The sequence below is a fragment of the Staurois parvus genome, unplaced genomic scaffold (assembly GCF_062004578.1).
Source record: "Staurois parvus isolate SC_StPar_1 unplaced genomic scaffold, SC_StPar_1.0 ptg000303l, whole genome shotgun sequence".
NCBI lineage: Eukaryota > Metazoa > Chordata > Amphibia > Anura > Ranidae > Staurois > Staurois parvus.
Genome location: NW_028318099.1, coordinates 12773286 through 12845374, shown reverse-complemented (window position 1 = coordinate 12845374; position 72089 = coordinate 12773286). Strand labels below are relative to the sequence as shown.

At 43.9% G+C, this 72089-nt stretch overlaps 1 protein-coding gene across 1 annotated transcript; it reads left to right on the top strand.

Annotated features, from left to right (window-relative positions):
- The first annotated feature begins 63225 nt into the window (after positions 1-63225).
- On the top strand, positions 63226-64173 carry LOC149457802 (olfactory receptor 1468-like). Its single transcript, XM_089683122.1, has 2 exons — positions 63226-63621; positions 63808-64173. The coding sequence occupies exons 1-2, from the start codon at positions 63226-63228 to the stop codon at positions 64171-64173; spliced, it is 762 nt and encodes a 253-aa protein (XP_089539248.1).
- Positions 64174-72089: the final 7916 nt, after the last annotated feature.

The following is a 72089-nucleotide window of genomic DNA, read 5'->3' as shown; positions in this document are numbered from 1 at the left end:
AGAAGCTGAACGTCCTCCTGTCCAAGTTGCTGCTGCCAGGCTCGTAATCTGTCATGCGCCCCTGTACCGCCTCCTCATGCTGCTGCCAGGTCCAGAGTGTGTCATGGGCCCCCGTACCGACTCCTCATGCTGCTGCCAGGCCCGTAATCTGTCATGGGCCCCTGTACCGCCTCCTCATGCTGCTGCCAGGTCCAGAGTGTGTCATGGGTCCCTGTACAGCCTCCCATTGCTGCTGCCAGGCCCGTAATCTGCCATGGGCCCCCGTACCGACTCCTCATGCTGCTGCCAGGCCCGTAATCTGTCATGGGCCCCTGTACCGCCTCCTCATGCTGCTGCCAGGTCCAGAGTGTGTCATGGGTCCCTGTACGGCCTCCCATTGCTGCTGTCTCTATCGCCACACTCTGCCATGTGCCACTTTCAGGTCTCCTCACACTGCTGGTGGTTTCCATTTTTGTCATAGGGTGCTGTATGGCCTCCCATTGCTGCTGCCTCCACCGCCACACTGTGGCTCCACACTCTGGTTATGGCCCCGTGACTGCCCAAATGAGTGAAGTGTGCGGTGATTCTAAGATCGACGGCACTCATCTGCATGTCATACTGACTGACAGTATTATTTCTCTTCCCCAGCAGACTCCAAGGGCATTTAAATTAAAGGTACAGTGTTCTGCACTAATATTAAGTCTCTCTGAAGCCTAGAAACACCCTTTTTTAAGTTAAATTCACAGCGAATATATTCGACTCGAATCAAAATTTTTCCACGAATTCGCCGAATCAGTCGAATCGAATTTTTGAATACTTCGCTCATCTCTAATTGGTACCATCATTGGTCTCCATACAAATATTGATGTGTGTTAAAATCTAAGGCCAAAACTTTTTTTTTTTTTTTTAGTTTTGAATAGAATTACTAGAATATTTAAAACCCTTGTCATGTTTTTTCTCTGTCTGTATCCTATTGGTAGAATTTTTTTTTTTACTTCCTGTCTCAAAGAAATGAGGGGAAGTGAGAGGAAGTCTCATTAAGGAAAATCTTCCTACAGTTGTCACTGGAATCCATTTCCCTACTGGAATATTTTACCTCTACTGCTGTTGTAGTGACAACTAAAACTTTGAAATTTCCTTCACTTTGAGTTTCTCTAGCAATGATCACCAGTAGGGACATATACAACAACCCTTCCTATCACTACCTTTATTCAAAACTCAAATTTCGGCTTTAACTCGCAGTGATGCAGAATATGGGAACCATGGGTGCTTGGAGTTAGCACTTACTGAACTATTTGGTGACACGGGTACTGAGGATAAATTTGATTTTCTTTCAGCATGCAACATAACATTTAAATCTTTCATTGTGGTGCTACGTTTGTCATTATAAAAAGTATTCAAGTTGGCAGGTATACTAGTGCTTGCAGTCAAAATAAAATACATAAAATATATATATATTCCCATAACACACAGGGAATTGCTCAGTAATACTGTATGAATAGGCCACCCAACTAGAAGCTGTGCACTCACAGAAATAAAGTGCATAACACCTTGAAATTAAGAATAAATTGTAATGAAATAGTAGGTGTTGAAATGACTATGAACCATCACAGCTGATAGTTTTGACTCTGTTGGTTTCTTGATATAACAAGATGAATCGCACAGGAGACTCGGGGACTCTACAGAGGAGAGAAGTGCTGCCAAGAAAAATGGTAACAGATACATCTCAGTATCACAAACATCTGGCATGCATCAATTATTCTGGAACCTAATGTGTTATGCGACGCACTTTGAAGTAGCCCTGTCTTGTTATGTAATTTAGTGTAAATTCATTTTTAACTTAGTAAAGAGTTTAAGGAAAAGGCCCTTTTCCAGCATCACTGCTGGATTAGAGATGTACATTGGCTACATGAACTTCATTTAGCATTTACCAGTGACACTTTACATATCTCATCGAAGGCGTTCACATTTTAAAAAAACTTAATGTATCTAAAGCTGGCCATACATTGCTCAGTTTTTTCTTGCTCAGCTAATGGCCTGAATGCAGAAAATTGAACTGATTTCCCCATCCACACATTTCAGGTGGATGCCAGAATTGTCTGTGCTGCATTATTGCATTCTGACAGTGGGGAGAAATACGTTGTCAGAATACACAGATCAGCACTGCAGCCAACTGCTGTAGCTACTGATTGAGTGTTTTTTATCCAACTGGGCAGTTCAACAGAAGTTGATCAGTAGGTTGACCTCTGTGCAACTACAGTGGCCATACGTGGATCAAAATTATTCTGTTCACTGCTAAACCAGCCACATTTTGATCCATCTATGACCCCCTCCACCATGTCCTTTATTCTCCCCTCTCTAGTGGTCTCCCACCCCTCCTTCTAGCCACTATCAAAATACCCAGTGTTAGCCAGTATCAAAGTTCAGAGGGAGCAGTGATGTCACCCCACGATCATGTGAAATGGCCATATTCCATGTCTGCAGATGAAATGCATCAGGAAGTGACATCAGATGCCAGAGCTGGAAGCACCCAGGCATCCATTTTGATTATTGGATGTCTGTATACCTTCTTACATGTAAGTATATTGGGGGTGAATAAAGCTGTTTTCATGGGATTTTCTGCACTATAAGCTCTTTTTGCTTTCTCCTTGTCCTTTAACTGCTGATCTATGGGGAGGCTGAAGACTGGGAAAGAGGCTTAGATTACCATACCCTGGGCCTTAAAGGATCTATTTTATACTGAGAGGAGAAACACCAAGGGATGTTGATCCGCTGACCTACCTGGAATGGAATGATATGTGGTTTTAATATGATGATTTGGTAAGAGACTGCACAAGTTGTGAGCGGAGCACTTTATCACTGATGGTGCACTGATGTTGACATATTCACATTTACATAGCACAATATAAAAATGTTTTTTTCCCTTTTATTTATAAAATACTACACTATACAAGTTTCTTTTGAATTTCACATGTAATTAGTTGAAGATATGTGGGAAGCAAAGGTGAATAAAGGAGAAGACACATAGCTGGTGATTTTGACAATTTATTAGACCCATTTTGTATTAGACCCATTTTGTATAAGTGCATTGGAAATCTGGTAAGAGGCTTGGAAAGTCATCTACAAGATAACACTCATCTTCAATATTTGTTCCTGTGCTAGACTTTCTCTTGAATTTTTTAAGTGGGCATGCAAGGAGAGTTGGTGGTCTGTTCAGCTGCTTGGGAGACTCTGGGAGGGACTTGTGCGCTGGTGGACTCTTTAGATTTGATATGCAATCACCTGCTAGGTTCAGCATGTTCCCCCATACTCTGAAACACCAAGTATTTCACGGTGGTCACTAAAGAATGAGCGGCAGGGGAGCACTAGATATGCAAGCATAGAGTGATCAGGGATTGAACTCTTCATAGACATTCGGACTAATTTACTAAAGGCAAATGGAAGGTTCACTATGCAAGGGAAGGTGCACTTTGCAAGGTAATTCAATCCAGAGCTTAATGAATGTTGGAAAATCTCAGCAAAGAATAAACAAAAATGCATATTTTTTTATTTTCCTTGCACATGATTAGATAATGAAAGTCAGCAGAGCTTCACCCCATTCATAAAGCTCTGCGGAAAATTCCCTTGCAAGGTGCAACTTCCCTTGCAAAGTGAATAGTCTATTGGCCTTCAACCTCACATTGTCACTTTGAATGGGCAAGGTGGCAGTGGGGTTGATTTACTAAAGGCAAATGGGCTGCTCATTTTGAAAGGGAATTTGCCCCAGAGCTTAGTGAATGTGGTAAATCTCTGCTGACATCAACCAGTCATGTGCAAGCAAAATCCTGTTGTTTTTTTTTAATTTTCCTTACGCATGATTGGGTATTCTTTACATAGTGAAATTTCATCCCATTCATTAAAGTGATACTAAAGCTTTTTTCTTTTTTTCAAATTAAAAAACATGTTATATTTACCTGCTCTGGTCCTCAATTTTTAAATTAAGCATTTATGGGGAACTGTATTGAATGCCTTAGCAAAATCCAGATACACCACATCCAAAGGCCTTCCTCTATCTAGATGACAGCTTCACTTTCAGATTGGTCTAGCAAGAACAATCTTTCATAAATCCATGCAGATTACAGCTAATGATACTGTTTTCATAAGCAAATCTTGAATATAGTCCCTTATCTTCCCCTCCAATAATTTACACTCTGTTGTTGTTAGGCTGACTGGTCTGTAGTTTCCAGGCATATATCTTGGCCCTTTTATAAATATTAGTACCATGCTGGCTTTTCACCAATCAGCTGGTACCATTTCAGTCACTAAGAAGTCTTTAAAAATTAGGAATAACAGTCTGGCTATAACCTGGCTAGGTTCTTTGAGGACACTCAGGTGCAAGCTATCTGGTCCTGGTGATTTATTTACTTTAAGTGTTTCAAGTCTTTTTTGAACACTGGCTTAGGCACACAAATACATTCTGTGATGTGCTACAGTCATTATTATTATACCCCTCCTTTTTCCTTTGTTAAAACTGAGAACAAAAATGCATTTACTATATTTGCCTTCTCCTTGTTATTTGTAACCAACTTTCCCGGATCATTCTTTATGGGGCCAATATGCTCTGCCATGCTTTCTTACTATTAATATATTTTTAAAAATTTGGGGAATTTTTCTTACTCTCCTCCTACTCTTACTCTTGTGGTCTATTTTAGCTGCCCTGATTGCGGTCTTACATTTCTTATTGCATTGCTTGTAGTGTAGGAATGCTGACGATGACCATTTATATTTTTTAAAGGACATTCTTTTTCTTTTATATTCCTTTTCTACGCTAAAGTTAAGCCACCCAGGTTTAACCTTAGCTCTTTTATATTTGTTGCCTATTGGAATGCACAGACTAATGCCCTTTTTTAATATGTTCCTAAAGCAGTCCAATCTTTCTTCAGTGTTTATTGTTTATAGAGTTTGATCCCATTTAATATCTTGTACTATGGAGTGCAGTTTAGAAACGTTAGGAATTTTGAAATTCAGAGTTCTTGCACTACCTTTGTGCCTTCTTTTTCCATGATTTATGTTATATGAATTTGCTCTGTTTCCTAAGTTGTCCTGTATTTCCACAAATGCAATCAGATCAGTGTTATTTGTAATTAGAAGATCTAGCAGAGCATTATTTCTAGCCGGGACATCCACCAATTGACACGAACTTGTCCTGCAAGACATTTAATAAATGACAAGCCTTAAATGAGTAAACAGTTCCCTCTGCCCATTCAATATCTAGATAACTGAAGTCATCCATTTTAATAACATTGTCCTGCATCACCACCATTCCTAACTGACAGGAGATCAGACTCCTCCTCATCCCTCAGGTTAGGGGGCTTACTGCATATGCCCACTCTTAATTTCCCATCTGTTTACTCCCTTTGAAGCTCTAACCACATGGAGTCTATCTCCTCCCTTTCCCCATTAGCAATGTTGTTCCTCAAGTTCATTAGCAAATCATTCTTGACATACAGGCATACCCTTCTCCTTACCTTCTACCTTTCCTGTCCCTCTGATACAAGGAGTACCCCTGGACAGTCACAAGCCAGTCATGTGACCTGTGAAACCAAGATTCTTATATTCTTGAAAAGTCGAAATCTTCCTTGTGTATCAGCAGCTATAGTTCTTGTATTTTAAATACCTAGACACCCAGCATTTGTAAACACACCTTTTAGTTTTGCGCAGGTGCATATTATTTTCTCCTTCTTTGTTGTGAGGCTACAATTGGATTCTGCCAACCTATGCAGCTTGGGTTTAGGTATTCTAATTACACTACTAGTATTGACCCCAATAGAATCCCCTGACCTTTACTCACTAATTGACGTAGCTTCCTCTGATGCCCCCACCACTTAGTTTAAAATTTCCTTCAACCTTCTGGACATTTTTCTCCCAACAGAGCTGCACCCTCTCCATTTAGGTGCAGTCCATCCCTGCTATAGAGCTGGTAACCAACCAAAAAGTCAGACAATTTATCCAAAAACCCAAATCCCTGCTTCCTGTACCAGTTCCTCAGTCACTTTTTAGGTTCCCTAAGCTCCTGTTGCTTCTCTGGTGTGGCTTGAGGTACAGGTAGTGTTTCTGGAAATACTGCCTTGGAGGTCCTTTTTTTTTAATATAGCCCCTAAGTCCCTGAAATAATTTTTTAGGATGCTCCATCCTCCTCTAACTTTGTTATTGGCACCATTGATGCATTTTGCTACTGGATACAAAGGCAATAGTCAGAGCACCAGTATCTGTACAATTGGGATTAGAAGATGAGTGCAGTCTACTTTGATACCAAATAAATATGCTGCCTTAAAGCATGGAAATGCAATTCACAGGGGTGGATTTACTAAAGTCAAATAGACTGTGCACCAGAATTTAGTAAATGAGGTGAAACGTTACTTTTCAAAGAATACCCATGCAAAGAAAATAAAAAAACACATGATGCACATAATTGCATGATGGAAGTCAGCAGTGATTCTCCTCATTTACTAAGCTCTAGAGCAACTGCACTTCTAAAGTGCACAGTCTAATTTTCCTTTAGTAAATACAATCTACAATGTAAACAGGGCCTGACTCATTGAATCAGTGCCAATGACACAAATATAAGTATACTCAATTTAAAGCTTTTGCCACTGAAGATAGGATTCATCATTATTGTACATTCAGTGTCTTTTAATATATCAGCTACTCTTTCATGTACATGAAAATCGATGGCTGTTCTTGAAAGCCTGGCTAATGCATGACAATGCTGGCTGCAGGCTTACATTGTGCACACAATGCTGCTATAAAAGTTTTCTTATAACCTTATTATGCTTTGCATGCAAGTAAATTATTCTGGTAGTGGATTTTTAATTTGAACGTCTGGTAGGTTAGATGTCCATGTCCTGATATGCATGTGGCTTCCTTCTATTGATACATAGCTGTGGAAGACTGGCAATGTGGCAAATAGCCCTAGGCTACTTCTTTTTTATTTAAAGAGACACTAACTCATATGCTTATTCTCCCTATATCCATATTCTCCAAATAATACACAACCATCGCTTATTGACTCTGTAACCTATTTTTCATGAAGGGGTGTTTTTCTACCCCTTGCAACATCATGTGTAAGCTCCTGAACCTCTACGTTTCCTCTCATTTCTGCTTGTTTGGAATAAGCAGTGCCCATTATTTGCAGTCATGTGTACTGCTCTATTCACCAAATCCCATAGTTCCTAGGCCATCTTGGGAGCAAGCAAGAGAGGGTAGCTATGTTTCTACATACAGTGGGACCATAGAGAAGGAATGTAGCCACCCTCTAACAGGAAGTCTAATAACATCAGCAAATGAATTTGTAGATTTGCAGGAGACTGAGAGCGGTAGAATGTACTGTTTGGAGTTAAGAATACATACAGAATTAGAATTTTTTTGTAACTTTATTCACTTATTGTTTATGTGATAAAATTTGAAATGGTAGATGAAGTGGAATGTCACTTTAAGAACTGAAACTTAGAATGTTAAAAGCCTTTGTCCTGATTCAGCCTACTTATAGAATCTATAATGAAATTTGTTTTAGGAAAATAAACAATCAGTGCCTTGACCAGTAAAAGGGAAAATGAGACAAGCCTCTTCAGCTGCTACTGCTACATTCATTTTCAGATTTTTCCTGTTTTTTGTAACCACATGGCTATCACTTTTATACCAAATACTGGTGAGGGCCATGCACATCTAGCTCTCCTCCACCTGAATGTATATTGTACGGCGTTATTAAAGCTGTCATATTTTGCAAGGCAGTCACTGGAAGTAGCAAATCCTGACAAAATAGGCTAGCTTTAATCAAATATGGTCATGTTAAAAGCTGAGCAGAGCCCGGCAGTGGACTTTCTAATTATAAAATAGCATGGTACGCAGGTGTCTTTGTAGAAGCTGGGAGTCTTCTGTCAACAAATTCTTTTTTGTCAAATTCCAGTTTACTCATTATGTTTCTGATAAAATGTATCCATTGTTTATAAGAATATGTGTTATCCCTGTATAAAACCAGGTGTTTATGACAATACTCAACTTAATCAAGAAAGGCAGAGGCTCAAACTACTGTGGCATTTTATCCCCCTGGCACCCAGCCCGTTTTCGGAAGCAAAAGAATGCAGAACCTCTGTTGGTATCATTGAGCATCTGTACCAACTTGGAGCCATTTCTTTTCTGACTATAACAGACACAGACCTTTTTTTCAGGGCAGTCTAAAATAATTTTAACACCTGGGATAGTTGGCATCAGATCTGGTCAGATGTTACATAAATAAAATAGAGTTTGAGCACTCTAGGATTTTAGAGAAAATGAGCAAGAGAATAGTATAGCCACCTCTACAAACATTTCCACTTCATTTCTTTCAACACCCTCTGTTTGATCTTAACCTCAAAACATGTTATTAAAAATAGTGAACTTTTTTCCATCTAAAAGAACAGCGGCGCTGAGTTTTGGGAATGCATTCAGCTCTAGTGTTGAAATTCGGTTTACTGTAGCTGACCTAATATTACCTAATATACTGCTAAGCTTATTCTCAGCCTTTGTTAATAAATATAAATCTATTTCTAAATTACTACCTGCTTTAGAGTAATATAATAATGAAAACATTTACACAAACCTAGAGCTTTGGAGAGGCTACACTATCCCAGACTTAAAGTAATCCTGTCACTATAGTAAAAATTTTTAGCCCCGTAAAATGTATATGTATATATTTTCCTATCCTGCCACTCACACTGCCAAATTTCTCTCTGTTTGTATAAAATGGTCCTTCGGGGGGAAACTTTCACTTCTAGGAGTGCCGATCTCCTTAGCTCCATAAGGATCTCACTGATTCCTCTTGCTGTCCACTGTAGTCGTGGACATCCACAAGAGAAACTAGTGACATAAAGAGGATTTAAAAGCCATTTCACTTATGTATAGAAAGTGCATACAGTACTATAACTATATCCCATAAGGTCTATGGGGGGAGGGGCAATCTTGATACTAAATTGTGGCCATTTGCAAAGCTAATATGCAAACTATTCTCAATAATGGCCACAGGGACCTGAGAAGGGCATTTAACAAGGAAACTTTTTTTGTATAAAATAAATATGGTATAGCAGGAAGAGTGTCCCTTAATGTTGCTTTGTGGGGGCAGCAATGCATAGTAGGGAAAAACTATCTACAGCCAGGAATGCTGCAGGGGTGACCCAATTGTTTTTTTTTTTTTGGGGGGGGGCTCTGACACATTTGGTGAGAGACTCACTTCAATCCCCGTTCAATCCCCTTTGGCCTTTTCTTGGGAGTCTTTCTTCAGAAACAAGAGTGGAAAAGCCGAGGGCAGCAAAAATTAAGTGTACATCCTATGGCCATAAGCTGGCTGCCTTCCACAGAGTGAAGCCATGAATCTCAAAGCAGCACTCACCAACACCCACCATCTAGAGTAATAATCTTTCCAGGCCAGGTCTTTGCTGCAGAAAAAAAATGGCCCTAAACCTGACCCAAACCTGCTGTATGTCCAGTACCTATAGTAAAGAATAAGTAACTCTGGTGCACAGGAGTAAAGCAGTGTAAGGGTGAAAAGGATAAAAATTAAAAAGTAAAAGATGATAATGCCAATATTGGCATACAAGTACTTTAAAACAGGGTATGTAAATGCATTGGTGTACAATAAGTCCTTATAAGAGTCTCTCAGGCAATCTGCCTGGAATCTTTTTAGCACAAAAAGACGCCAACATTCCTCGGAGCAAGCCAGCTCTGTATGCAGGGACAGAAGAAAAGAGACAGGAGGCGCCCAACTTTCTCACGTCTGTGCTCTTCCTGCCCACTGACCCTCTGCCTCTTCCTGTGATGTCACATCCTGCCGGAGTGTTCCATGCTGGTTACTTGGCTCCTTCCTGCACAAACGCCACTGGATCGGATCTAGAACACCACCACTCTGTAGGATTGACCACTACAATGTCTCTTACCATCTCCATCAGCCCAGCTGCTATTGTACCAACCACCGGGGGCACCTGCAGGATGTTTTGAGTAACGGTCATCTCTCATATACACAGATGAGCTTGTTTTATTACTTCCTTTGTGAGTGTTTTTAATCCTTTGCTATTAAATACAGTGTTATTACTACACTCAGATGGGTGCCTCCTGTCTCTTTTCTTCTGTCCATGTCCAGTACCTATACTCTAGTTTGGCACTTCAGCTGCTTCTATACCCTGGTCAAAACAGTCCCCTTCTACGAGTTAATGGCAGGTGGCAACATAGTAATAATTTCCCACCCACCATCACTGATTTTCTAAAACGTTTTATAAAACACCATTTACATTTTTATATTTTTAATTTATTTATTTTCATTTTTTTTTCAGTGGAACTACCAAACACCCACTCCACTCTGTAGCTTTGATCTGAAAATCAGGCCCTGTTCTTGTGTATCTCCATTTAGGCCTATCATTTCTGTCTTTAAAATGGGGTGCCAGTGGCAAATTAGCTTAGGCTTGAGATGCAGAGTCTAAGGAGCGGCCCGATATTCACCAGCCCACCCCACAATGAGTCAATAGACTTAGCTACAGAACAGCTCCCATGTTGCAGCCCATTAGATGACTCAGACCGGCGTCTTTTCTTGGAGCGGAAAAAAAAAAAATTAAAATGAAGAAAAAAAAAAAAATCGACATTTTGGCATATTTGTGTGGCTTACATATTGTCCTGTCTCTGCTTCGTTTTTATTCACAAGCAAATTTGATATACTATACTGTAAATCTTGCTGTAGAAAGCACACACGCCTTGTTTGTGTCTGCACAGTATGTCCTATTCTATCACCTTGTTGCTGGTCAGTTTTTTTCTGAAGTGTCTGTAAAACAGTATATGTTGACCACTACTCAAGGTAGAGACACTCCTAATCTCCAAGCACAACCCCTCCTGTAGGTACTAGCCCAGCTCGTGTGCTGCATAGATGAGAACAAAGGAAGTCCGATCGCCTGCATGCCAAACAATCCACTTTATTGAACCAAGATAAGACCGATACAGACAGTAGATTCAGTGGGGGACTGGCAGGTAAATGCGTTTCACGCTAAAGACAGTGCTTATTCATTACCCATGTGCTGATGTGAAAAGGTGTTACTAAACCCAGGACCCTGCATTCACTATATCTGGTCTCCCAAAGTACACAGAACATGGAAATTCAATTATTTTAGTAAATATAAATGGCTAAATACCTTTTCTCATCAGCAGTTAGAGCAGTCTTGTGACTTCTATCAGTGTCTAGCTGAGCACTGGTTAAAGCTTGTAGGAGGAGTTTACATTCTCCTTTGACTGCAGAACCCCTAACCGCTGTCTGGACAGTGCTGATTGGCCCTGTGCTGATCACATGCACTCTCCCAAGAAAAAAAAAACCTCTCTAGCAATACCCACCAAACTGAGCATGTGCAGAGTGATTCCACACAATATGTCTTATCAGGAGCTAAGAGGGGGGCACTGGAAGAGGGGGAGGATCAGAGAAGTCAGGAACAAACATCCTTTTTACACAATGCATAGGATTAACCCCTTATGTTCCACAGTGAGTATAACAAGCATGCTTTACTGCATATACAGACTCATTTACTGTTGTGGGTTTAGTAACACTTTAAGTGACTTTGAGATTATACATTTGATTTTCCTTAGTGTAGTAGAACACCGGCCTTGCCTGTGTTTCCACATGCTAGCCTGTTCTACCGGATCACATTTACATGTCATCCTTGTTCTGGCTATTTCTTTCCAAAAATAAAGTCTATATTTGTGATATTTTAGAAAAACTAAGTATATGGCGATAGGGCAGGGGGTGCAGTTCATCTGGAGTGGGGGGGGGGGCAGTATTTTGGTTGCACAATGTTTTTAAATTTTTTTTTCAAAGGATGCCATATGGGGCTGAAAACTAAAACTTATAACCTAAAAAAGGAAAAGACTTCAATTAATACAAATACTAGTACTTTGGGTGTTGACACTTGAAGAATTTGATAGCTATCAACCAGTTGTCGAGGAAAGATATTGGGTAACAAGATTATTTGGGATGGAGACCTGTGCATACAAGCAGTGTACATAAGACAATGTACTCCCAAAACTACAATTCAAAGAACTCAAATATAGTTTGTTAAACTATATGTAAAACCAACCAATAAAATCTCATATAAGAGTCAACATGATAATATCACTTTTTTCTTCAATCCGTAGCTTTCATGAAAATAACAGCTGGTGATACTGATATAAAGGTCCATGTTTGGGCACTTTTGTATTTTGAAGAATAAATATGCGTTCCATCATACGACGTCCTCATCCGCTCCGTGAGGACGTCGAATGACAAAACGCGTAGGGCGTGGTTTGAGTGTGTGACGTTAGCGCACTCCTAACATCGCAAGAGCGCATATGTGTTGTGGCTGGGTCTACTCCTTGGCTTCTGTCTATGCTGAATATGCTGGTGCCGGTTGGACACTGTTTTTTGTAAGTGCGTTTTTGTCATTATTAAAAGAGTGTTTTTAAGAAGTACTGCACCATGACCTTCTTTTTTTATATTCCAAGTGGCCATTCCAATACCTCTTAAAACAAAATGGGATGTGAATAAAGCGGATCTTCAGAGTTTCCTGCAGAGTATTGCTCTAGGAAATCATCTCTTCCAAGCCTAAGCTGTGTCTCAACTGTTTGCAGATCGTTGCTCCCAGAGCAAAAAAGCGCTTATGCTGGTTTATAATATAATCAGCATATTGCTCTGGTGAGTTTATTCAGTTCATTTGGTGGTGGATTCACTTGGTAGATTTTATTTCAAAAAAGGATTTTTTTGCATCTTCATTTTTTCACTATCACATATATATTTTTTTGGGGACTTTCAAATATTGATTTATATTTTGGGACTTTTGTATTTGTTTATTGATAAAATTTTCATGTGTCAATGCTATGGTATATACTGGATCTGTTACTAGCGCAGTCTTATTTTTTCACTTTTGTATTTTGGAATGATAAATCTGTGCCCCTGTCTCCCTCAATCTCCTGCCTGTAAATCTCTCTGTCACATACTCTTACAAAGGAAACTATAGGTTTCTGTGCTGTTGTACATTACTTGAGGCATATTTCAATGTTTGTTTGAAAAACTAGGCTTAATAGTAAATAGCATATTTTTATATATTTCTTCCAAACACACTAATGGTGATTTTTACAGTCTGAAGAGAATCACACAATTCATGAATCCTGGTTTCCAGAACTCCTAAGCATTTTGATTCTGCTAGGATCACATACAGTTGCAAGAAAAAGTATGTGAACCCCTTGGGATTACATGGAGTTTTGCATGAATTGGGCATAAAATGTGCTCTGAATGTCATCTAAGTCACAACAATAGAAGAACACAGTCTGCTGAACATAATACCACACAAACATTAGATGTTGCCATGGTTTAATTGCACATAACATGTAAACATTCACAGTGCAGGGAGGAAAAAGTATGTGAGGCCCTAGCTTAATGACTTCTCCCAGAGCTAATTGGAGCCAGGAGTGAGCCAACCTTGACTCCAATCAGTGTGATGATATTGGATGTGTTGCTGACAGCTCTCCTGCCCTTAAAAAACACACACCTGTTTTGGGTTTACTGGTTTCAAGAAGCACTGTCTGATGTGAACCATGCCTCGCAGAAAAGAGCTCTCAGAAGACCTACGATCAAGAATTGTTGACTTGCATGAAGCTGGAAAGGGTTACAAAAGTATCTCCAAAAGCCTTGATGTTCATGTGTCCACGGTAAGACAGACTGTCTACAAATGGAGAAAGTTTAGCACTGTTGCTACTCTCCCTAGGCGCGGTCATCCTGTAAAAATGACTGCAAGAGCACAGCGCAGAATGCTGCATGAGGGAAAGAAGAATCCCAGAGTGTCAGCTAAAGACCTACAGAAATCTCTGGCACATGCTAACATTTTTGTTGACACATCTACAATAAGGAAAACATTAAACAAGAATGGAGTACATGGGAGGACACCACAGAGGAAGCCATTGCTGTCCAAAAAGAATATTGCAGCACGTTTGAAGTTTGCAAAAAGAGCACCTGGATGTTCCACAGCACTACTGGCAAAATATACTGTGGACAGATGAAACCAAGATGGAGTTGTTTGGGAAGAACACACAACACTATGTGTGGAGAAAAAAAGGCACAGCACACCAACATCAAAACCTCATCCCCACTGTGAAACATGGCGGAGGGAGCATCATGGTTTGGGGCTGCTTTGCTGCCTCAGGGCCTGGACGGATTGTTGTCATTGATGGGAAAATGAATTCCAGAGTTTATCAAGACATTTTGCAGGAAAACGTACGACCATCTATCTGCCAACTGAAGCTCCGCAGAGGATGGGTGATGCAACAGGACAATGACCCAAAGCATACAAGTAATTCAACAAAACAATGGCTGCAACAGCACAGAATACGCCTTCTGGAGTGGCCCAGTCAGAGTCCTGACCTCAACCCGATTGAAATGCTGTGGCATGACCTTAAGAGAGCGATTTACACCAGACATCCCAAGAATATTGCTACACTGAAACAGTTTTGTGAAGAGGAGTGGTCCAAAATGACTCCAGATCGTTGTGCAGGTCTGATCTGCAACTACAGGAAACGTTTGGTTGAGGTTATTGCTGCCAAAGGAGGGTCAACCAGTTATTAAGTCCAAAGGTTCACATACTTTTTCCTCCCTGCACTGTGAATGTTTACATGTTATGTGCAATTAAACCATGGCAACATCTAATGTTTGTGTAGTATTATGTTCAGCAGACTGTGTTCTTCTATTGTTGTGACTTAGATGACGTTCAGAGCACATTTTATGCCCAATTCATGCAAAACTCCATGTAATCCCAAGGGGTTCACATACTTTTTCTTGCAACTGTAAATCCCTATTTGATTGAGGCAAATCAAGTCATATACATTTACTGTTTTCCTGATTCCATCATCCCTACTGAGGGTTTAGGATAAGTAAAACTTATAGTTTTTCAATAACTTTTAGCAAAATACACTGGAGTTTCGAAGGCACTCTTCAAATGACTCCAGATAGTTATGAAAGCAACTTTGAACCATCTTGGACTTGTGCTCATGCCAAAAAATTACCCCTTATTAGCTTCATTATTTTACATTTCGTTTTATAAAAAGAAAAAGACATTAAAGCAAAAAGTTAAACTGACACTACACAAAATGATCAAATAAAAAAACCTCACAAATGAAAAAAACACTAAATGATACAAACTAAACAACCCTAAATATGCCCTCAAAACCCACATTCTCCAAAGAAAGAGAATTGAAACTTCTGTTTTTTTGAGAAATGTTCACATAAGAATCTCAAAGTATGAAATTATGAATTTCTTAAATTTTGAAAATAGGTAATTTCACTATAATTATTTCACTCATAACTAAGGATAATGTTCAGATTCACTGCTGCCATGGGTTCATGGCTAAACTCTAGTGTTCTCTGGGTTTGAGAATTGTAAACTTTTGTGCAAAAACTTCAGACGCTCACTGTTCAAAATATAGAACAGCCTATTCTGCCGTGCATAGCCTTTGCCCTTGGTCAGCAGAGTCATAACAGCTAATAATCTAAAGCATTAGTAGGCAAACGTCAGCCCTCCAGCTGTTGCAGGACTACAAGTAACGCGAGGAACTGCAAGACTCTGAAAGCCACAAGTATGACTCCCAGAGGAAACGGCATGATAGAATTTGTAGTTCTGCAACAGTTGGGGGGACAAAGCTTGTCTATCCCTGATCTAAAGGAATGGTTAACTCAATCACTCACAATGAATGGGTAGGCTCACAGGAGTCAACCAACAAGTTGTTGTTAGAGAGTGATGACAATTCTGTGTAGAGAGCGATATTGCGCTTTGTGGTTCTTTTGGTTTTGGCATTAGTATATATCTCCCACAGCAATGCCAGGCTTCCCATAATCCTACAAATAGATAGAAATAAAAAGATTTATCCCACATAGACAATGGGGTTCACCACAAAGTTGGCAAACTTCGAACAAGACTCACTAAACTGTTAGAGAACCACACTTGGGCAGAGTCACTAATCCATACCAATAACTACTAAGGATGTCTTCCCACCACAAACCATACACAATGGGCCCATCTTATGTTAGGCCCCTGTAGACTAGCATGAAAGAACCAAAATGGCTTATGAGTGGTAACAGGTAAAGAAAAAAGAAAGTTTCCACAGGTTTGATCTCCACTGCCTTCCCATGTGACCTCACGTTAGCATTTGAATGAGACAATGCTTTAAACACATATACTACTTAGTCCTTCTGAGGGCTGAACAACACCTGACAGACATAGGCTGTCCTGTGTGAACAAGAATTTCTTCTTTCTTGTTGTGTATTCGAACAATGTTCTTTCACTTCACAGGTCATAGAATGTTCTTGTAAAAGCAGACTTTAAAGGGTTTTTGAGGTAGTCAAATGCAGGGTGGATTTTGCCCCTTGTCAAATATATTTTACCATTAATCCTTTCTCAGCAGGTGTAAGTCAGGCAGAGCAGTGACATGATGGTTTTAAAAATAAAAGTGTTAGACTTTGAGGGAAAAAAAAGAGGTCTTCTGCACAGATACTGTGAAATTCAAGACAATGAAAGCTAATTCACAATTACCTGAAACACAGGGAACAGCTGAAAACTTGCCCCGGGCAGTCATAAAGCCAAATAAAGGCTGTGAATATGAATGGGCTTCACATTCCCTCCATTTCTTACCTCACACTACCATGCTGCCTCCACAACAATGCTCAGCACTTCTAGTCAGATTGTTTTCAGGTCTTTACTAATTGGCCAATCAACCTTCCTTCACACAGACCTTTTATGTGACCTTTTATCTGCATAACATTTGTTGTGTTTTTTTGTTTTGCATTATCTTTTTTTATTATATATTGTCTTTTTGAGCATTTTGGATAAGAACTGAAGATAAAACATTACATTCTACATAAAAAATACAGTTCCAAGTCATAGGCCAAAATGATTAAAGTTGATGGAAAAATGTTCTGTCAAACACAACCAATTCAGATTATATCACCTATTAAAGTGAAATAGAAAATATGAGTAAGAATTTGAATGGTTGGTATGGACAACATCTACACCACTCTTCAATTACGTGAAGGACCCACCCTCATCTGTTCGCTTTGGTGCATTGTGTTGACATGCATTATATTATTATTATTATTACATCGAGTTTATATAGCGCCAAAGGGTTTGCTCAGCGCTGTACAATAGAGGGGGGGACAATACATGAAACAGTACAGCAACTACAAACAGCACACGAGGGTTAGAGGGCCCTACTCTTTCGAGCTTACAATCTAAGAGGATATTAAGAAAGTTCTTTTTGAATTGGCTTTTGAGGCCCCGGAGGAGAAATGAAATTGTACCTGGAGTATTTTACCTGCCTTGTGGTCACTGCAATGAAGGTGTGTTAGTGTGCCATTCAAAATAAATGGCACTACAGTGTACCAATTCATGTAATGTATATTACCCCATGCCTCGCTAGTGTGTCCATTACCACTTTTTCTCATGCATACAGGACGTTAAAAAAACACCAGTAACATTAGCTGTAGAATACTGCATTAAAAATGCAAGTTTTACTGCATTTTGTCACATTTTTGCATTAGAGTTTTGCAACGTTAGTGGTTTTTAGTGTGTTTAGCAATAAATTATTATAATATGGATTTTTAAAAAATGTTTGCGCTCAAGAATGCATCTAAATGCTGAATAGCTGCATTTTGCCATGTTGAGCCAGGTTAGAGCATTTTTAATGCTGCAAAACTCCTCTTCCAATGAGGTAGTTCTGGGTTTTTTCCAACCTAAATATGCCCCTGCCAAAAAACGCGGATAAAAGCTTATGTGTGCATGGACATATAGAATAACATGCTGGGGAGTGTACTGGCTGTATAAAACAAATGCCTGACTGGCTGTAAAAAATTCCCAGTGTGCATGAAGTCTAAAGGATAAGTACACTTCATTCACCCAGAATTGTGTGCATGTAATATTACAAATGTGCATGTAATACACTTACCTGTACTCTAGTCTTTAAAAACTTGAATGGAAAGCCCATCTGGGACCTTGAAAAGCTGACTTACCTACTAGTGCTCTTGTACATTGGCAATAACGCTTACCGGCCTATGAAAAGTGATCGTCAGTGGGTCACTTTTCAGAGGGTAGTGTAGCAGTGGCTATAGCAGGCAGTCAGGAGGTGCAGGAAGTTTTTTTATTCTGCTTTTTTTTTAAATAGTCAAACAGCAGTCTTACATTGCAGAATTTTGCCACAACTGTGAGCCAAGTGTTTGGCTTGTGGTTGTGGTGCAGCCCCATAGCTCCATTGATCTCATTGGGTCAGTTTGATAGGTGAGGCCCCGATTATCAAACTTTGCAACCCAAGTAAAATGCTGCTATAACAAAGCAAAGTATTGCAGCCGTGGCATGTGTACAACCCTGACAGGATGTAGTGTTAGAATTCAACTGGGCGGCTGTTTTTACTCCCCCAGACTTTAAAACGTCTGTTTGTTTAAAACTTCATCAACAAAGTTTGGGAGGTTTGGGTTTTCTTATTCTCTTTCAATCTTGTCAATGGGCTGCATCATTTGCCATTCCGGACCTTTCCACTGTAGGTTGCATTGGACCATACGGCTTAGTGAAAGCCTCTTTTTTTCATTACACTGAGCAGAGCCATTGCTCACATCTTCATGTCTGTGGTTGCAGGTCAGTTTTAGGGGTGAGCAAATCTGCCCGAATTCGGTTTGCACCAGTTCCACAAATACTGCTCACTTTGTGAACTTTGAGACAAACCCCCATTGAACTTTATGGGAGATGGAAAAGCAGTGCATCTCCCCACACAGAATTGCCATCTCACCCGGTACTTGTCTGTTAATTCACTGGATTTATTTATATATATATATATATATATATATATATATATAAATAAATATATATATTTTATATGTTTTATTTAAATATATAATATATATATATATATATATATATATTTATATATATATATATATATATATAGATATATATCTATATATATATATATATATATAAATACATAAATCCGGTGAATTAGCAGACAAGTACCTCTCACCCTAACAGCTTTAACACACACAGACAATATATCTGCTGTAACTCCATCTGGGCTGGGCTATCCATTCCTTTACATTTTTGGCTTTTGTGACTCAGCTGACCAAGGCTAGGGCAGTGCTTTGCAATAAGTTATTTCTTATCTCTTGGCGACACACCTGCAGACTTTCAGCCAAAAATTTGGCTGCTAATTCACCACAAACTCATGGTAACGGCAAACCTAAATCTCATCCCTAGGTACGGTTGCCACCTCATCCATTTAGTCCTCATGGACACTGGACATTTATACAGCTGCTGTTTTTGGCTTTTGCCATTTTTTTCTACAGCCAGTAAACTCCTCAACATGTTATCCTATGCGTCCATGCACTCATAGACTGTAATCAGTGTTTTTTTGGCAGGGGCGTGCTTTGGCTGGAAAAAAACCCCCAGAACTGGTGGGTTTCTAGAGGAGTTTTTTAGCTATAAAAACGCTCTAACTCTGAAAAACAGTGCAAAACATAGTAAAACATGATAAACCGACATTTCTGGACTTTTTTTGAGCCAAAAAACCCGCAAACGTGAAAAAATGTGTCAAAACGCCGCTAAACGTTAATGCAAAAATGCTGAAAAACTCAAGTTTTTAACGTGACTTTACACAGGTAACGTTAGCAGCGTTATTAATACGCCCCGTGTGCATGGAGCCTAAAACCTGAACACATATTAATTACACAAGTTTTGTGGCTGATTAAGGTGGCAGTTAACTCACTTAGTGCCTTATCTGCATTAAATTAGCCCCAGAACCTATCTAATTAATATGTGTTCAGTTTTAAAGGGATGAGGTGGCAGCCCTATCCCTAGCTGATTTGCTAACTTTGATTCCTCCACAGCAGGATCATTCCAGAAGTGGGGGGAACTTATCCTCCCAACTGCTCAGTGCTCTTTTGTCTGGGTGTACGAGCCTTTGTTGACTTACAGCTTCTTTAATGTCGTATTCAAAGGTTGGTAAAGTTAAAACTTGTGCTAATCATAAAGTAACATTGAGGCTGAATTCACTGCATTTTAAAATGCCTGTCACTGCAAGGTTACGCAGAAAACAATTGTTTTCTGTGTGTCCCATTCACACTGTATTGCTGCCCAGAGCTGCTCTGCAGCATGCTGCGCTAAATTGCAGACATGCTGTATTTTATCGCAGTGCACTATACAGAACCGCAAAGCTCTGTACAGCAGCGCATCTCGCTGCTGTACAGTGACATGAATGAAGTTTTGTATACTTCAAATAAAGTTTGTACTTAAAAAGGGAGCTGTGTGTGATAGGCTGAATCACACACCACACTGCCCCCTACTGCAGTCAGGAATGGACAGCTGCTGGAGAGCTCCAGTGCGACCTGTCAAAATCCATCACAGGCTGCAATATGCAGCAGCAGGTTGTTGTACTGAGTGGTATTCATGCTTAGGTCCTTATGTGTTCAGGGATTTATGCCTGGAACAAAGGAATTCTGCATTCCCCCACTATTGTCCTCCCACCCCCCCCCCCTCCCCTCCACAATGGCAGTGTGTAATGGCGATAGGAGGGTATGCATTCCCCACTTTCCCTCACTGGCTACGTGCAGCTGGCAAGTGAGGAAAACTAAAACTTCTATGCCGCGCCCAGTAGGAGAGAGGGTGCAGTGTTAGGGAATGGAAGACAGGTATTTAGACCATTTGAACTAATAACAGGAGAACATGAGGCCATATATGTTTACTGTATCGCTGAACATATATAATATGCCAAGTAACCAAAAACCAAACAGCAAAAAAGGGGGGTGTCACGGTCTCCACCTCGCTCTCCTTCATCCTCCCCCCTCCTGTCACGGCTCCCCCCTCGCTCTCCTTTATCTTCCCCCCTCCCTTCCCCCTACAGGTCCCTACGTCCGGCACAAGCCTACACCAAAGGCTGTGCCCGACGTAAGGAACCTGCCCCCTGTGGTGGGGTTAGCACCTCTCCTCTGAGATGCCACTGAGGAGTCTGACACCCCACTGTGCCTGCATGTGGATTCTTCACTTGCTGGCCACTGGGGTGTCTCTGCACGCCCCCCCTCCTTGTCCCAGTGGGTGCAGCGCGACCCCAAGGTTTCCCGCTCTCTGCGCCCGCTGGAGACAAGGGCCGCGCTCCCTGGGCGCGACCGAAGTGAGGGGGCATGCTTCGTTGCGTCCTGCTCCGGTAATAAGAAGACTGGAGCAGGACCTGGCTGCCTGTTGGTCCCCTGCTCAAGAAGAGAACAGCTGTGTGAGGTCTAAGCTGAGGCCAGACCCCACAGCCCAGACCCCGCTGAGTGTCCACTGATCGCGGTGTCCCTGGGAAGTTACCCCTGCCTGTTGACCGCTGTGTGCCTGGGAAGTTACCCCTGCCTGCTGACCGCTGTGTCTCTGGGAAGTTAGCCCTGCCTGCTGACCGCTGTGTTCCTGGGAAGGTACCCCTGCCTGCTGACCGCTGTGTTCCTGGGAAGCTACCCCTGTCTGCTGACTGCTGTTTGTCCCTGGAAATCTGTTCATCCCTGGAAAGCTGTTCCTGCCTGTTGACCGCCGTGTCCCTGGAAAGCTGAGTGCTGCACGGGTCCCTGTCTCCTGGCTGCTGCCGCCCCTGAGTGTGCATATTTTCCCTGCCTGGACTGCCCCATTGAATGCCCATATTTTCCCTGCCTGGACTGCCCCATTGAATGCCCATATTTTCCCTGCCTGGTCTGCCCCATTGAATGCCCATATTCTCCCTGCCTGGACTGCCCCATTGAATGCCCATATTCGCCCTTGCCTGGACTGCCCCATTGAATCCCCATATTACCCTTGCCTGGACTGCCCCATTGTACGCCCATATTCTCCCCTGCCTGGACTGCCCCATTGAACACCTGGATTAATACTTGCCTAGACTGCTCTATTGCATGCCTGGATTATTGTAGCTACCTGGACTTACCCACTGAGTGCTCGGACCATCGCTACCTGAATAGCCCTATCCTGAGCCGGATTATCACTGTTTGGACTCCTCCCCCTCTTCCCCCTTTTTTGGGTACCCGGACGCTTTCCTTGTTACCCTGATTGAGTGTCTCTCCTATTTCAATAAAATTTTGTGTGTGTTTATCATCCTCAGTGTGCGTTCTGTCCCGCCGACGCTTCCATCACAGGGGTGTGTGAAAAGCGTCCACCAAGTAAGATGGCCACTGGACCTTCACAAGGTTCTGGCGGCGTGATGTCACGGCGTATTGGCTCACCTTGATGCGTTTCGTGCCACGCACTTCTTCAGTAGGGATTGCCAATACCGCCTGACGTCCGCCATCTGCTTAAATATGGTGGATGGCGCATGCACATTACACACGCACCATCTTGTCAGAGGTCAAAAATGTGTGCGCGCACGCATGCATAGGCTCCATTTTGTCATGGATCAATCGCAGCAACTGTGAAATGCCAAGTGGCGGGATTATGAAGCTCCGCAAAAGGACTATGCTACAGAAAACTTAAAAAGTTTGGTGGCTATGTTGAGCCACTAAAATAAACTGTGATTTCATATAAAACATAAGCTGAGCTATATGGTAAACAATGGTTACCATTGCCATGGAAACCGGAACGCGTCAGCCGGTTATAAAACGGGGGCATATTGATATATAGCTGGTATAATGTCAATGAATGGTTTAAATACAGTATATAAAAATCATAAAAAATTACAAAGTGAAGCCAATCATAAAATGTTATTAATCACTCGATAAAGAAATAACCTTATGATATAAAATCCTATGATAAAAATGTTGTGGTAGTAGGATAAATTCATGGCAAAAAATCAACAATATACTATAATCATGGACATGAATGAATATAAATAATGATCACATAAAATTGCAAACCATGATAAATTTATGGGGCCTAAATATGCATAAAAGCATAACAAATATAAGCTATACAAATATATAGATAAACAAGTAGATTAAAAAAATATGTAGATAGTAAAAGTTATAGAATCAAATGACACAAAATAGAATCGAATGACACAAAATAGAAAAAATGCATGTGAATGTTTCCAAGGATAGGGAATATAAAAACGATATAAATAAATATATCAATAAAAATAGTATCGTAGTAAAAGTATATAAATGAATAGAGTAAGGTCAATGTATATCTGTATGAAATGCTCTGCATGTAATATATGGGGAGTAAGGACTTATGATCATTAAGTATGTGAATAAAAGGATGTGTGCAAATGGAAAACCTCCAAAAGGATAAAAAGATAAAATGAATCAAATAGAATTACACAATATTAGTGCAGCGGTTTATGAAATGCAAAATTTCAGTAAAAAAACAGTAAAGGTAATTTTTGGGCACATAAATGCAATTTATTTCCCCTTTTTGTGGGAAAATATAAAAGATGAGGTTGTGCTGAGTAAATAGACATTCAATATGTCAGACCTTAAAATTGTGTGTGCCTGTGAAATGGCAAAAATCCCCAAATACGTAATTTTAGGAGCGGCAGTGTGCATAAGGCCTACATGCTATGGGTTTATTTGCTGCATGTTTGTTACAAATAAGTAACTGCCAGGCAACTAGTATTTTCAGAAAGAGTGGTTGCCTGAATATTCCTCTGAGTACAGGTTCCCTTTAAAGCTCTTTGGTATAACAATATATCAAGGATATCAATTCATACATTTTGTATATTTTTTCTTTTATTAGTAGTTATCCTCTTATGTTATTTAATCCTAAAATCTTTTTTAAAAATATATTTTTTTACTTGTGTTTATTTCAAACTATTATTTAAAGATATTTGTTTGCTAATGCACTGATTAAATATTCACTATGGGCAGTTAATATTCTTAAAGTGTATGTCCAGCCAAAAATGTTTTCTTTTTTAGTTTTGGATAAAGGGAAGGGTTAAAACCCCTGGCAGGTTTATCTGCTATCCTAGACTCCACTTGGGAAATTACCCCTATTTAAAGTCTTGGTCACAAGGAAAAATCTCAGATAGTACCAACAGCAAAAATCAAAATGCTTTTTTTAAATTAAGTTAGGCTAGATTTTTTTTTTTTTTTTTGCTGTCTGTGTTCCTGACGCAGATTTCCTTCACTTCTGGTCGGGTGAGAAGAAATCTTTCTAACAGACCTGTGGATATCTGTAAAAACCTGGCATGGGTTCCAATATGTTTTCACACTATACAAGTTTTACAAAGTAAAAGTTTGGCTGGACATAAAGTTTAATTGTAAATCCCCATACAGAACGTTTTGCTGCATTTTGGCCCAGTTAAATGTATCTTGCACATAACAAGAATGAAAAGTTCTGTTCTGTCACAGCTGACAGCATTGCAACAAGAATACAATATAGAGCAGTTTGATATGCACCAAAAGAGAAATGGAAACAACATCAGTCGTCTATTGCCATCTAGTGGACATTTTCCATTATAGCATTTGCTCTTTTTGAAAGTATAATCTGACTTCTGAAAGATTGGGCATCTTGAAAGCTTAACATTATGTAAATATATGCCTGTATGGTGAACTTTATACTGTAGTTATGGACCTCTCAGATCAGCATATATTAAATTGTGCAAATAAGATTAATAAGGTCAAATCTTTATTTGCCCATTGCACATTTCTTATCTCTGTGGCTCAGTTCACACTAAGAATTGGACAGGAATGCGCTGTGCATTACTGTTCAATTCACACATGCTTCAGTGCAGTGCAGTTTGATCCCACTCATTTTGAATGAGCTCAAATTGCACTGCACTGCACCAAAAGTAGTGCATGAGCTACTTTTGTAAACACACTGCAACTGGATTGCAGGGTACATTTATACCATATGATCTGGTACAGACAAATGCACTGTGTTTGCTACCTGTGTTTGGGGTGTCATTAACTTAACATACTAGCTATAGATTGCAACTGCAATGCATTTTGAACATTCTGCGGAAAACGCATACAGATCTCAGGTTTCCCACACCACGTTCTAGTGTGAACCTTGTCTTATTGTTACAGGGTTGTACCAAGTTAACTGCTTGTAGAAGCAGAAAAAGGTAGAGTTGAATGATACCTTTTGCTTGGCTTTGGATTTTTTTTTATTGAGGATATTACTACTGCAAGCTTTCATGACAGCTCATGTCTTCTCTGGGATGCTAATTATTGATGATAGCAGAAAAGCAGGACACTGTTTAAAAATGAAGAATTGATGAAAAAGCTAAATGTAAAGAATATTTATGGTCAAAATGTAAAATCATATATTTGTTTCTACATTGTATTTTAATTATTTCTAGCCCACTCCTATTAATCTAAACAATCTTGACATTTGTAAACTTCCCCACACATTCACTGCATTCCTGCAGATCCCCACACATTCACTTCCTTGAATTCTATGGCAGGTATTCACTATGCCCTGTAAGCATTGGGCACACATGAGTGTCATACATTTCACAGAGCCTGCTCTCTGAACAACAGAGGTGATGGAGAAGTACAGGTACCCTGGGATATGTAGTCCTTAGAAGCTAAAAGGGGAAGACGTGAGTGACTGCACATTCTCAGATCTACCGTAGGTGATCTGTTACTGATTATTCCTCCAGCCATATGAACCACTTAATCAGATCCCCACAACTCTGGGTTAACCCAACCGGCCAATCCAGCTCTCAATTTGTCCAGATGATGACTCGCAAGTGCAATGAAGAAATGGCGGTCCAAGAGTCTTAAAGAGTGCCCCGTCGGCACTCTTACAGCTCTTTCTCAGGGGACAGAAAATCGAGGGATACAGTGAGTAGGCCAGGCAAGGTTCTCAACCAGCAGGAGAAGGATCCTGCCCAGAATATGCTTTACTATATGCAAAAACTGCCAGGCTCAAAGTTCACCCTGACCTCATCGGACTCAGAAGCTAATTGGGACACAGAACAGGGGAAGGAGGAGGAGGCACATTCAACATTCCCGGTGGAAGCCTTTAGTACAGACGCTGAAGCCATATTAGATGATGAGCCTTCCTCACAGTTGGATATTGCACAGTAGCCCACACTAGGAGAAATCCTGCGGGCAGTCAATAAATGCACAGCCTCCATTAACACTCTCAAGGGCCACTTTGGGGGTCTAAGAGAGGAGGTCACACTGCTCTGACATGACATTCAAAAGATAAGGGAATGCACCTACTGAGGGTTGCATCAGTGACACAGAAGACCAACTGGCAATGTAGAAAAACACTCAGCACACTAGAGGCTCATATCCTGTTATGTAAATTACTACACAATAAGTCCATGATAGTCCATGAATGTCCATAACTCTATAACTGCTTAGGTGGCGCCATCCCAGAGTATACCAACTCTATAGAGATAAATATATAAGAAAGAAGAGAGAGAGGCACCTCCTAAGTGCAGTATATAACACAATTTAAAAAACTACTGTTTAAAAAAACACAATAGTTAGGAGGTAAAAATCCCATCAATTAGGGATAGTCTCCAAGTATACTGCCGTCATCCACATATTGCAGAAGTCCATCCAACTGCCATGGGATCACCGTAGGAGAGTCTCAGGACACCACCACTGGAAGTGTGTGTGTCTTTCTACAGGCCTGTAGAAGGAGCAGCAAGCCTTTCCTTTCCTTGGTGTGCTGACCTCTACCCTCGGTGACGTCAGATCCACCTGGCTCTTGCGGTGCATGCTGGTCACAGACATTTCCAGTTCCGGCGGCGGCATCCTGAGACTTTCCTACCACCCACAATGGTCCCATGGCAGTCGGAAAGGAACTTCAGCAGGATGTGGATGACAGTGGTATACCTGGAGACTATCCTTAATTGATGGGCTTTTTTACCTCTTCACTATTGTGATTTTTTTTTTTAAACAGTGGCTTATTAAAGTGTGTTATATACTGCACTTAGAAGGCGCCTTTCTCTCTTCTTTCTTATAGAAGACCAACTATTTCCCCTTATCAGAGAGAGTCGATCCACCTCCCAGCTAGCCAAAGCCACTACCATTAAGGCAGATGAACTAGAAAACAGACTCAGGTGAAACAATATTTGCATAGTTGGCCTGCCAGAAAACGTGGAGAGGAAAGATCTTGCTGAGTTTGTGGAATCCTGGCTGTTTGCAATTTTTGGTAAAAATGCTTTTACTCCACTGTTTTCAGTTTAACTTGCTCACAGGGCACCAGCACATCCACTAATTTCTGGACTTCCACCTAGACCAATCCTGGCACTTCTCCTTAACTAGAAGGACTGAGAGATTATCCTGCCACTTGCCCATAAGCAGGCAAATATCAAATACAACAGGGCTAACATCTCTTTCTACCCTGATTTCTCCACTGAAGTTCAATGTAAATGTGCTGAACTTTGGAAATGCCTGCAGGTCAATTATGCTGTGTAGCATCCAACAAAGTTCAATCCCACTTCTTTGAGTCTGCTACAAAGGCCTCCACCTGGCTTGACTCCAATGAAGAATCCATCCTTAACCTTCCTCCAGTTGGAGGGAATAGTTAATACGAGGTATCTGTGCTAGTCTAGGCTTATTTAGTGACTTACCTTCTATGTACCTACTGCATCATTACCCTGTCTGGGGTAAGTTTGCTGTTGTATTTCCAAGTGAGTACAGTTCCACCATATTCTACACTTTGAGACCGATACAGTTGGATTTTCCTACCTTTATTTGCTCTCAAGGTTTGTTTTACCCTGTCTGCCTGTATCTGGTGGGCAGTGTACTCAATACTCTGCTAAGTATTTGATATGGTTAGGCCATTTGCTAGCCATATTGGGGCCTACCTTGATTGGCTGAATTTAAGAGTCTTGTTTTGGTTATTGGGTCTGATGCCCTGGAGCACAGTTGTGCTCAATGTTTTCATATCACCACAATTAACTTTTCCTGAGCAATGTTTTTTATCATATCACACCTCTTCCTCTTACCACCCAACAGAGGAACCTATATGATTAAATATAGTCCAGGCATCACACCTTTTTGCCTCTTTCCTGTGCCTTGCATCCCTGCCAGGGGTTACTACTGGCAGTCTCAAATTACCTGCTATTTGCCATCAGTAGACTATGCGGAACACCACTGTCTTGTGACAGACAGGCTATCCTATTATTTTATGGAATGTTAGGGAAATTAATAGCCCCCTAAAAGGGTCTTGATAACTAAATATTTGCAAGAAATGCATTTGACAGAGGACAATTTGTCTGCATTATTCCTGGATTATGCTGGCATATCATTCCACCCACACCTCCTACTCCAGGGGGGTGAGTGTGTTGATATACAGTTCCCTAGACTTCCAGGAGATGGATTCTTTTGGATATGCGGGAAGTTGATTTGTATTTTTTTATTCCTCCTCCATTCCTTAGGGAGGTTTTGAATTTTCTATTGTCATTCCTGGTGAACAAATGAGGAAGGGTTGTAACAGCGCAAACACTGCAAAGTCCTGGGAAATGGTAGTATGGGGTGATCGTGGTATTAGTGGCTACTGTATGAAGAGCGTAGGATTCCGTGTGGCACTGAGGGCAAGGCTTCCAAATAAGCTGTAGCAACTTCTGTAGATGAGAAAAAGGAGAGAAGCCTCTAAGTGCAATTGTCAGGAATGGACTGGCCAGCAATGGTGGGACTCACCTGCCTTTTGATCTGCAGTACCAGGGCTGGCCAGCGGATGCTCCCAGCAATCAGAGACTCAACTTTGCAGCCAGCTAACACCTGGAACTGATTATGCTGGGGTATTTAAGGGATGGCCAGACTTGCAGACTCTGCCTTGGTGTTGTGTTTGTCCTGGGCCCTGTATCCTGTGTCTGTCCTGCATCCTGTTTCTGAACCGCTGCTGACTTCTCCTGCTCTGATCCCGGCTCGCTCCTGACCATCCCTCTGCCTGACCCTCTGTACCACGCTGCTTGCTACCTGTTCTGATCCCTGGCTTGTGACCCTGACCATCCCTCTGCCTGACCCTCTGTACTACGCTGCTTGCTACCTGCTGAACCTGGCCTGTGACCCCGACCAATCTCCGCTTGCTCCCCCTGTACCTACCTGCCCTATTGATATTGACCCGGCCTGCCTGACGACGCTTGCTTGTATGTACTGTTATCTGTGGGTGGTTGGTTTGGTTTGGTTGCACTGTATTATGTTTTAGTATTGCACTGCGTTTATGTTTGTATTGTTAGTGTTAATAAATTATATTGTTTATAACATATCTGAGGTCTGCGTTTCCCTGCGTCAGTCACACACCTCTGGTCACACCTGGGAGCCCTGACATTACACCAAGGCCAATCCTGACCAGAAGTGGCTGCACAGGGAAGCCATCTTGGCTTGTTGCTGGGAAGGATGGATCTGGATGAGGTTGTGTATTTATATCTGCTAGTGTTTGATGACAGAGAGTATGCTTATCAAACTCTGAAGGAGTATCCCAGGGATCAACTACTAGAATGTATACGGCTCGCTCATGTTCTAGTAGATCAGGGCACAGAGTTCTCTGAGGTGCAGCCTTTGATTGAGGTTTGTGCTGAGTTGGTTTCATCTGGTTCCCCTGAATGCAGGGATGAATTTTTGCCACCATTTAGTGCAGACCAGGTAGAGTCCCTGGTGTGGTTATTAGAGGATGATGTGGGTTACTTTCTGGAGCGTTATTCCACATGTTCACCACAGACACTAAGAGATTGTATAAACGCAGTGCAGTCATTGACCAGACAGGCTTTGTGTAAGCTCAGCTTTGTTCAACCCATACTGCAGACATGGACAGACTTGTTGCACCCAGCCTCAGTCAGCTTACAAAGACCCAGTCCTGCTTCTAACTCTACTCCTGTATTCCCACCAGCTCCTCCAGTTACAGCCCAGTATACTTGGCTATCTACCGCATGTCAGTACCCTGTTCCCACTCGCTGCACCTATCCTACCTTTAACCCTGTAAAAAAGCCCTCTGTAGCAACTGCTCCCTCTCCTGTTCCATCCTCCAGTTTTCCTCTGTCTCCAGCTGCTCCATTCGTTTGCAGACCTGCGTTTACTTGCAGTGCTCCAGTAGTTAAAACCAGGAAAAAGCGAAAATTCTTTCCAACCAATACCATCCTGCCAGTATCCAAACCGGTGAACCTGCCTTCCGTGACTCAGCCTGAAGCCTGTACTCAGCCTGAAGCCTGTACTCAGCCTGAAGCCTGTACTCAGCCTGATGCCTCTACTCAGCCTGATGCCTCTCTTCAGCCGGATGCCTCTCTTCAGCCGGATGCCTCTCTTCAGCCGGATGCCTCTCTTCAGCCTGATGCCTCTCTTCAGCCTGATGCCTCTACTCAGCCTGAAGCCTCTACTCAGCCTGAAGCCTCTACTCAGCCTGAAGCCTCTACTCAGCCTGAAGCCTGCATTCAGACTGATGCCGCTACTCAGCATGATGAACTGATCCAGCCCGACGATCCTATTAGGCCAGTTGACTCGATGCCCGCTGTTGATCCAGATGATCCGGTACCTGATCCAGTGCCCGCTGTCGTGCCAATTGACTCAGAGCCCGCTGTCATACCTGGTGACCCGGTGCCCACTGCCTTGCCAAATGACGCGGTGCCCGCTGGCAAGCCAAATGACCTGATGCCTGGTGACCCAGTGCCCGCTGTCATACCTGGTGACCCGATGCCCGCTGTCGAGCCAGACAATCCGATACCTGATGACCCAGTGCCCACTGTCGTGCCTGTTGACTCGGAGCCCACTGTCTTGCCAGACGACTCGGTGCCCGCTGTTCCGCCAGACGACTCGGTGCCCGCAGTCTTGCCAGACGACTCGAAGCCTGCTGTTCCGCCAGTTGGCTCGGTGCCCGCAGTCTTGCCAGACGACTCGGTGCCCGCAGTCTTGTCAGACGACTCGGTGCCCGCAGTCTTGCCAGACGACTCGGTGCCCGCAGTCCCGCCAGACGACTCAGTGCCCGCAGTCTTGCCAGACGACTCGGTGCCCGCAGTCTTGCCAGACGACTCGGTGCCCGCAGTCTTGCCAGACGACTCGGTGCCCGCAGTCTTGCCAGACGACTCGGTGCCCGCAGTCCCGCCAGTTGACTCGATGCCCACTGTTCCGCCAGTTGACTCGATGCCCGCTGTTCCGCCAGTTGACTCGGTGCCCGCAGTCTTGCCAGACGACTTGGTGCCCGCAGTCTTGCCAGACGACTCGGTGCCCACAGTCTTGCCAGACGACTCGGTGCCCACAGTCTTGCCAGACGACTCGGTGCCTGCTGTTCCGCCAGTTGACTCGATGCCCGCAGTCTTGCCAGACGACTCGATGCCCGCAGTCTTGCCAGACGACTCGATGCCCGCAGTCTTGCCAGACGACTCGGTGCCCACAGTCTTGCCAGACGACTCGGTGCCCACAGTCTTGCCAGACGACTCGGTGCCTGCTGTTCCGCCAGTTGACTCGATGCCCGCAGTCTTGCCAGACGACTCGATGCCCGCAGTCTTGCCAGACGACTCGATGCCCACTGTCTTGCCAGACGACTCGGTGCCCGCAGTCTTGCCAGACGACTCGGTGCCCGCAGTCTTGCCAGACGACTCGGTGCCCGCAGTTCCGCCAGTTGACTCGATGCCCGCTGTTCCGCCAGTTGACTCGGTGCCCGCAGTCTTGCCAGACGACTCGGTGCCCACTGTCGTGCCTGGTGACTCGGTGCCCGCCGCTTCGTCTGGGGGCCCGAGACCTGTTGCTCCGCCTGAGGGCCCGAGACCTGTCGCTCCATCTGGAGGTCCGGCGCCCGCCGCTCCGCCCGAGGGCCCAAGACCCGCCGCTCCGCCTGGGGGTCCGGCGCCCGCCGCTCCGCCTGGGGGCCCGATGCCTGTCGCCCCGCCTAAGGGCCCGATGCCTGTCGCCCCGCCTGGGGGCCCGATGCCTGTCGCTCCATCTGGGGGCCCGGCGCCCGCCGCTCCGCCTGAGGGCCCGAGACCTGTCGTTCCATCTGGGGGTCCGGCACCCGCCGCTCCGCCTGAGGGCCCGAGACCTGTCGCTCCATCTGGGGGTCCGGCGCCCGCCGCTCCGCCTGAGGGCCCGAGACCTGTCGCTCCATCTGGGGGTCCGGCGCCCGCCGCTCCGCCTGGGGGCCCGATGCCTGTCGCCCCGCCTGGGGGCCCGATGCCTGTCGCCCCGCCTGGGGGCCCGATGCCTGTCGCTCCATCTGGGGGCCCGGCGCCCGCCGCTCCGCCTGAGGGCACGAGACCTGTCGTTCCATCTGGGGGTCCGGCGCCCGCCGCTCCGCCTGAGGGCCCGAGACCTGTCGCTCCATCTGGGGGTCCGGCGCCCGCCGCTCCGCCTGAGGGCCCGAGACCTGTCGCTCCATCTGGGGGTCAGGCGCCCGCCGCTCCGCCTGAGGGCCCGAGACCTGTCGCTCCATCTGGGGGTCAGGCGCCCGCCGCTCCGCCTGAGGGCCCGAGACCTGTCGCTCCATCTGGGGGTCCGGCGCCCGCCGCTCCGCCTGAGGGCCCGAGACCTGTAGTTCCGCCTAGGGGTCCGGCGCCCGCCGCTCCGCCTGGGGGCCCGAGGCTGTCGCCCCGCCCGGGGGCCTGAGGCCTGTCGCCCCGCCCGGGGGCCCGAGGCCTGTCGCCCCGCCCGGGGGCCCGGTGCCTGTCGCCCCGCCCGGGGGCCCGGTGCCTGTCGCTCCGCCTGGTGGCCCGCTGCCTGCTGCTTCGCCTGGTGGCCCGATGTGCCTCTGCCCGGAGTCCTGCCCGATGTGCCTCTGCCCGGAGTCCTGCCCGATGTGCCTCTGCCCGGAGTCCAGCCCGATGTGCCTCTGCCCGGAGTCCAGCCCGATGTGCCTCTGCCCGGAGTCCAGCCCGATGTGCCTCTGCCCGGAGTCCAGCCCGATGTGCCTCTGCCCGGTGTGCCTCTGCCCGGAGTCCAGCCCGATGTGCCTCTGCCCGGAGTCCGGCCCGATGTGCCTCTGCCCGGAGTCCGGCCCGATGTGCCTCTGCCCGGAGTCCAGCCCGATGTGCCTCTGCCCGGAGTCCAGCCCGATGTGCCTCTGCCCGGAGTCCAGCCCGATGTGCCTCTGCCCGGAGTCCAGCCCGATGTGCCTCTGCCCAGTGTGCCTTTGCCCGGAGTCCAGCCCGGTGTGCCTCTGCCCGGAGTCCAGCCCGATGTGCCTCTGCCCGGTGTGCCTCTGCCCGGTGTGCTTCTGCCCGGAGTCCAGCCCGATGTGCCTCTGCCCGGTGTACCGCTGCCCGGAGTCCTGCCCGGTGTGCCAGTCTTTGATATCCCGCCAGTTACCAGACCTGGGCGGTGGAACATTTTTCCCAGCTAGGACTGTTTGGAGCGTCCTGAGGCCGCTCCTTGAGGGGGGGGTACTGTCAGGAATGGACTGGCCAGCAATGGTGGGACTCACCTGCCTTTTGATCTGCAGTACCAGGGCTGGCCAGCGGATGCTCCCAGCAATCAGAGACTCAACTTTGCAGCCAGCTAACACCTGGAACTGATTATGCTGGGGTATTTAAGGGATGGCCAGACTTGCAGACTCTGCCTTGGTGTTGTGTTTGTCCTGGGCCCTGTATCCTGTGTCTGTCCTGCATCCTGTTTCTGAACCACTGCTGACTTCTCCTGCTCTGATCCCGGCTCGCTCCTGACCATCCCTCTGCCTGACCCTCTGTACCACGCTGCTTGCTACCTGTTCTGATCCCTGGCTTGTGACCCTGACCATCCCTCTGCCTGACCCTCTGTACTACGCTGCTTGCTACCTGCTGAACCTGGCCTGTGACCCCGACCAATCTCCGCTTGCTCCCCCTGTACCTACCTGCCCTATTGATATTGACCCGGCCTGCCTGACGACGCTTGCTTGTATGTACTGTTATCTGTGGGTGGTTGGTTTGGTTTGGTTGCACTGTATTATGTTTTAGTATTGCACTGCGTTTATGTTTGTATTGTTAGTGTTAATAAATTATATTGTTTATAACATATCTGAGGTCTGCGTTTCCCTGCGTCAGTCACACACCTCTGGTCACACCTGGGAGCCCTGACAGCAATAAGTCTTTTAATTCAAGTCTAAATGTAGAAACACTCACATGTGTGAAGTAATCATAAGCTTAAAAACCGTGGTTAACAATAGTTAACAGTGGGGTGGTAACCCGGGTGAAGAGCCGTCATCTCTCTGCGATGTGGGGAGGTCAGCTCTCGGCTGGAACAGTGTGGTGGCTGGAGGGAAACAGCTGTGAGGCCGGCCGGCGTGCACGTCCTCCCTCAGAGCCGGATGGCTTGAAAAAGGAGTGCACTTCCGCCTTCCACGGCCAGTGCATGCTCCGAAACGCGTCGCAGTGCACCCTGGGATCTGACTTCATCACGGCCACACCGCCGCTACGTTCCAGCGTGCGTTCCATCCGGCTCTGAGGGAGGACGTGCACGCCGGCCGGCCTCACCGCTGTTTCCCTCCAGCCACCACGCTGTTCCAGCCGAGAGCTGACCTCCCCACATCGCAGAGAGATGACGGCTCTTCACCCGGGTTACCACCCCACTGTTAACTATTGTTAACCACGGTTTTTAAGCTTATTATTACTTCACACATTTGAGTGTTTCTGCATTTAGACTTGAATTAAAAGACTTATTGCACTTAGAGGCGCTTCTCTCCTTTTTCTCATTCCTGGTGAACAAGCCTGATGCTCCTCTTCTACTCTTGGGAGATTTAAACAGTTATCTAGATCCCATGCTTGATAGACACCCCTCGATCCTAGCAAGGTACTATCCCACTTCCCCATGAAGATGGAATGGGTAGATGTGTGGAGACATAGATTTCCTAAAGGGAATTAATTCTAATAACAAACATTAATTATATGCCCTGTGGAATTTCTGATCACTCTCCTCTCACAATATGGCTCAATATGAGACCTCCTGACATCCTTGCCAGGGCCCCTTGAAAGCTGAATGTCTTCTGGTTACACCTACTAACTGACTATAAGAGTATAGAACAAACAATGGTTGAATTCTTTCATGCACATAAGCATCATGCAGATATCCTCCATACTTGGGAAATTATTAGAGTTTACATGCAGAAGTATTTACAGTATCTCAGAAATGACTGGTATTAAAAATAACATGGCACTCCAAGGACAACAGGTGGAACATCGGGACATCGGGTGTGTCAGTTTGAGCGAGATTATGTTGATGACCCCATTGGTTCTTCACGTGAAGCCTGGTTATTGGCACAGAATGTGCTGAACTGTCTGACTGGCAGCCAAGGTACCATTCCCACCTGCTTGCATTTAGGGGGCTTCCCTATCCATCACCCCAGTTCAGCTTACGCTTGTATACCTGGTGGCCTGTGTGACTCAGCCTTCTACAGTGGGGCAAAAAAGTATTTAGTCAGCCACCAATTGTGCAAGTTCTCCCACTTAAAAAGATGAGAGAGGCCTGTAATTGGCATCATAGGTAGACCTCAACTATGAGAGACAAAATGAGAAAAAAAATCCAGACAATCACATTGGCTGATTTGGAAAGAATTTATTTGCAAATTATGGTGGAAAATAAGTATTTGGTCAATATCAAAAGTTCATCTCAATACTTTGTTATATATCCTTTGTTGGCAATGACAGAGGTCAAACGTTTCCTGTAAGTCTTCACAAGGTTGGCACACACTGTTGCTGGTATGTTGGCCCATTCCTCCATGCAGATCTCCTCTAGAGCAGTGATGTTTTGGGGTTGTCGCTGGGCAACACGGACTTTCAACTCCCTCCAAAGGTTTTCTATGGGGTTGAGATCTGGAGACTGGCTAGGCCACTGCAGGACCTTGAAATGTTTCTTACGAAGCCACTCCTTCATTGCCCGGGCGGTATGTTTGGGATCATTGTCATGTTGGAAGACACAGCCACGTTTCATCTTCAATGCCCTTGCTGATGGAAGGAGGTTTGCACTCAAAATCTCACGATACATGGCCCCATTCATTCTGTCCTGTACATGGATCAGTCGTCCTTGTCCCTTTGCGGAGAAACAGCCCCAATGCATGATGTTGCCACCCCCATGCTTCACAGTAGGTATGGTTTTCTTTGGATGCAACTCAGCATTCTCTCTCCTCCAAACACGACGAGTTGCGTTTCTACCAAACAGTTCTATTTTTGTTTCATCTGACCATATGACATTCTCCCAATCCTCTTCTGGATCATCCAAATGCTCTCTAGCAAACTTCAGACGGGCCCGGACATGTACTGGCTTAAGCAGGGGGACACGTCTGGCACTGCAGGATCTGAGTCCCTGGCGGCGTAGTGTGTTACTGATGGTAGCCTTTGTTACGTTGGTCCCAGCTCTCTGCAGGTCATTCACTAGGTCCCCCCCCCCCCATGTGGTCCTGGGATTTTTGCTCACCGTTCTTGTGATCATTTTGACCCCACAGGATGAGATCTTGCGTTGAGCCCCATATCGAGGGAGATTATCAGTGGTCTTGTATGTCTTCCATTTTCTAATTATTGCTCCCACAGTTGATTTGTTTACACCAAGCTGCTTGTCTATTGCAGATTCAGTCTTCCAAGCCTGGTGCAGGTCTACAATTTTGTTTCTGGTGTCCTTCGACAGCTCTTTGGTCTTCACCATAGTGGAGTTTGGAGTGTGACTGTTGAGGTTGTGGACAGGTGTCTTTTATACTGATAACAAGTTCAAACAGGTGCCATTGATACAGGTAATGAGTGCAGGACAGAGGAGCTTCTTAAAGAAGAAGGTACAGGTTTGTGAGAGCCAGAAATCTTGCTTGTTTGTAGGTGACCAAATACTTATTTCCACCATAATTTGCAAATAAATTCTTTCCAAATCAGCCAATGGGATTGTCTGGATTTTATTTCTCATTTTGTTTCTCATAGTTGAGGTCTACCTATGATGCCAATTGCAGGCCTCTCTCATCTTTTTAAGTGGGAGAACTTGCACAATTGGTGGCTGACTAAATACTTTTTTGCCCCACTGTATATACAGGAACGTTTTCCTTTGCCTTTGATATTCAACCTTTGGAGCATAGGTCTTACTGTTTGCTTCCCTCCCTTCACCTATCTACTCCCCCTCCATCTTCTCCCTCTTTTTTTCTCTTCTCCCTCCCCCCATCCCTTCCTTCCCTTTCCCCTTCCCCTTCCATCCCTGCTCCCTCCCCCTCCCTCCCCCATTTTTTTTCCCATTTATCTCCCTTTCACTTCCACATTAGTAGCTATGATAGACAGGGGAAGCTTTATGCTCAGTGATACATGCTACCCCAACTTGATCCTAAACATGAAACCTGGTGTCCTGTGTGTCCCCATGTTCACAATGATGTACTTGTTGTATCCATAATTCTTGTGGCTGTTTACCTGTTCTCCAGGATGGTTTTTCTAGAGGACAGACCAAATTTTGTTGGGTTTTTTTTGGTCCTCTCTTTCTTTTATGCCTTCTTTTTTCCCCCCTTGCCTTCTTTCTAGGCTTTCTTCCTTTCTTTCTCTCACTCTCCTCCCCTTCTATCCTCTGTTGTCGTGGGGATTTATGGTTATTAAAACTGGGGAACTGCTACAAAAACATACTGATTTGTACTTATTGTGGCTTATAATTGGTTAACACTGATCGTACATGGCCTCATTTCACCATAGAAAAGAGTAAGTCTTGACATACTTTCGGTCTCACAAAGTGGGCATAGCTTGTCTCCAGAGGACTCACTTAACTTCCACGCACATGCTAGTTTTTTGATCACCAATACTCATGTATATACCATGCTAGCGAGATGTCCTAATTGTGATCAGCAATGCTCTACCGTTCCAAGATCATAAGGTCAGACAAGACCCCCTGTACGTACTACACCCCAATCAGCAGCAAACACGATTCTTTTCTCACTTTCTATCAGTTTTACAGACTCACTTCCCATTTGAGGAGGTACCTGACAGGGATACCCACTGTTGTCGATCCTCTTTATATTGGCACTCGAACCCCTAGCAGTCCACATCCGACTTCATCCTAACGTCACAGGCTTAGAATTGTTGGGAGTACATCATAAAGCCATACTTTTTGTGGATGACATTCTTTCATATCTAATGACTCCAATTACTTTTCTCCCTATTCTCAGAACTCTGCTGACATGCTTTGTGGGACTTTCTGGCCAATATGTCAACTCAAATAAATCTATTGTGTTGAATGTCTCCCTACCTCAAATGACACAATGCTATCTCCAAGCACAATTTTCATACCAATGGACAAACTCTCTGGATACAATCCCCTTTGTTACAGAGGGTGTGCGAGCACAGGAACAATGTTTCATATTTGGGGGTCCTGCCCAACAGCCTACTGCTTGTGGACTAGAATATATAATTTGATCCACTTGGTCACACATGTCAACCTGCGGAAAAGCTCAAGCAAAGCTCTCCTTCATAAACTGTTACGAGAGATCCCACGCAAGTCTAGGATACTGATCGAGTTCTTCTTTATGGCAACTAGGAAAACCATAGCATGTGCCTGGAAATCTCTGACACTCCACTTTGAAGAAGTGAAATCCAGAATACAGGGAAATTTTCATTAATGAAAAGTTAGTGGTGGTATTAGAAGACAAACTCGACCTGTTTCTGGACTACCAACCAGTCTCAAGATTTACAACACAACTGGTCCATCTGTATGTGGTAACTCTGTCATCTCCCCACTAGATCTGCCTTGAGATGGATCTGTGTCTGTAATACCCAGCAGCGGGAGAACCCCCCCTTTCTTCCTTCTTCCTTTACTTCACCTCCCTTGATGCCTTGTCCTGAGTCTTTTGGCTTCTGCTTTCTATAGCTCACCAGAGGACCCTCTTCCCTATTTTTTCTTGAATTTTGACCTTAGCAGTCGCTCGCTATTATCAACACACATACTCAGGTCTGATGTTTATGGTCAAACACTCATTGAAAATGCTTTCAGGACAATTCCTTTCCTTATTTTCATTCTCCTCCTGTGTTGTGTAGCTGATCAAAGGATTGGGTGGGCTTATTCAATTATCGGGACACTGTACACTATGAAACATCTGCTACAAGATAGTATATGCATCCTTATCTTTATTTTAATGAACCATAATGGTAACTTCTTTACCAAGCTGTTATTGTTTGAGACCCCTGCGTGGGTCCATGATGTTGCCCTACTTTATGAATGTTGTATTCATGGATGTTTACACACATTATATTTATATACATTTCACTTTGATGTGCCAGTAAAGCTCTTTTGGTACCATATATTGATCCGGTGGATGCATAGCCACTGATCACTTTCACAGTGCGGAGGGCATGGTGGCCCCCACCACCAATGTCCCCCCTTGTGGTTCCCAGGCTCTCCTGCTGTTACCAAGAGCCAAGGACTATATCTGCTGACTTTAGCATGGAGAGCAGGAAAAGACACATTCTTACCTCAATCTCCCCTGTACTGAAAGAAACCAGAAGAGACAATGATTTTGTCTAGTACAGTCAGGGGACAAATCTAACTGAGAAGATCTGTTCTCGGTTAGATGCTGTGAAGGGCAGGAGAAACATTGGGGTCTATTAAACCACTGATGTCTCCATATAGATTACCTGTCACCTGCCCAGTGTTAATCACATGGGGGTTTATTAACTCTTTGTGATAGCAATATAGTAAAAATAAATATAAAAAAAAATTATAATAAATGTATTCAAAAATTATTGCCATAACCCTCATTGTCCCACACATACCCAAAAATGCAGCCCGGGGTTTGCACATGTATGTAATCCATAGTTGCATCACACAGATGAGGTATCACCATGAATGTCTGGGTGAGAGCAATAAACTGATAAGCTGCAAAGTCTGTTAAAGCATCACCTACGGAGAATTTTGGGTACTGTAGTTTTTTTCCAATATCACGGGCGCACTCAATTTTAAGACTTGACATGTTTGGTATATTTACTTAATGCAACTTCATATTTTATATTTTATCAAAACTCCTATCATGATATCCTATCTGTCAATGAACTTTCATTAGTAAGGAGACATTGCTTAAATGCCTACACAGGCTGACGTGACTACACACAATGTTGCCATGTCCTGTAATTTTGCCCAACCAGTGATTACGCACAGTGCTTGTTTGACAGTCAGAGCATGTGCTCTGACTTTGCCGACCAGTCAAGGTTGCTTTGATACATGAGTGGAAGTGTTATTCCACTGTTCCACTGACTGTCAACATTTTTTGTTTAATGCATTACCTTGACATCTCTTTTAGGATGGAATATTTGTGTAAACAGTAGTCTCCCTTGAGCTCATCATAAATACCTCTTGGGACACACATACCACTGGTTAAGAACCAAGGGATTAATTCAGTTGAAGTTTACAGAGAAAGAATAATTATCTGTTTTCCTTCTGAGAAGCTCTGTAGCTGATAATAATGGTGACATATTATTTTGCATGTAGTAAAATTAACTTTTGAGATGTCTTTCTTTAAACAAAAAACAACTTTAGGAACTACAAAAAGGTTATTTAATTAAAGGTTATTTTAATAAAACAGTTCACAGAAAACTGCAAAACTGGTATTTTTTTCATCTGACATCACAATTCTGCCTAAGGATGTAATTCAACATCAGAAAATAAATTATATCTATCCTAAATGCAAGTTCCACAAATCTATCAAGAACTTTAAGATGTAATGGGGGAGATTTATTAAAACTGGTACTCACAAATCTATTGCAGCTCTGCATAGTAACCAGTCAGCTTCCAGGTTTTATTGTCAAAGTGTAATTGAACAAGCTGGAGTTAGAAGCTGATTGGTTATTATGCACAGATGCACCAGATTCTGTGTGAACCAGTTTTAGTAAATCCCCTCCAATACATTATTTTATGTAAGTAATTATGAGTTAATATTGCACATAAACCAGATAGGAAGTAAACTAAAGTAAACTAGCTCTGAGGAAGAAGGGACCCCCTTCGAAACGCGTCAGCTGTACTGAACACCTACTCCCCTGATGGGACTCATGTTAGCTTCAAGTCCCTGTGAGGACTTACATGCCTGATTTTATTCGCTGTTTGTGAGTATATTTTTTACAATTAATAAATTTTGGTTACTGAGGTAATGCGCAAGGTTGGTGCGCTTCTCGTTTTCATTTCATTCTGCAGTGTTGATTGGGCTGCCCCAGCCTTGTTTTGGAGCCGCACAGCCCTTTATGCATTGGTGGACGATCCCTCCAGGCCTGGTTCCATCTGTTCGCCACCTGTCTGAGCCCTAGAGCGCAGGAGAATTCGTTTTTGATCTACTGAGGAAGTAAACAGGGTTGGGTTTTATTTTACTGCAGTGCCAATTCTGAGCAGGACTATTTATGATTAACCATTTGCCATCCGTTATTAATACATATACTGCTAGTGGGTGGCACAGCCAGGCACAACATACAATGGTACATTGCCTGGCACATGCACACTAGTGCACCCCCTGAGGTGTGCAGTGTTGCAGTTCTGTGGCCTCAGTGGATCATGGCGATATTTACCCAGATGCTGTGGGCGGCCGGGATTCCATGTGATCGCCATGACCAATCATAGCAATCACATGATTACAATGTAAACAAAACATCCATCCATTCATGACTACTTGCTTAGTGTTGTGAAACTTTGACCTGATGCCTGTAGGCATATAAAAATGTGTACATCATAGATATAATTAAATATATAAAATATAAGTAAATACACGGTATATACATTCATATATGTGAAGTTGGCACTCATAGCAGACCAGGCGAACTGCATGCTGTAGCCAATCACAGCATGTCAACATAAAGCAAGGTGTCAAGAATTGAATGATATTCATGACAGTTACCTATTAACAGTGTAAAAAAAATCCATGATCACCCCCCCAGAGTAGTAGAGTGTCACTATGGTGACTCTGATGACAGAATGTAAAAACATGTTTAAAAAAAGTTTAAACAAAAGAACAAAAAATTAAAAATTGAATACAAAATTATTTATTTCTTTTTTTTATACGTACTGTCACCGGTCATTATCTCTTATCACCACCGCCACACCAGTACTATGATGATGCTGTACTGCCCTGATAACGGTATGTAAAAGGTTGTGAAAAAATAACCCAAATTTTATTTAATTTCTTAAAGAAAAAAATTGTGACAAAAAATTACAACTTTAAAAAACTCACCATGCCTCTTACTTAATACCTTGGGCTGTCTAATTTCCAAAAAAATTATCATTTGGGTGATAATTGTACTGTCTTGGCATTTTAAGGGCCTTGAAAAATGAGAAAGGCCATCAGTACAACAGGATTGATCAATTTTCATATATGTTTACCATAGTTTGTAGACTCTATAACTTTCCCACAGACTAAATAATATACATCAATTTTAGTTATTTTTTACCAAAGAAATGTAGTAAAATACATTTTGGCTTAAATTTATGAAGCAAGATTTTTTTTTTGCAAAGTTTTAAAACAGAAACTTTTTTTTTAAATCTTTCTGTATTTTATCATTTATATAGCAAAAAATAAAAAAAACGTAGTGGTGAATAAATACTACCAAAAGAAAGCTCTCTTTGTGTGAGAAAAGGATATACATTTCATTTGGGTACAGTGTTGCATGACCAAGCAATTACTGTAAAAATAATGGCTATGCTAAAAAGTGACTAATACTAGAATATATACAAACAATTCCAAAATATAATAAGTGTTGCACTATACAACCAGTCAGTCAGTGTTGATGAGGGAATGCCTCCTGTGGAGATATGGTGTCCTGCCAGAGGGAGTCTTCCCTGCCAGCAGAGCGCAATGATTACTGCTAGTGGCTATAGCCGCTGACAGTAAACACATATAAAAAATGTGACAGGCTGGTTGACAGCCTGCCCATAGATGGATCGAATCTCGGTCAATCTGTGCTGAACCGGCCAAGATTCGATCCATCTATGGCCAGCTTTACACTGTGTACAGCAGACCAAGAACTAGGGACTTTTTAGGATGGCACCAAAGAACATAAGTTCAGCATGTGAATATAAAAAATGTGTCCATATTAACTAAACACACTCTGTATGATTTACATGATCCTTTCTATTTCTGTATATGGATGATGGTACTGTATCTATTTTAATTAAAAAAAATCTAATACCTTTTTCCTAATTGATATACAGCTGTCACATGACAGGGAAACATAAGCAGGAGGAACTTTTACTCCTCTGCTGCTTGTCACATGTTCGAAATAAAAAAAATACAGAATAAAAATAAATAAATAATATAAATAAACTGTTGGCATACAAATATATATTTGAAATCAAATTTTGTATTATTTTGTGGAAATAACATGGTGTGGGTAGACTTCTGCCAGTCACAGACTGTGTCACTCCTCTCCAGCCTGTGTCTTAGAATACAAGGGAGGCGAAGCCTCCATCAATCTACATGTTATATTCTGCCCCCATTGTGTTTAGCTGGGTAGTGGGCTGTCAAGGTCCTACCTTTTCCCAGAGATTGTGCGGCTTCATGTACTGGCGTCCATCTTGGGTTTCTGCAGAGCATGGTGGGAGTCTTTTATGCCTTCAGGTCTCTGAGGTCCATCCCCCAGAGGGGTGTGGCTGAGTACATATAAGCCTGTGATCCGCACATGCTCTTTGCACTTGTGTCTTGTGCCTTTGTGTTGCTACAGCTCTGTGTACACTCTCGTGACTCTTCTGGTATCTGACTCGGCTTGTGACTAGACCATTCTCTGTGTTTTCCTTTGATCTGACCTTCCATTGCTGAACCCGGCCCGTGACCTGTGATTCTTGTCTACTGTTCTGTACTGTTTTGTCCCGTTGTTGACGACCCGGCCTGCCTGACTACGCTATTGTCATTCCTACCAGCTACACGCCATTGGCGGCGGCCATTACCGCAGCCGGGGTGTCTCGGGGGCCGCGACCTGGTTCCTGGCTGCGTCAAGTCCATCCCCACCATCAGGGGCCCTGGTGAAGGGCAGCCTGGGACTTAGACTCCGCGCCCTGAGGGACTTCGGTCTGTTGGTGGTGGTTTTTGTCAGTCAGTGTGTTACCCTGCCACTAGGCCTACCTTTCCGTTCCACAGCCCTGCCCTGACATGGGCATAGAGGAGGAGGGAGAGAGTGGCCTGTCATTTACCACTCTGTATACGCCCATATGTGTGACTCTATGGTCACATGGGATGCTCAGAGAGGAAATGCTCAGCATAGAAACTCACTGAAAACTGAGCATGTGTAGAGTTGCCTCTACAGCTGCAAAATCCCTAGCAGAATTGGGGACATGAACAGAAGGTGGAGATAAAGAACAGCAGGATCAACCAGGTTTTTTGCAGAATACAAAAAACTAATCTCATAGTGGCTGAGTATGAACAGCATGTAATACAGCATTTACTGATAGTGGGTAAAGTGACACTTTAATCACATTATATAGAAGAGTAATATAAAAATGTTCACATATTGCATCATATGGTTACAGTTAGAGATGAGCGAATTATTCAAAAATGCGATTCGGCTGATTCGCCGAATTCGCGGAATAAATTCGATTCGAGGCGAATATATTCGCTGCAAATTTAACTTATAAAAAGGGTGTTTCTAGGCTTCAGAGAGCCTTTATATTAGTGCAGAACACTGTACTTTTAATTTAAATGCCCTTGGAGTCTGCTGGGGAAGAGAAATAATACTGTCAGTCAGTATGACATGCAGATGAGTGCCGTCGATCTTAGAATCACAGCACACTTCACTCATTTGGGCAGTCACGGGGCCAAAACCAGAGTGTGGAGCCACAGTGTGGCGGTGGAGGCAGCAGCAATGGGAGGCCATACAGCACCCTATGACAAAATGGAACCCACCAGCAGTGTGAGGAGACCTGAAAGTGGCACATGGCAGAGTGTGGCGATGGAGACAGCAGCAATGGGAGGCCGTACAGGGACCCATGACACACTCTGGACCTGGCAGCAGCATGAGGAGGCGGTACAGGGGCCCATGACAGATTACGGGCCTGGCAGCAGCAGTGGGCGGGCGGTGGATGCAGCAGTATTCGGAAGCCAAACACAGGCCTCGGTTAAAAAGCAGAAGCCGTCAGCAGCGTGAGCAGACGACAGAGGCACATGGAGCAGGGTGGCGGTGGAGGCAGCAGTATTCGGAAGCCATACACAGGCCTAGGTTAAAAAGCGGAAGCCGTCAGCAGCGTGAGCAGACGACAGAGACACATGGCGCAGGGTGGCGGTGGATGCAGCAGTATTCGGAAGCCATACACAGGCCTAGGTTAAAAAGCGGAAGCCGTCAGCAGCGTGAGCAGACGACAGAGACACATGGCGCAGGGTGGCGGTGGAGGCAGCAGTATTCGGAAGCCATACACAGGCCTAGGTTAAAAAGCGGAAGCCGTCAGCAGCGTGAGCAGATGACAGAGACACATGGCGCAGGGTGGCGGTGGATGCAGCAGTATTCGGAAGCCAAACACAGGCCTCGGTTAAAAAGCGGAAGCCGTCAGCAGCGTGAGCAGACGACAGAGGCACATGGCGCAGGGTGGCGGTGGAGGCAGCAGCAATGGAAGGCCATACAGCACCCTATCACAAAATGGAACCCACCAACAGTGTAAGGAGACCTGAAAGTGGCACATGGCGCAGGGTGGCGGTGGAGGCAGCAGTATTCGGAAGACATACACAGGACTAGGTTAAAAAGCGGAAGCCGTCAGCAGCGTGAGCAGACGACAGAGGCACATGGCGCAGGGTGGCGGTGGATGCAGCAGTATTCGGAAGCCAAACACAGGCCTCGGTTAAAAAGCGGAAGCCATCAGCAGCGTGAGCAGACGACAGGCACATGGCGCAGGGTGGCGGTGGAGGCAGCAGCAATGGGAGGCCATACAGCACCCTATGACAAAATGGAACCCACCAGCAGTGTGAGGAGACCTGAAAGTGGCACATGGCAGAGTGTGGCGATGGAGACAGCAGCAATGGGAGGCCGTACAGGGACCCATGACACACTCTGGACCTGGCAGCAGCATGAGGAGGCGGTACAGGGGCCCATGACAGATTACAGGCCTGGCAGCAGCATGAGGAGTCGGTACGGGGGCCCATGGCAGATTACGGGCCTGGCAGCAGCATGAGGAGGCGGTACAGGGGCCCATGGCAGAGTGGCGGAGCGTAAGCAGCTAAAATTGAAGGCCATACAGAGGCCTATGTTAAAAAGTCCCCCCAGCAGCAGCGTGGGGAGACGACTAATAGTCGTCTCCCCACGCTGCTGCTGGGGGGACTTTTTAACATAGGCCTCTGTATGGCCTTCAATTTAAGCTGCTTACGCTTCGCTACTCTGCCATGGGCCCCTGTACCGCCTCCTCTTGCTGCTGCCAGGTCCAGAGTGTGTCATGGGTCCCTGTACGGCCTCCCATTGCTGCTGACTTCATCGCCAGACTCTGCCATGTGCCACTTTCAGGTCTCCTTACACTGTTGGTGGGTTCCATTTTGTGATAGGGTGCTGTATGGCCTTCCATTGCTGCTGCCTCCACCGCCACCCTGGTGGATGCAGCAGTATTCGGAAGCCAAACACAGGCCTCGGTTAAAAAGCGGAAGCCGTCAGCAGCGTGAGCAGACGACAGGCACATGGCGCAGGGTGGCGGTGGAGGCAGCAGCAATGGGAGGCCATACAGCACCCTATGACAAAATGGAACCCACCAGCAGTGTGAGGAGACCTGAAAGTGGCACATGGCAGAGTGTGGCGATGGAGACAGCAGCAATGGGAGGCTGTACAGGGACCCATGACACACTCTGGACCTGGCAGCAGCATGAGGAGGCGGTACAGGGGCCCATGACAGATTATGGGCCTGGCAGCAGCATGAGGAGTCGGTACGGGGGCCCATGGCAGATTACGGGCCTGGCAGCAGCATGAGGAGGCGGTACAGGGGCCCATGGCAGAGTGGCGGAGCGTAAGCAGCTAAAATTGAAGGCCATACAGAGGCCTATGTTAAAAAGTCCCCCCAGCAGCAGCGTGGGGAGACGACTAATAGTCGTCTCCCCACGCTGCTGCTGGGGGGACTTTTTAACATAGGCCTCTGTATGGCCTTCAATTTAAGCTGCTTATGCTTCGCCACTCTGCCATGGGCCCCTGTACCGCCTCCTCTTGCTGCTGCCAGGTCCAGAGTGTGTCATGGGTCCCTGTACGGCCTTCCCATTGCTGCTGACTTCATCGCCAGACTCTGCCATGTGCCACTTTCAGGTCTCCTTACACTGTTGGTGGGTTCCATTTTGTGATAGGGTGCTGTATGGCCTTCCATTGCTGCTGCCTCCACCGCCACCCTGCGCCATGTGCCTCTGTCGTCTGCTCATGCTGCTGACGGCTTCCGCTTTTTAACCGAGGCCTGTGTTTGGCTTCCGAATACTGCTGCATCCACCGCCACCCTGCGCCATGTGTCTCTGTCGTCTGCTCACGCTGCTGACGGCTTCCGCTTTTTAACCTAGGCCTGTGTATGGCTTCAGAATAATGCTGCCTACACCGCCACCCTGCGCCATGTGCCTCTGTCGTCTGCTCACGCTGCTGCCAGGTCCATACTGATTCATGGCCCCCTGTACCGGCTCCTCATGAACGTGGTTCAGCGGGTTTGCATCACTTAACGGCAAATCGTTGACAAACGCTGGGACGTTCAGTGTTGTGCGCATTAAGCCAGACACCAAAGGGCAGCACAGACCTGTTATTACTCGCTCAAGCATGGCTGAACAAAACCAGTCTCTACCACAAATTGGACCCAGACCTGCCCAGGGTCTCGTAAGTAGATTGCACGGAGGAGTAGAGTTCGTTATTGGAATTAACTGTGAGGGACTTTTAAACCTAGGCCTGTGTATGGCCTTCAATTGAAGCTGCTTCTGCTCCGCCACTCTGCCATTGGACTCTTGATAGTCGTCGACGACAGAGACACATGGCGCAGGGTGGCGGTGAATGCAGCAGTATTCGGAAGCCAAACACAGGCCTCGGTTAAAAAGCGGAAGCCGTCAGCAGCGTGAGCAGACGACAGAGGCACATGGCGCAGGGTGGCGATGGAGGCAGCAGCAATGGAAGGCCATACAGCACCCTATCACAAAATGGAACCCACCAACAGTGTAAGGAGACCTGAAAGTGGCACATGGCAGAGTCTGGCGATGAAGTCAGCAGCAATGGGAGGCCGTACAGGGACCCATGACACACTCTGGACCTGGCAGCAGCAAGAGGAGGCGGTACAGGGGCCCATGGCAGAGTGACGAAGCGTAAGCAGCTTAAATTGAAGGCCATACAGAGGCCTATGTTAAAAATAAAAACATGTTTGGGGCATGATTCATGGCGGATTTAGTCAGTTGTGTCAGGAACTGGTGGTTTGAAATCCAGACTAATCCACGCCTGATTCATTTTCACAAACGTGAGTCTCTCCACACTTTGGGTGGACAGTCGTGTCCTCCGCGGAGTTACAATACCTCCTGCCGCACTAAACACGCGCTCCGATGCCACGCTACTGGCCGGGCATGACAGCCTTTCAAGGGCAAATTCAGCTAGTTGGGGCCAAAGGTCAAGTTTCGTTGCCCAGTAGTCAAGGGGATTGTCTACCTCGGTTGGCAGGGTGCTGTCCAAGTAGGCCCGAGCCTGTTGTTTGAGGTCCTGCTCCAGGTCCACCTGATGCTGCTGCTGCTGCGGCTGGTTAGTAGTTTCCTCACTGCGCTGGTGAAGAAAGCTACTCATCATCGACTGCAGACTGAGGCAGCCGTTGCTGGTGGAGCTGCCACTGCTCCTACCACCCCACCCCTCCCCTGCTGCCATGGCAGCGGAACGCGAACGCACAGGGCCCACAGTGTCTGAGGATGGACGTTGGCGCAGAAAGGCAGAGACCAACTGACTACATAGGTGGTTTTTTTATAGTACTTTATTTTGGCCTCCCTCTCAGCAGGTGTGAAAAAGGCCACCATTTTTGAACGGTAGCGAGGGTCCAACAAGGTGGACAGCCAAAAGTCATCCCTCTGTCTGATGGTTATTATTCGGCTGTCGCTACGCAAGCAACTGAGCATGCTATGGGCCATTTGTGCCAAGGAATGCGAGGGACTCCCTGCCTCCATCTCCACAGCATACTGCCACAGTGCGTCTGGGTCCTCTGTCTCCTCCTCCTCCTCCTCTACCAGATGCTCCTGCTCCTCCACTCCTGTCCGCTGAGTGGAAAAACCACCCATTTCACTCAATAATTCCTGAGCACCAATGTCCTCCTCTACCTCCTCCTCTTCTTCCTGTCCTGCCCCCACAGGGGTCATGTGGCGTTGAGATCTGTGCGCCACGTCTACCGCACCCTGACCAGCCATTGTTAACAACATTTGTTCCAGGACGTGCAACAGAGGAATGACGTCGTTCATCCCATAGTCCTGCCGACTCACGAATAGCGTGGCCTCCTCAAAGGGCCTGAGCAAGCGGCAGGTGTCACGCATGAGCTGCCAATGGCTGACATCTAAGTTACACAGGGGAGTACCTTTATCCGCTTGTAACATCAGGAAATCGGTGATGGCCTTTCGCTGTTCGTAAAGGCGGTCTAACATATGTAGGGTTGAATTCCACCTTGTTGCAACGTCGCAGATAAGGCGATGCTGTTGAATTCCGTTCTGCCGCTGCAGCTCAAGGAGGGTGTGCTTTGCGGGTTAGGAATGGCTGAAATGCATGCAAAGTTTACGTGACATTTTAAGGATGTCTTGCAGTGGGATGGTGGATTTTAGGAACCGCTTGACAACCAGATTGAACACATGCATGGCGCATGGCACAACCTTCCTTGACGCAGAGCAGACACCATGTTCTTTCCGTTGTCGGTCAACATGGTTCCGATTTTCAGTTTGCGCGGAGACAGACATCTGTCGATTTCTCTGTTCATTACACTCAGAAGTTCCTCCCCTGTGTGACTACGTTCGCCAAGGCATACCAGGTGCAGCACAGCGTGACACCGTTGCGCCCTGCACATGTGATATGCCGGTCGGGTAATGGGACTTGGCACGGGGGTGGCGGCTTAGGACACAGCGGAAGAAGAGGTGGTAGAGGCGGACATCTTTGCTGAACCAAGGACGTGCAAACGTGGAGGCAAAAGCGGCGTGACCTGTCCAAGTTGCTGGTGCGGCTGTGCCGGCACCACGTTCACCCAGTGGGCCGTAAATGACATGTACTGTCCCTGACCGTAGTTACAGCTCCACACGTCGGTGCTGCCGTGCACTTTGGCAGAGACCGACATGCTCAAAGACTGGCCCACCATCTCTTCTACATGTGAATGCAGGGCTGGCACTGCCTTTTTGGCGAAGAAATGCTGGCTTGGCACTCTCCACCGCGGCTCGGCACAAGCCATCATTTCTCGGAAAGGTGCTGAGTCCACCACTTGGAAAGGGAGGGACTGCAGCACCAGCAACTTGTACAGGAGGACGTTCAGCTTCTGCACCGTCGGGTGCGTGCTCGCAAACTGTTGTCTCTTGGAAACGGATTCCAAGAAAGACTGCTGACGGAATCCGTGAAGAGGAGTAGCAGGAGAAGGAGCATCTGAACGAGCGGAAGATGCCAACGAGCGACAACTCCCCTCAGCAGAGGTGTTGGAGCCTTGACTGGCTGATAGAGGGCGATTGACGTCGGGTGACGGAGCAAGTAACGGAGCGGGTGATGGAGCGGGGGCTGGGGCAGGCAGAACCGCCGTATCTTTATCACGGTTTTCCCAGGCCACCGAATGGCGACGCTGCATATGCTGACGCAACGCTGTAGTCCCAACATGGGCCCCCTGGCCACGCTTGACTTTCTGGCCACATAGTCGACATACGGCTACGTTTACTTCCTCGGGCGGCTTGACGAAAAATTGCCACACCGCCGAGTAGGAAACTTTGCCCCCGCTACTCCTCACTGGCTGACTGCTACTTCCTCCGTGCACACCGGCACCACTACTGGCCGTGGTGGTAGGCTGCAGTGGAGCTGGTGCTCTACTCCGTGGCCGTTTGCCTCCACTGACACTGCTGCGACCCTGCTGCCTCCTGGGCAACCCACCAACTGTTTTGCTCACTGGCAAGCTGGCACCCTCTTCTCCTGATGATGCGGAAGCAATAGCCTGATGACGACGAGGCTGCCAAGTGCGATCAGCCTCATCATCATCAATTAGGGTCTCCGCGTCACTACTAGCCCCCTCGGCTGCGTGTGGGTCAGGAGACAGACCTGTCTCTAGACCGGCTACCGAGCCACTCTCCTCGCCAGTACTTCTTCGCCTGGCTGCTGAAGAGGCGGATGTCTCCCCCCGTTCCTGACCGCCCTCTGTTAGCTCTTCCTCACTGTACAGTGGGGCTGAGCCCACAGCATGCGATACTTCGCTTGGTGAGGGAACACCAAAGGACAGGGGCAGGTAGAGGACACGTGATTTCAGTGGGCTTGCTCCCGGGCCATGCCAACTAACGGTTGTGTCTGACGTACCCACCGACCGTTGGCTGTAGGTGTCAGAGGTGACCTGGGAAGAGGAAGACGACCGAGTCAACCAATCGATGACGGCAGGGTTGTCGGTGGAGACACGACCGCTGGATGACACCGGGAGCACTGGCCTCTGGCTGCGACTAGTGCTGCCTCGACCCCTTCCTCTGCTGCCACGTCTGCTCGCTCCTGAAACATTGCCTCCTCTGCCACTCCTCTGCGTGTTGTCTGACATACTCTTTAATTCAATAGTGGTTGTGAAGCAGAAAGTAACGATTCTGTGTCCCTGAGTAACAATTCTGTGTCCCCGAGTAACGATTCTGTGTCCCCGAGTAACGATTCTGTGTCCCTGAGTAACGATTCTGTGTCCCTCAGTAACAATTCTGTGTCCCCGAGTAACAATTCTGTGTCCCTGAGTAACAATTCTGTGTCCCTGAGTAACGATTCTGTGTCCCCGAGTAACAATTCTGTGTCCCTGAGTAACGATTCTGTGTCCCTGAGTAACAATTCGGTGTCCCTCAGTAACGATTCTGTGTCCCTCAGTAACGATTCTGTGTCCCTGAGTAACGATTCTGTGTCCCTGAGTAACAATTCTGTGTCCCTGAGTAACAATTCTGTGTCCCTGAGTATCAATTCTGTGTCCCTGAGTAACGATTCTGTGTCCCTCAGTAACGATTCTGTGTCCCTGAGTAACAATTCTGTGTCCCTGAGTAACAATTCTGTGTCCCTGAATAACGATTCTGTGTCCCTGGGTAACGATTCTGTGTCACTCAGTAACGATTCTGTGGCCCTGAGTAACGATTCTGTGTCCCTGAGTAACAATTCTGTGTCCCTGAGTAACAATTCTGTGTCCCTGAGTAACGATTCTGTGTCCCTGAGTAACAATTCTGTGTCCCTGAGTAACGATTCTGTGTCCCTGAGTAACGATTCTGTGTCCCTGAGTAACAATTCTGTGTCCCTGAGTAACGATTCTGTGTCCCTGAGTAACGATTCTGTGTCCCTCAGTAACGATTCTGTGTCCCTCAGTAACGATTCTGTGTCCCTGAGTAACGATTCTGTGTCCCTGAGTAACAATTCTGTGTCCCTCAGTAACGATTCTGTGTCCCTGAGTAACGATTCTGTGTCCCTGAGTAACGATTCTGTGTCCCTCAGTAACGATTCTGTGTCCCTGAGTAACGATTCTGTGTCCCTGAGTAACGATTCTGTGTCCCTGAGTAACAATTCTGTGTCCCTGAGTAACGATTCTGTGTCCCTGAGTAACGATTCTGTGTCCCTGAGTAACGATTCTGTGTCCCTCAGTAACGATTCTGTGTCCCTCAGTAACTTTTCTGTGGCCCTGAGTAACAATTCTGTGTCCCTGAGTAACGATTCTGTGTCCCTGAGTAACGATTCTGTGTCCCTGAGTAACGATTCTGTGGCCCTAAAGTCTCTGTGGCCCTAACTCTGTCCCTAATACAGACAGGTCTGTCTCTCTTGAATGACCGGAGGCTAATGGAGAATTCTAAGATGGCCGCGATTTATAGCTCCACCATTACACAGTGCTGGCTGGCTGGCTGCTGATTGGCTAATGCGATCACATGTCATGAATGAATGCATTATGGGTCAGCGCGCCTTGTCTGCGCGCCTTCCCAGAGATCCCCGCTCCGTCGCCACACATGTCGCCGCCATTTTTGGGAAAATTCGATTCGTGCATCCGAAGTTTGCTAATTTTCGGATTCGGCGCGAATCGAATTTTTCCTAATCTTCGAAACTAATTCCACTTCTCCATGTTCGATTCGCTCATCTCTAGTTACAGTAATACTAGGCTATACTTTTTCCACAGGGAAAAAGCTACTGAGTTACCTTTATATGGGAACAAGCCTTTGCATTGCGTTTCCTGCAACAAACACAAATGCACTCTATTTTTGCAGAAGTGCAGCAGTGACATTAATTCTAAGTTCTTAATGGCACCCCTATGCATCTTCAAATGTGCATTTTCATTCACACTGTAATGCATGGTGCCACATAACATCAAAATAGACAGAAGGGGGGATAATCTGTGTAACGGTAGACCAGTGAGGAGGGCATTGCAGTAATCAGGGCGGGATATAACCAAGACGTGGATAAGTTGTTTTGTGGTGTCATTGGTCAGAAAGGGGTGGATTTCCTTACTTAATAATACCTGGTAATTCAGCCCTTGTTAACATAGAAGGTTTGGTAAATATTTATGAGTAGTATTTTGTGTAGGTTATTATGTTATATAAAAGTGTTTCCACTATACATTATACTTTATTTTTTTATTATTGATGATTTGGTAGATATTATATTTTTTGCAGTGTATTTTTGTGTTAATAGGTGATGTTATCCCTTTTCCCCTTTCCTCAGGGAATGATAGGATAACAGGTAACTATATACAGTTGTGCTCAAAAGTTTGCATACCCTGGCAGAAATTTTGAAATTTTGTCATTTATATTGAAAATATGACTGATCATGCCAATAAACCTATCACATTTGTTTGGATCCTTTTTAAATCATAATGATAAGATAAATCACCCAAATGGTGCTGATGAAAAGTTTACATACCCTGGAATGTTTAGCCTTGGTGCAGATACAGGTTAAAATGGCAGTTAAAGGTTAATTTCCCACATCTGTGACCTTTTGCATTGCAATTAGTGTCTGTGTATAGTCAATGAGTTTGTTAGCTCTCACATAGATGCACTCTGCCACTGCCACAAAAAAACCTGGTTACAATATGCCCAACAACACCTTGACACACCTCATTGGGCTTTTTTGTGGCATTGGCATAGTAAAGGCTTATTTCTGGCAACTCAACCATGCAGCTCAGTTTTGTTCAAGTATTATCATATTGTGCTCCTTAAAAAAACACACCATCTTTTTCCTTATCAGCCTGTATTTCTCCTGAAGTTACCTGTGGTTTTTTCTTTGTATCCCGAACAATTCTTCTGGCAGTTGTGGCTGCAAGCTTTCTTGGTCTACCTGAGCTTGGCTTGTATCAAGTAATCCCTGGATTTTACACTTCTTAATAAGTGATTGAACAGTACTGACTGGCATATTCATGGCTTTGGATATCTTTTTATATTCCTTTCCATCTTCATAAAGTTCCATTACCTTATTCAACAGGTCTTTTGACAGCTCTTTTCTGCTCCCCATGGCTCAGTATTTAGCCTGCTCAGTGCATCCACCTGAGAGCTAACAAACTCATTGACTATTTATACACATACACTAATTGCAATGCAATAAGTCACAGATGTGGGAAATTAACCTCTAATTGCCATTTATATCTTTGTGTGTCACCTTGTGTGTTTGTACAAAGGCCAAACATTCCAAGGTATGTAAACTTTTAAACAGGGTGATTTGGGTGATTTCTCTAATCATTATGAAATTAAAAAGGAGCATCCTACCTATGTGATAATAAATGGCTTCATATGATCACTATTCTTCCCTCAATCCCCTCATGTTTTGCATTGTATTGGTATTGTTCTGTCACATGTTCTGTCCTCCTTTGTAATGTACAGCTGAGCGAACTATTGGCGCTTTATAAATACTGTATAATAATAATAATAATTCTTAAATAAAACACAGTTTTTGGCATGATCAGTCATATTTTCAATATCAATGCCAAAATTTCACAATGCCCCATGTGTGTATTTGGCACAGTTGACATGCATTTTGCACGCAGTGTTAAAACTGCACCACAAACGCACTGCTACCACACTATATGCCGGCATGTTTGTGCATTACCATAGACTTAAATGAAAGGAGTTGAAATCCTTCAACTTATTTCAAACTTGACATGAAGCCTGTCTAATCTGAGGGTAGTAAAAAAGTCAGGTGGGCATAATGTCAACACACTGTCATTTTATCCTCTCCTCTCTTCCCCTTCTCATCTTCATGTGGCTGCAATGAAAAGCACATTTTAGGTCAGCATTTCTCAACCTTTTTTCAATTAAAACTTTCATGTACATTTGCTTTTCTGCACACAAAAATATATAATTTTGACTCACTAACCCACCTTAAAAAATGCCATTAAAACCTGCAACTATTGAGATAATGAACAGGACGATTAGTCAGGATGATGTAATATACAATATACAGGATATAGAGTGCAGGAGTCAGCAGTAAAGAAGCCCATAGAGTGACCATTTTTTATTTTTGTTAAGCTGGAGGGCCAGGCTCCTCTATCCACACAGGTAAGGTGAATGAAGGAATCCTTCCTGCTGTGCTATTGTATTCTGACATGGACAACACCTCCACTGTCAGAATAGTTGCATAGTTACATAGTTAGTCTGGCTGAAAAAAGACAAAAGTCTATCCAGTTCAATCAAAATAAAAAATTGATATTTTGTGGACTTCAGATATGGAACTCTTGAACTGTGGTATATTTTTTTGTTTTCTTATGAATTGTATTAAAACAATGTAAAAAAAACACACACACCAAGGAGACTTCCCATTGCAATAATTTAGCTCACCTCAGTTGAGCTTGTTTCCTCATTTGCATGTCATAATGGTTTTTTGCTTTGCTTTCCCTTGAGTGTTTTTTGACACAGCTGTGTCGTTACTATTTATACTCTTGAGATGGAAGGATCCTTAGGTATTCAACCTCATGTGCATTTACTGGAGCTTAAATTTGGCCTTACAGAATCTACTTCTGTGTGGATGTGTGTTTGTCCTTTAAATATAAGTTGTCAATAACTGAAACAGCTTAATGTATTACTCTTATTTTTAACAAATACTAGGGAAGAATATTTTTATTCTTCATCTGGCAATAGGATGAAAAAGAAATTATGAATTGAAAATAACACAATAACGTTGTATCATTACATATTAAAAGCTAAAAATGTGTTTCAACTATTGTAATATGTAAAAGTCATTATATTTGGTTGATTTATTTGTCTTTTTCTCTTTTCTTCTTTTTTTTTTATATTTTTAGTTTGTTGATAGATTAAATTATTTTTACTCACATGTTAAGACATTTCCTTATAACAATACCAGTAGGCCTCAATACTATTAAGCACCTATCATACATAGAATTAGGTGGAGTGGTTTTTCCTAAATTGATTTCACCATGAAGTTACCATTTCAGTTAAGACAGGAAACAATCAGTTTGGTGCATTTGGTGAGCTGCTTAAAAAAACTTTCTTATCTAGAGGGAGAGTGTGTGGTGTTTTTTTTTTTTTCGGGGGGGCGGAGGGGTGGTATTAAGCGTTTTTCGCTGATTGGCATATTTATAAAGCAGCGGATGTGATAATCTTTAAACATGGTAAATGTATTTTAATACAGAGTGAATGATTGACCAGCAGTAATTGTTTGGTGGCTGTAACATTAACTGGTTTATAAATTTTAGTGATTTTTTTTTTTATTTGTGTTCATTAATTGTATACTGTTACATTTTTTATGTTGTTTGTGAAAAAAAAACAAGCATGGTCCTGAGAGAGCAGCTTTCAAATGCCATGATAAGTGTGGAGCTGTTCATTGACTCCATCTTGTCCATTATTTTCTTTAGCCTATAGTAGCTCAGGTTATGGGTTGTCCTGGCAGATAGCTAACTTCATTATCTAGCTAATTTTGGTTATTCAAACCCTTTTTGTTAGGTATTCCTTTTATATACTATACATTGAATTGCTTTGGACACCTTTGTTTCCACAATTTGTCTATTATAGTTTACTTAGGCAGGCGTATGTTTGTTTAGCCTTTATGTCTGTCATAAAGAACATTCATACTCAACAATTGTTTTTAACAGTAGGACATTTTTTAAAGTCTTTTGACGAGACAGTTGGAGCCATCCGGGACTATCTCCACTTACTTCGCTGACAATACGGTTGCAGGATTGTACACGGAGTGGATATTGTTTTTTGCATGATTCACGTGTCACTCACGTTGTATTTATTCAATTTTTAACAATTTTTCACGTATTAATTTTATAATATTTGAAGGTAATACACTATGTCAGTTTCATTCATTTTTTGAGGTACTACGGGATCTGGATTGGTGAATAAGTTGGATATTTTCTGGAAAATCTTTGTCTTTGGACACATTTAAATATTTGGACTTTTTTTGGAGACACTTTATTTAAAATCTTTTTATTTAAAATCTTTTTGTTCTTGTGTGTTTTAAAGTGGTGTATTTTGAATTTATCACTACGTATTGGGTATTTTACTTGAGATAGGGGCTTTGTAGTCTATTTAGAGAAAAGGTTTTGTTATATATAACTTTGCCTGGCTCACTGCCCACATAAAAACCAAACCCTCTATGAAGCCAATTACATGCAAACTTTCCATTCCCTTAAAACCTTACTCATGTCCTGGCTTCGCCAACCCCTCTCGTGTATTGGCAGAATCAACGCAGTAAAGATGACTATTCTTCGAAAGCTCCTATACCTATTCTGCACCCTTCCCATCCCCATCCCTTCTTATGCCCTAAAGTCATTTAAAAATTATGTTCTACATTTTATCTGGGCTGACAAGCCTCTTCGGGTTACCAAACACACCATGCTCATACACAGGAAACAAGGGGGCTTGCAGGTTCCCAACTTTTACAAGAACTATGTGGTGGCTCAAATCGCATCTCTGACCTCCCTATATGCTGCACAGCAAGCCCCTACGTGGGTCACCTTGGAAGTGCTCTCTTGGTTTCCGGTCTCCCCCAACTCACTTTAATGGCTTCTCCCAAATCCAGGCCCACAACTCTAATGGTTGACTCGTTACAAATATGGGACTCCACCAAATACTCCAGTGATCTAATCTCCCATCATCTACCACTTCTCCCCCTTTTAAGCAACCCCCTGTTTCCTCCTGGCCTTGAGTCCCCCAGTGCCTTCCACTGGTGGGTCTCCCACAAACTTCATTGTGTCCACTTGTTCCTCACTGGTTGTGCTATTTACACCTGGGCAGAAATAAGGGACAAATACCAAGCCCCTCATACTGAACTTTTTATAATCTTACAAATCAAAAATTGGGTGACTTTGGTGTTCACTGACAAAGATCCAATGACTCAACTGTCCTTGTTCGAACATATTTGTCATCAGACGCCCTTCTCCCCCAAATTTATATCTATCCTTAACTCACAATTGAATAACCTTCAAAATCCCAACGATCACACTCACTTTTCTAGGTGAGAAAACAACCTTAAAAGCACTATAGATATGGGCTGCTGGTCACAAATATGGACGACCCTGACCTCTTTCTCCCTCAATTTTCTTACTATCGAATCATCCTTTAAAACTGTCACAAGAGGGCACACCGTCTGGCGCACCTTTACCCATCTGCCCCCGGTACCTGTTTCCAAGGATGCGCTACCCCAGGAGGTGTCCTTCATATATGGAGGACATCCCTTAACTCCTACATTTGTTATTACCCTTCCCAAGGGACCTGTGGTATGTCCTTCTACACTTGAAACCCCTGGGCCTTACTAAATACCAATTTAAGCTGGACACATATGTAGTATTTGCAGCAAAAAAAACATTGCGATAGCTTGGAAACAACAATTCATACTTTTTACAGAAGTTCACTGCCACCTAGACTTCTTCCTTATTAATGAAAAGCTCTCCAGCATTCTTTCAGATAGCCATGAGAGATTTCTTAAAACATGAACTTCATGGATCCAACATGCCCATCCTGCTATACCAATAGGCAGGTTTACATTGCTATAATTATTAAGGCTCCATAACCCGTGTTTGAGCAAACATACTCCTTTTGACTCTTTCTTGCCCCCCCCAACTTTTTTTTTCTCTCTTATCTCTTACTCTAATGGCTCTCCCAAGGGACAATTTGCGAATTGTCTCATGTATTTCTTGGTTCGATAAACTCCGTGCATTTCATATGCTACTATTCCTCTCACTAATGCTTAATCTTAGGAAATAGGCACCTGGATTCTCATCCGTTCCTCACGCTGATTTAGCGACACAATATGGTTAATGTACGTCATTGACATATAATCTACTTTGTCACTAGTTATAGGTATGTTATTCTGTGCAAGACCGCTTTTGATCTATTGGCTCTTGCTGTTATATATTTGCCTGTACACATGATAGCAGTTGCAACTGTATTTTCTAAAATCAACATTTTTCAATAAAAATTTATTGAAAGGAAAGTCTTCAAGTTACAGTGTAACAAAGAGACAAAAGTTTGTGCCACAAATCATATTCAGCATACAGAATATAACACTTAGAGAAATTTAATATCTGTATAAACCTTACTGAGACCATATCTCTTGACATTAATTTAGTATTAATGGGGCAAGTATGATCAACAATCCAGATATTTTAAGTCCCAGAAAAAAAGAGAGAGAGAAAAAGGGAGGGAGGGTTTGTGTGTGTGTATGTGTTGGGGGGTTCAGGTAGAATCTATCCATGTGGACCAGATCTTGTCATATTTGGCTGGGCAGTCTCTGTTCATATGTGTCAACTGGTACATAGAAAGTGCATATCTAACAGCCAGGCATTGTTCATTACAGAATGGTGGTGAGGAGAGATTCGCTTTAAGAGGAATTTCTCTAGCATAGTTAGATGTATGAAAGAGCAGTAATTTAGCATGTTTTTAAATGGCAAGAGCATCATAAATACCCATCAATTGTACAAGAGAATCTAGTATATAGGTAGAATGAGTGCATTAGACAGTCTGGTCACTATTTGATACCAGTAATCAAGAACCTTGAGCCAACTCCACACAATGTGATGGAAGGTGCCAGTGGCGATCTAGCCTGTGAGGTGTGTAATATATCCTATGTTAAAATTTCAGTTGTACAAATTTGTACTTGGCAGAGATCATGAGTTTAGTATACATATATTATATATATTGAGTTATCACATTCTCCCACACCACCTCTAAATAAGTAGGTATGTAATTTTTTCACTTCTGGAACAATGAAGAAGTTATAAGGCCATGATACATATGGTGAGTATAAACTAAGGAGAGGTGTTTGATAAGATCATGTGCTCTCAACATAGGTTCTATGGGTTATTGCTGGTGGGCGGGTAGGTTTCTGAGGGAACTGGGTCTTAATGGAATGCCTAAGTTAGATATCTGAAAAATACTAATTGGAGAGGCCATATTCCCCTTTCAATGAATCAAAGGTGCAGAAATCTCCCACCAAGAAAATATAATTTAGAGTCTGAATGCCCACCGTTTTCCAGACAACAGGATTGTGAATATTATTCAGGTGAGTGAGCATATGATTGTCACAGTGAGGGGTATCAGAAGACCAGATATTGGGATCATTACCATTTAACTATTGTCAGCCAACCTTTTATTGTTGAGATATAGCCAAGGATAATTGGGGTCCTGTATATGCCAAGGATTGGACTAGTTGAGAGGAATCAACTATGGTTGCCTCCAGATTTAGAGCAAGGTTCCCATCAGGAAGAGTAATCCACCAGTGTAGGGTAACTAAAAGAGAGGCCTAGTAATAAAAATACAAACCAGTCAGAGCCAAACCTGTTGTGTCAGTAGTGAGTTGTAGAGTGGCAAGAGCTATTCTAGATGGTTTATGTGCCAATAAGGGAAGAAGGGTGAAAAAAAGAGGAATCCAAATTGGGGACTGATTCTACACTTTTTAAGATATATTATAATCCTACTGACTTTTACATTAGGAAGCTCTTACTTGATCTATATTTATTTTTATTTTATTTCAGGTACTTATATAGCAATTTACGCAGGGCTTTACATATATATTGTACATTCACATCAGTCCCTAACCCTCAAGGGGCGTACAATCTAAGCTCCCTAACTTATATCTATATAGTTTCATCTTTTAGGTGTGTTTGTAATTTTTTGTCATATACCATATAATACTAGTATTAGTCTCCTGTCATATGTTTTATGTGCAACTTGATTTTCTTGAGGGCTTCTCATAATTGTTTATCATGTTGTAGGTATACTAGTGGTTTTTGTTCTTACATTTATTGGAGCTACAGTAGGTACTACTGTAATAAATTGGTCTTTGTATAAGAATGTGAAAGCTTTATTTATTAAAGGCACTTATATAGCACCAACAATTTTATTCAGTGATTTACATATATATTGTACATTCACATCAATCCCTGCCCTAAAAAAGCTTACAATCTAAGTTCCTAACTCACATTCATATATATAATAAAGCCAGCCATAGACGGTTCGAATCTTGTCCAGTTCAGTAGGAACCAGCCAAGATTCTAACAATATATGGGCAGGCTGAATGTACCCAAGTTGATCGATTGATCAGTTTGGGTACAACCAGCCTGTCAGAATTTACATGAGATGATTGCTAGTGGCTATTATAGTCACTAGCAGTAATCACTGTGCTCTCCTGGCGTGGACGACTCCCCCCGCTGGGAGAACAAAATGCCTCTGGGGCAGGGATTCCCCCATGAACACTGAGTTTCTTTCCTACATTCTGTGGTTGCAGGAAAGAAAATCACTCCATCTATGGCTGGCTTTAGGCAGGAGACAAATATCCTACCAGCAGGTTTTTGGCGTGTGGGAGGATACTGGAGTACCCACGCAGGCACAGGGAGAGAGTTGCAGGGAGAACATGAAAACTCCAGGCAGGTAGTGCCATGGTTTGGATTCAAACTGACAACCCTATGGCTGTGAGGCAGAAGAGTTATAGAGTATTTTCATGATATTGTGTCCATTGTGCTTGTATTTTCATGTTATATATCTTGAAGCTATATTATAGGAAGTTTGTCCTTATGTCTATGACTTTTAAATGTCTTTATGCGTTAGGGCTGCGCTTTTAATATATTTTTATTTGGGGTTTTGTTTTTCAATATAATTCATTAATATTATTGAATATATTTAGTATTTTTTTGTAGGGGGTCTATTTGTAGAAGCATATGTTAGCTTGGCATGCAGTAATTCCTTTGAGTGCCATTTAAAGCTCATTGCACCTTTAAAAACAACCGATACACCCTAAATTCATTGTCCCGATTGATGTCAATACATTTCAACAAAATCTCCAAATTTGCACAGAAACCTTGAGGAAATTCAAACTTTCAGTTTTACTCATCCCTAATAATAAAGAAAAAATATATAGAAAGTGCAGCAAAAAAAAATAATTTTTGACAATAATTAGTGGTAAAAAAATAAACTAATAATAAATTGCAATTGCAATATCACATTATCAGATTAGGTTGTATGCTTAGAGCATCACATTACCATATTAAGACATTATTCATTTTGTTTAATGTTTTTGCTTTAAACCTGTTACAACTGTAATTTACAATATTTTAATTAATGATTACTAAAGTAGATGTAAACCTTAACTAAATAACATTTAGCATTCTAAAGCACTGCGGAAACAATTGTCATTTTTGTTTTATTACAAAATACAGGTTTGCTCTTTTCATCCCTTGTAGCATTCAAGCACTGCTGATCCAGTGCTGCTACTTCCTGTCCACATGCATACACTCCAGCAGCTGCTGCATGTCATTTGTCAGAGTGAAAGTTCTGATGGCAACAACAATGCAATGAGATTGTAGTCTCCATTGGGAGAGCATGTTACACGCTGACATTTATTTAATTGAAAGCGGCAGTTTTAAAAATATTGAAAATGATTTTTGAAATTATATTAACATGTTAAAGATTGAATGAGCGTTTAATGATTGGGTTCATTTATAATCCAAATTACTCTTATAACAAATAGTGTAATGTGATAGAGAGTATTTTTGCATTGCAGTTTGATAGCATTCCTATTTTATAGTTCTGGAAAATCTAAAATAAATGTGAACATTATCATGAATGGAGCAGAAACCACTGTGGAATATTAAAAGGGTACAAAGTCATTTGAAAAAATACTTGATTTTGGCATAATGTTTTAGATAAGGGTACAACTGTAATGCATAAGACTATGTATAAATTACTATCAGAGAATGAGTCTCAGTCAGTCCAGTTCACATTGCAATGCTTTTGTAATCTACCACAGCTTCAAATTCCTCTTTTCCTAATATTTACTACTATTTATGCTGATATTGTATTTGGGAACATAGTTGTGCTTATAGCAATCATATTTGACGCTCATCTACACACGCCGATGTACATATTCTTGAGCAACCTCTCTGTCCTAGACATTTGCTATACTTCAGCTATCCTACCCAAACTTCTGGCCATGTTGTACACTCAGTACAAGGCAATACCTCTAGTTAGTTGTATTGTGCAGATGTATTTTTTCTTGACTTTTGCTTGTTGTGAAATGATTCTTCTTGCAGTGATGGGGTATGACCGTTATGTGGCAATATGCCACCCATTACAGTATTGCTCAATAATGAATCCAAGGCAGTGTGCTTATATGTTATGTTGTGTCTGGATCACCTCATTGCTGGAGCCAGTTGTATTTATCATGTTTGTCGCCAACTTGTCCTTTTGTTCATCTAATAACATTGATCATTTTTATTGTGATGTTTCTCCTTTGCTGAAGCTTTCTTGCAGTGATACAACCAGGGGCGGACTGACCATTTGGAAACTCGGGCAATGCCCGAGAGCCCGGGTTCAGTAGGGGTCCCCATGAGATGCGTCTGGTACCTTTTTCATAGGCTTTTTTGAGTTTGGGCAAGGACACAGGGGCCCCATGATCCCCTATTGTCCGGGGGCCCCATGAGTTGTCAGTCCGCCCCTGGATACAACTCATGTTAACATCACAACCTACATTCTTGGAGTACTTGTAGGTTTCAGCACCTTAGTATCCTATGTGTTTATCATTGTTAACATTCTGAAGATTCACTCTGTGCATGGGAGGTATAAAACATTTTCTACCTGTGCATCCCACTTGAGCTGTGTTGCTTTATTTTATGTCACCACACTGTCCTTGTACATGAGACCAACATCAATGTATACTCCAATGTATGATAAGTTTTTTTCTCTCCTTTACATCATATTGATTCCCATGCTCAATCCTGTTATTTACACCCTTAAGAATAAACAGTTCAGGAACACCTTTGAAAAATTCATCATAGTGACAAGAATGCTAATCTTCCATTTGTAATTTTGAAGACAACCTGATGTGAAGCATTATTTAGGTTATTGCTGCAAAGAATGTTACAGACAGGGGCGGACTGACAACTCATGGGGTCCCCGGGCAATAAGGGATCACGGGGCCCCTGTGCCCTTGCCCAAACTCAAAAAAGCCTATGAAAAAGGTACCAGGGGCATCTCATGGGGCCCCCTACTGACCCCGGGCCCTCGGGCAGTGCCCGAGTTTCCAATGGTCAGTCCGCCCCTGGTTACAGATATACCTTGCTCTGTTGTGTTGTTTTTTATAAGGTATTTTCTACTTTAATTGCATATAAAATTGCTGATGTTAATAATTCATGTTACCAAAATGGAAGGTTCCTTTCAGATACTCCCAGTGTAAGCAGCAGTGGGAGCATCTTTCTGTACTGGTTTAATAGACTTATTAGGCTGTTATAATGATCTTGTTTTGCAGCTGAATAGTCTTCTACCAGATCTATAAAAAGTATATCAAAGTCACAGGCAAACAGGAATGAGTTATAGTCGGGGACATTTTTTCATTATTTAAGTGTAACAACATTTTTAAATGGATTATATTTGTGTTAAATGGCTGGCTTTCTTTACTATGATTGTTTGATCATTCTAAGGAGATGGACATTAAGTATAGAAAAATTGATATATTTTTTTCATTGATTTAGGTAGAAATAAGTTGTGTTTCTTGGAAGACTTAAAAGCAGGGGAGAAGTATAGAAATGTTAAATTAAACATACTGGGAGAGATTTACTAAAACTGGTGCACTCAAAATCTGGTGCAGCTGTGCATGGTAGCCAACCAGATTCTAACTTCAGCTTGTTGAATTAAGCTTTGGCAATCACACATGGAAGCTGATTGGTTTCTATGCAGTGTTGCACCGTATTTTGCATATTTTGCACTTTCCAGTTTTAGTAAATAACCCCCACTGTGTCATAAAAGGTAATTTTTTGCATACATTTTTTGTTTTCCATTTAAAGAGAATTTATTTTTTGCAAAAAAAAGTAAAAACTGTTGAAGGTAAAATGTGCAGGCAACTAGAGGTGCTTCCACATACCTGCAGCAGCTCCAAAAACCTGCAGATATGGCTGATCGCTGGGCTGCTCTGACAGGCAAAGCTTTATCACTTCCCCATAGTGTTGAACCTTGCTCATCCCTTCCTGCCTCCTGTACATTCCTGTTGGCCAGTGAGTCAGCCTATATTTGAGATGAGCAGATGAGCCAAAGGAACTGTGTGCAGGGGATGAACTTCATAGCAAGTATCTACACTACCTAAAAGCGAATACTAATAGAAAGCACACATAATAAAATTTTGCAAAAAGATTGTGTAAATCCGACATATTAAAACGTGAAACAATAGCCAATGGGGCTGATTTACTATTGCTTTTGTGAATTTTCCAGTGCTGCATTACTTTGTGGATACCTAGAGAGACGTAGCATGGCATTCATGAAGCTCTAAAGGACTACTACTAATTCAACATAGCAGCTCAGCATAGGAACATGAGAGGCAAGACAGCAGGCCTAAGTGTACCTGGGTCTTCCAGGGATTTGCCAGCTATCGGGTTTGTACACAGACTCATTTATATTGAAGCAGAAGATTGATAGCTATGTAATGGAGAAGGTGGTATAAGAGCACAAATGGCAGTAGTTTATAGCACAAAATTTAAATACCGTATTTTTCGCTCCATAAGACGCACCTGACCATAAGACGCACCTAAGTTTTAGAGGCGGAAAACAAGAAAAAAAATATTCTGAACCAATGGACTGCAGACATAGTACAGGAGATGACCAGAGACTGCAGACATAGTACAGGAGATGACCAGAGACTGCAGACATAGTACAGGAGATGACCAGAGACTGCAGACACAGTACAGGAGATGACCAGAGACTGCGGACACAGTACAGGAGGTGACTGTAGACTGCGGACACAGTACAGGAGGTGACTGTAGACTGCGGACACAGTACAGGAGGTGACCGGAGACTGCAGACACAGTATAGGAGATGACCAGAGAATGCAGACACAGTACAGTAGATGACCAGAGACTGCGGACAGTACAGTAGATGATCAGAGACTGCAGACATACTACAGGAGATGACCAGAGACTGCGGACACAGTACAGGAGATGACCAGAGACTGAAGACACAGTACAGGAGATGACCAGAGACTGCAGACACAGTACAGGAGATGACCAGAGACTACGGACATAGTACAGGAGATGACCAGAGACTGCGGACACAGTACAGGAAATGACCAGAGACTGCAGACACAGTACAGGAGATGACCAGAAACTGCAGACAGTATGGGGAAGACCAGAGACTGTGGACACAGTACAGGAGATAACCAAGAGACTGCGGACAGTACAGGAGATTACCAGAAACTGCAGACAGTACAGTGGATGACCAAGAGACTGCAGACAGTACAGGGGATGACCAGAGACTGCAGACAGTACAGGAGATGACCAGAGACTGCAGACAGTACAGTGGATGACCAAGAGACTGCGGACAGTACAGGGGATGACCAGAGACTGCAGACAGTACAGGAGATAACCAGAGACTGCGGACAGTACAGAGGATGACCAGAGACTGCAGACAGTACAGGGGATGACTGGAGACTGCGGACAGTACATTAGATGACCAGAGACTGAGGACAGTACAAGGGATGACCAAGAGACTGCAGACAGTACAGGGGATGACCAGAGACTGCAGACAGTACAGGAGATGACCAGAGACTGCGGACAGTACAGGGGATGACTAAGAGACTGCGGACAGTACAGGGGATGACTAAGAGACTGCGGACAGTACAGGGGATGACTAAGAGACTGCGGACAGTACAGGGGATGACCAGAGACTGCGGACAGTACAGGGGATGACCAGAGACTGCGGACAGTACAGGAGATGACCAGAGACTGCAGACAGTACAGGGGATGACCAGAGACTGCGGACAGTACAGGAGGTGACTGTAGACTGCAGACAGTACAGGGGATGACCAGAGACTGCGGACAGTACAGGAGATGACCAGAGACTGCGGACAGTACAGGGGATGACCAGAGACTGCGGACAGTACAGGGGATGACCAAGAGACTGCGGACAGTACAGAGATGACCAGAGACTGCGGACAGTACAGGAGATGACCAGAGACTGCGGACAGTACAGGGGATGACCAAGAGACTGCAGACAGGGTACAGGGGATGACCAGAGACTGTGGACAGGGTGCAGGAAATGACCAGAGACTGCGGACAGTGCAGGGGATGACCAGAGACTGCAGACAGTACAGGAGATGACCAAAGACTGCAGACAGTACAGGAGATGACTAAGAGACTGCTGACCTTTGGGGAGGGAGGGAGAGCGGGTACCTGAATTTGACAGATACTCGCTCCCACTTCCGCGACGTTGTCCTCCCTTTAGTGTGGGCATCCGCCTGACAGCCGGGTGCCCAGTGCGCATGCGCGAGAAGCTCTGCGCTTTGTGATTCTGCTGGCATCTTCTGGCACCTGTCATGTTTCCCAGAAGACACCGTACCATTCACAAAGCTCAGCGCTTCTCGCACATGCGCACTGGGCACCCGGCTGTCACAGCCGAGAGCCCACACCAACAAAGCTGGCTTGGGAAGACTGTGCAGTGCTGGAACGAGGAACAGGTAAGGTCCTGCTGCACAGAAGAGCTGAATGGCCAGCCCGGTATTCTGACATGGAGGCGGTGGAAATACCGGACCGGCCGCTCCATATTTGCTCCCTTTTTTGGGGGGAAAAAAGTGCGTCTTATGGAGCGAAAAATACGGTATATATTAAATGACCTGAAATGCCCAAAAGGAAGATGAGATGATGACAAGGTGCATGCTTATAGCTAGGTAGCAATTTTACTTTAGCTTTTTGTTCACCTAGAAGAAGCTAGACATTTTACATAGTTACAGTTGTGTCCAAAATTATTCAACCCCCAATGCTGTAAAGGGGTTTAGGGACTATAGTGTACATTTGGAATTGTATTCAGAATCAAATCCTACAAGGACGTTGTAACTACCCAAATGCAACTAAAATGACATCAATTGTTTATGTAATACAGTAGTAAATGGTTCTTATGTGGTTTCTTCATTGCCACAATTATTCAACCCCTTAAAGACTACCACTCTGAAGAACAGAGGTTCATACAGGTGCTTTCCATCAGGTATTGAAAACACCTGTGGATGTCACCGAGCAGCAATCAAGCATAATAAGCACCAATTAGGCAGCTTTAAAATGACTGTGATACTCAGCTCCTTCTAGACATTTACTGGTGTGGTTACAAACATGGTGAAGGCAAGAGAATGGTCCAGGAAGACAAGAGAAGAGGTGATTTCTCTTCACAGGAAGGGCAATGGCTATAAGAAGATTGCAAAGATGTTAAACATACCAAGAGACACCTTAGGAAGCATCATTCGCAAATTCAAGGCAAAGGGCACTGTTGAAACGCTACCTGGTCGTGGCAGAAAGAAGATGCTGACTTCGACTGCTGTGCGCTACCTGAAGCGTAGAGTGGAGAGAAGTCCCCGTGTGACTGCTGAGGAACTGAGAAAAGATTTGTCAGATGTGGGTACAGAAGTTTCAGCCCAGACAATAAGACGCACACTGCGTAATGAAGGCCTCCGTGCCAGAACTCCCAGGCGTACCCCCTTGCTGTCTCCAAAGAATAAGAAGAGTCGACTGCAGTATGCCAAAAGCCATGTGGACAAACCACAAAAGTTGTGGGATAGTGTTCTGTGGACTGATGAAACAAAATTAGAACTGTTTGGGCCCATGGATCAACGCTATGTTTGGAGGAGGAAGAACAAGGCCTATGATGAAAAGAACACCTTGCCTACTGTGAAGCATGGTGGAGGGTCAATCATGCTTTGGGGCTGTTTTGCTTCTGCAGGTACAGGGAAGCTTCAGCGTGTGCAAGGTACCATGAATTCTCTTCAGTACCAGGAGATATTGGATGGAAACGTGATGCAGTCCGTCACACACCTGAGGCTTGGGAGACGTTGGACCTTTCAACAGGACAATGATCCCAAGCATACCTCCAAGTCCACTAGAGCATGGTTGCAGAGGAAAGGCTGGAACATTTTGGAGTGGCCATCGCAGTCACCAGACTTAAATCCGATTGAGAACCTCTGGTGGGACTTAAAGAAAGCAGTTGCAGTGCGCAAGCCTAAGAATGTGACTGAACTGGAGGCCTTTGCCCATGAAGAATGGGCGAAGATACCCGTAGATCGCTGCAAGACACTTGTGTCAAGCTATGCTTCACGTTTAAAAGCTGTTATAACTGTAAAAGGATGCTGTACTAAGTACTAAGATTGAATGTCACTTGGGGGTTGAATAAAACTGATAATGCTGTGAGCACAGAAAAGACATTTGTGGTTATTTCATTATAACTGTTATGTTATATTTGTCTGACCTACAAGTGCCTCTTTAATGTAAATGTAAGCAAGATGACTGAATGATCAAAAGCAATGTCAAACTGGCCAAAACACTCAATTTCAGTGGGGGTTGAATAATTTTGGACACAACTGTACATCAGCCTTTCTCAACTCAGGTGTCCAGGCACCCTGTTTTGCCTTGAGGTTTCTTCAGGGCTGACTTGGCAAAATGTCTAAAAATTGCCAAAAACTTGTATACAAGTCAGCGGGTGGAACAATTCTGCCTTTTAGTTACACAAAGTCACAGGTTTTCATTGTGCACCATTACAACCTACATCATCAGTTGATAAGGAGGATGTCAGCTGCCTGCACAGCATCCTAGTTTGACCCTCCCCTACCCCTCTCCATCAGTGCTGGGGTCACATTAGCTCAGTGATGGAGAAAAAATGAGGGAGGAGAGAAACATTGGAATTCTAGTAAGTACCAGTGTGCAGAAGTATATTTGCCTTTGAAGAATAAATCACCTCTAATGTTGGGTGTCCTACATGTATGGATGTTGCTGCATTATATAAAACTATTAGAATAGTTTTTCACATTTTAGAATGGGGTCCCTTGGGACTGTCCATCATTTTAAAGGGTGCCTTGGGACTGTCCATAATTTTAAAGGGTGCCTTGGGACTGTCCATAATTTTAAAGGGTGCCTTGACTGAAAAAAGGTTGAGAAACACTGAATTACATAGTTAGTCGGGTTGAAAAAAAGACATAAGCCCATCTAGCTCAACCAACAGAAAAAAGAAATTCTTCATATACACAATCCTATACTCACAGTTAATCCAGAAGAAGGCAAAAAAAGGCATGATCCAAATTGCTCCGGAGGGGGGAATTGATTCCTGATCCCCAAGACGCAATCTGGATCAACCACCCCTGGTGTTATTATCTATAAATGAAGAATGCATCCAGCTCTTTTTTTAAATAATCTACTGAGCTGGCTAGAACTAGTTCTTCATAGAGTCTATTCCACATTTTCATTTGACATGTGTAAAGGTTTCCTCCAGTCCTAAAGGGTGCTCCCTTGTCCTCTGTAATGACTTGAAAGTGAATATCTCAGCATCAAGCTCATTATATGGATCACTTATGTATTTATACATATTGATCATATCCCCCTTAATTGCCTCTTCTCAAGGTAGAATAGATTCGGTTCAGCTAATATTTCCACATAGCTGAGCTCCTCCATGCCTCTTATCAGTTTGGTTGCCCTTCTCTGCACTTTCTCCAGTTCTCCAATATCCTTTTTGCGAACTGGAATGGAGATAAAAAAATAAACTATATTCCAGATGAGACCTTACTAATGCTCTGTACAGGGGCAAAATGATGAATCTCTTTCACTGGAGAGAGAAATGTCCCTGTATTGATGGTGCTACTGAAAGGAACAAGTGCCTCTGTGTCACTGGTGTCAGTTTGAAGAGGACTGATTGGCATCTATTGCAGTGGGATGAAGGAGGGGAGCTAGAGGTGAAGTCTGTGGGGTGCATAAGACTAAAGGACTCTAGGGGATCTAAGGGAAGAAGGGAGGCTGAAAGGGTACATTTAGATGTGAGGCTATCATTGCTGGTGTTTGACAGGTGATGAGGGGCAATATGTTGTACTAAAGGACCTGTGTTAAGGCTTGATAGAAGCTGTGGGTAAAAAGAAAGTTAGATTAGGTCCACACTTACAGGTGCGATTGAGCATGAGCATGTTCCTGTGTGTTGGGCAGCCCATTCATTTCAATAGGCTGCCCTATGTGTGAGAAACGGGGAAAATTCCATGACACTTTTCCAAAAATGCACCACATCACACCGTATGGTTCTGGGGCACTGTGCAGCTTGAGGCATGTGAAAATGCACCTTAACAGATACAAGGGGGTGCAATTAACAATTAATGGCTCTGCTGCAAATCCTCTAAAGGGCAGCACGTTTCTGTACATGATGGAAAAACATGCAATTTTGCACATGTTCCTGAAACGCAAAGGTGTGTACCTAGCCTTTGCAATGTGAAAAAAGTGAATAGGCAGAGGGGTTGAGGTACTAGGAACATAATTAAAAAAACACTCAACAAAATTATTTTATAAAGAGCTATTCTTCCTATTAAATATTATTTTCAGCGTACCTTACAGAAGAACTTCATAGACTACTTACCAACCATCACATCAGAAGACCCCTCTTCAGTTCAGGAGTCCACCTTTACATCAAGAGGCCAGCCTCCCTCCCTTCACATCAATAGTCCCCCTTTAAATCAGGAGTCCCCTTTGTCCCCCTTACATAAGAAGTCCAATTTTACATAAGAGGTCCTCCCTTCATACATCATTCTATCAGTTCCCCCTTTATATCAGTTTCCCCTGTTACATCAAATTCCCATCTTACATCAGTGTCCTCCCTTATTTCAGTGCCCCTTACATCAGTGCCTCCCTTACAATAGTGTCTTCTATGCCTCAGGGTTCCCCCTTACATCAGTGTCCCACCTTACTTCAGAGCCCACCTACATCAATGTGTCTCCATTACATCAGTGCT

Excerpts from the sequence above, each read along its gene's own strand:
- LOC149457802 (XM_089683122.1), top strand. The coding sequence starts at position 63,226 with ATGTACATATTCTTGAGCAACCTCTCTGTCCTAGACATTTGCTATACT. Across the intron at positions 63,622-63,807 it reads TGCTGAAGCTTTCTTGCAGT|GATACAACTCATGTTAACAT; the intron begins GATACAACCAGG and ends AGTCCGCCCCTG.